At 30.6% G+C, this 60,613-nt stretch overlaps 6 protein-coding genes, 1 non-coding gene and 1 pseudogene across 8 annotated transcripts; 6 read left to right on the top strand and 2 right to left on the bottom strand.

Annotated features, from left to right (window-relative positions):
• The first annotated feature begins 1,843 nt into the window (after positions 1 to 1,843).
• Positions 1,844 to 5,599, top strand: LOC110635137 (lipoxygenase 3, chloroplastic-like; annotated as a pseudogene).
• Positions 5,600 to 12,580: 6,981 nt separating this feature from the next.
• LOC110635092 (L-type lectin-domain containing receptor kinase VII.1-like) lies at positions 12,581 to 14,884 on the top strand. The gene has a single exon (XM_021784293.2). The coding sequence runs from the start codon at positions 12,708 to 12,710 to the stop codon at positions 14,781 to 14,783; it is 2,076 nt and encodes a 691-aa protein (XP_021639985.2). The 5' UTR covers positions 12,581 to 12,707; the 3' UTR covers positions 14,784 to 14,884.
• A 1,619-nt stretch (positions 14,885 to 16,503) lies between these two features.
• On the bottom strand, positions 16,504 to 19,380 carry LOC110635083 (uncharacterized). Of its 2 annotated transcripts, none has more exons than XM_021784283.2 (2): positions 18,758 to 19,380; positions 16,504 to 17,056 (listed from the first exon to the last, which is right to left on the bottom strand). In XM_021784283.2, exon 1 carries the CDS (start codon positions 19,221 to 19,223, stop codon positions 18,777 to 18,779), a length of 447 nt encoding a protein of 148 aa, XP_021639975.1. In that variant the 5' UTR covers positions 19,224 to 19,380; the 3' UTR covers positions 16,504 to 17,056; positions 18,758 to 18,776. The 2 variants fall into 2 exon arrangements, with proteins under 2 accessions (XP_021639975.1, XP_021639974.1); XM_021784282.2 differs by lacking the exon at positions 16,504 to 17,056 and adding an exon at positions 17,072 to 17,399.
• A 2,703-nt stretch (positions 19,381 to 22,083) lies between these two features.
• Positions 22,084 to 28,100, bottom strand: LOC110635104 (probable hexosyltransferase MUCI70). The gene is made up of 9 exons (XM_058140439.1): positions 27,023 to 28,100; positions 26,203 to 26,451; positions 25,779 to 25,992; positions 25,510 to 25,619; positions 25,222 to 25,421; positions 24,750 to 24,853; positions 23,367 to 23,554; positions 23,051 to 23,250; positions 22,084 to 22,628 (listed from the first exon to the last, which is right to left on the bottom strand). The coding sequence occupies exons 1-9, from the start codon at positions 27,276 to 27,278 to the stop codon at positions 22,401 to 22,403; spliced, it is 1,749 nt and encodes a 582-aa protein (XP_057996422.1). The 5' UTR covers positions 27,279 to 28,100; the 3' UTR covers positions 22,084 to 22,400.
• A 3,961-nt stretch (positions 28,101 to 32,061) lies between these two features.
• On the top strand, positions 32,062 to 34,756 carry LOC110635131 (L-type lectin-domain containing receptor kinase VII.1). The gene is made up of 2 exons (XM_058140853.1): positions 32,062 to 34,400; positions 34,480 to 34,756. Exons 1-2 carry the CDS (start codon positions 32,357 to 32,359, stop codon positions 34,548 to 34,550), a joined length of 2,115 nt encoding a protein of 704 aa, XP_057996836.1. The 5' UTR covers positions 32,062 to 32,356; the 3' UTR covers positions 34,551 to 34,756.
• Positions 34,757 to 34,972: 216 nt separating this feature from the next.
• TRNAF-GAA (transfer RNA phenylalanine (anticodon GAA)) lies at positions 34,973 to 35,045 on the top strand. The gene has a single exon. It is a non-coding gene; the product is annotated as a tRNA-Phe (tRNA).
• A 4,377-nt stretch (positions 35,046 to 39,422) lies between these two features.
• LOC110635118 (uncharacterized) lies at positions 39,423 to 40,656 on the top strand. The gene is made up of 3 exons (XM_021784331.2): positions 39,423 to 39,679; positions 39,783 to 40,008; positions 40,129 to 40,656. Exons 1-3 carry the CDS (start codon positions 39,425 to 39,427, stop codon positions 40,551 to 40,553), a joined length of 906 nt encoding a protein of 301 aa, XP_021640023.2. The 5' UTR covers positions 39,423 to 39,424; the 3' UTR covers positions 40,554 to 40,656.
• A 5,608-nt stretch (positions 40,657 to 46,264) lies between these two features.
• Positions 46,265 to 50,565, top strand: LOC110635091 (serine/threonine/tyrosine-protein kinase HT1). The gene is made up of 4 exons (XM_058140417.1): positions 46,265 to 46,421; positions 46,720 to 47,930; positions 48,625 to 49,080; positions 49,935 to 50,565. Exons 2-4 carry the CDS (start codon positions 47,157 to 47,159, stop codon positions 50,205 to 50,207), a joined length of 1,503 nt encoding a protein of 500 aa, XP_057996400.1. The 5' UTR covers positions 46,265 to 46,421; positions 46,720 to 47,156; the 3' UTR covers positions 50,208 to 50,565.
• Positions 50,566 to 60,613: the final 10,048 nt, after the last annotated feature.

Raw genomic sequence — 60,613 nt, 5'->3', positions numbered from 1 at the left:
AAGGCCTTTAGGGAACATCAACTTTAGTTGTTGATGGATTATTTTTAGACTGCAGATGCATGATTGATGATAAATAATAATATTAAAATTATTTTCAAAGTTATAAAATTTTAAACTAAAATCTCTATAAATAAATAAAGGTATTTCAGCCACCAATTGCATGAAATGTTAGCAGTGGTGAATTTAGAAATATCAAACTATATGACGCTATTTTAAAAAATGACATAATTCCACACCATACTTCTTTTTATAATTTCCTCAAAAAGAAATGTAATGATTTTGGATCAATTTTTAAAATTAACAAAAAAAAAGAAAATTTTGATTTATATAAATTTATAATAACAAAACATTTCTCTTTCTCGATTTGACTTACTCAATAAATCTCATAATTAAGTAATTTTAGAGGATTAAATACACACATTTAAAATTAATAAAATATGTTTTAATGCTTAAAAACAATAAACATTTTGTCAATCAATCGAAATATATTTTTTTATTATGATATTAAAATTTTCTTTAAAACTATAAAATTCTAAATTTCAATTTCAATTTTTTTTTAATGCATGTTAGCATTGCATTAAAGTCCATTGGGCAAAGATATACAAGTTTACATATGAGACTAGAAAAGAAAGCAGATTTCTTAACCCAAGTAATTGAGCCCAGTAACAAGCCCATAGTCCCATCCAACCAAACCGTAGACCAAAACCACCTAAGCAGTACTCAGGATCAACACCAGAAATTGCACTATCGTCGGAAGTTTGACTGGGGAACCCACCGAAAGCTAGAAAGGAGATCTTCTACCAATGCCTCAACTTGCCAAAGTAAGATAAGCCATAATATGAAGATCACAACTCTAACCTTGCAAACTAAACTCACGCCTCCGGCAGGTAACACAGGAACACCAACTTAGGAGAAAGAGGAAGCAGGGGCCATGACATTTTAGTCTCAATCTAGTCATGGAGAGCCGATCAACCAAATTTTAACGCCAAGCCTTCAATCCTCGAGAAGTCATCCTTAATTATTCCTCCTTAGTCAAAAGGTACCACCAAGCAAAGAACTTTCTAGGCCCCAATATAACAATTGACACAGTACCATAAACCAGATCGTCTCTGTTCCACCCTCATATAGAAAAACTCAAGACCTGCAAAACAAAATAAACTCACAAAGCTATTAACAAATCAAACCAGGAAGGGGAGGGGACCCATCACTCATTTGGAAAAACTATTTTACAATTAAAAAATAAAATTATTGGGGATACATGCTGATGGAAAATAGTATTAAAAATTAAAAAAAAAGTAACTTTTATAGGAAAATTTGCAATATATATATATATATATATATATATATATATATATATATATATATGATTTGATAATTTTGTTCACAATTTCTATTTTTTTAAATGTAATATAAAATATGAGAATGTAGTGAAAATTATATATATTTATTACCAAATTGCAGATTGTAGATAAAATGTCAAGTCGATGAAAAGTGGGATCCATAATTTTTTTAATTAATTTAAGATTGGCGGGGACATGATCAACTTATTAATAATAATAATCATCATCATCATCATCATCATCGTCGTCGTCGTCGTCGCTAAAAGCAGAGTGCAAAAATGGCAATGACGGTGGCAGGCGAAGCTTTGGAAGAATATTCTCCAAACCCCTTACCAAAATCTCGATTTATTTTCAGTAACCATTTTATTCTGCAACAAAACAACCGATCTTCCATTGCATTCTCCTTCTCCTTGGCCTTGGATAAGAGCAGGAGGCGACTGCGGCAAAAGGTGAGAGCACCTGCAGGTGCAGAAGCAGCTCTCAAAAATTATTATAATGAGCCAATGGAAGCCATGGCAGAAATGTCTCAGAAACTCAAGATGGAAGCTCTAGTTACTGTGAGGAACACCATGTTTCACTGGTTACAGAGTTTCATTAACCCTTGGCAGAAGAGTACTATCGTTTTGCAGCTCATTAGCTCCGATATTGATCCAAGTAAGGGCTTATATTCTTACCATTTTTTTTTTTTTGGCAAACTTAAAACACTTGCCGGCCCCATCATTTGATTTGGTTGTTTTAAATTTGATGCAGGAACAATGCAACCAAAGCGAAGCAGCAAAGCGACATTGGAATGGTCCAAGAGGTTTAAAACTGAAGATAAACTGATCATTTACAAAGTTGAATTTATGGTGGAGCCCAACTTCGGGGTACCAGGAGCCATCACAGTGATTAACATGTGTCAAAATGAGTTCTACTTGGAAAGCATCACCGTTGAAGGTGTTATCCACTTTCCCTGCGATTCTTGGGTCCAACCACCACAAAATTGCCATGCAGAGAAAAGAACCTTTTTCACTGAGAAGGTAATCTTTTCATGATCGATCCAACTTCACCATAAAATGAATTTCATTTTTTCAATCGGCTAATTGATAGTGCAACGTTGTCTTGGATATTTAGCAGGCATATTTACCTTGTCAAACGCCCTCAGGGATAAAAGAGATTAGAGAAATGGAACTGAACCAGTTGAGGGGTGACGGAAAGGGATTCAGGAAATTGTCTGATAGAGTTTATGACTAAGATACGTACAGAGACTTGGGAAATCCTGATAAAGGGATGGAATATGCCAGGCCAATCTTGGTTGGTTTTACAAATGAAAAATATAAGCTGATATTTTCTTATTCATATATGAATGATCCATACAGATGAGAATACAGAGTCCCCAGCAAATGTATCCACGCCGATGTACGTGCCAAGAGACGAAGCATTTGAAGATTCTAAAAGGAAAGATATATCTGCAGGAAAATTGAAAGGAGTGCTCAAGAATTTTATTCCTACCCTCGTGAGAAAAGCCTCCATTCATGGCGATTCTATCAAGGATTTTTCTGAAATTAATCGTCTGTATAAAAAAAGCATTAATACTGCAGTTAAAGAAAATTCACAGAATGAAAGTTGGAAAAACTTTCCTCTGACGTATAATCTTAGCAAGATGTCAGAATCCATAACAGAAAGTCACAGATTTGATGCTCCTAAGGGCATCTCGGGTAAGCACTAATTAATTTAATTAAGTTTCTAATTGTATTTTATTAACAATATAACTAATAATAATCTTAATGATCTAGTTTCAGGGGAATTATCATGTCTAAGAGATGATGAATTTGGTCGCTTAACACTAAGAGGGATGAATCCTTTTAGTATTGAAAGGCCTAAGGTAATTAATTAATTATGTTTAGTAATCTTGTTCTCATTTTAACATAATTAGTCAATGATTTTTTTGCTCATATTCAGTGTATCATACACTCAAAATCTAAGATATATGGTGAGACTTATTTATTAAATATATGGGCTTTACATTCTTATATCTTAGGCCGCACCAAAATGAGTTTTCTAGCTTTCCATTACAGGCATTTCCACCTGTGAGCAAACTGAATACTTCCATCTACGGTCCTCCGGAGTCGGCAGTGGAAGAAGAACACATCATAGCACATCTTAATGGAATGTCTGCACAGCAGGTATGTCATACATGACATCAGTCTTTTATGAAAACATTCACAACATACATATAACTACAAATGGGCATGATATGGGTTTAGACTGTATTAATTGATGAGAATTATCTTGAATCATCTTGAAAAAGAAAAGTGTAACATCATATATCATATGCGTGTCTTTTCATTTTTGGCCATATATATATTCTTTAATTTTTTTAATCGTTAATTATTTGTGTCTCAGGCATTAGAAGAACACAAATTGTTCATTCTAGACTACAATGATATCTACCTTCCATTTCTGAGTCGGATAAATAGTGTTGGTGACCGAAAGGCTCATGCAACTCGTACAATATTTTACTTGACTCCATTGGGAACTTTAAAACCCATTGCTATTGAGCTCAGCAGTGCTCCATCCTTGGAGTTAAATTCCCCATCAAAGCAGGTTCTCACCCCTCCTGTGGACGCCACCACCTACTGGCTCTGGCAACTAGCCAAAGCCCACGTTTGCTCCAGCGATGCTGGTGCTCATCAACGAATTCATCACTGGTATATATATATATATATATATATATATATATATATATATATATATATGCAAATTAAGCTCTATTCAGGTGCTAAAAATAATATAAAGCAAAACTAGAGGTGATAAAGGATATTTAATGATGATTAATAACTAATTAATTAAACTGCAGGTTGCGTATCCATGCATGCATGGAACCATTTATTATTGCGGCACACAGGCAATTAAGCGTAATGCACCCAGTTTACAAGATTCTCAAGCCTCACATGCTATACACATTGGCTATAAATGCAGAGGCTCGTGAAGTTCTCATCAGTGCTAATGGAATTGTTGAGTCCTACTTTGGTCCACAAAAGTACTGCCTGGGGATTACTGAATCTGCTTATCGAGATTGGTGGCGTTTTGACATGGAGGCCTCCCCGCTGATCTTATCAGAAGGTACTACCATCTTATTCACTAATTAGATTTAAGGGTCTATTTGATTATCTACAGTCAATTATCGATAATTAATTATCAACATCAGAGATTAATTAAAGAATCAAAAAATAATAAATAAAAATCTTAATAATTATAACTAATTACAGCTTGCACTAACTTGCCAATTAATGATAACAATTTATATTAATTTTTGAATAGGGGATTGGCAATTCCAGACCAGCGCAGGTCCATGGGCTTAGGCTAGTCATTGAAGACTATCCTTATGCAAATGATGGGCTTCTTATATGGTCTGCAATTGGGAAATTGGTTTGATATTATGTCAATTACTACTGCCCAGTGTCAAGCCTGGTCCAATTTGACACTGAGCTCCAAGCCTGGTGTAATGAATTCATAAATGTGGGTCATGCTGATGTTTTCCATGCTAATTAGTGACCAAATCTCTAAACTCCAGGTGATCTGGTCTCAATGCTCACCATTTTTATCTGGGTCGTAACAGCTCAACATGCTGCCTCGAATTATGGGCAATATCACTATGGTGGGTACGTCCCAATTAGGCCACCGCATATGCGAAGACTAGTGCCTATGCAGGGAGATGTGGAGTACGAGCATTTTCTAGCAGACCCACGAGGATATTACTTATCATCATTGCCAAGTTTGCTTCAAGTTACCCATTTCATGTCTGTGCTCGATATACTTTCCACACATGCAGTTGATAAGGAGTACATGGGTGCTAGAAAAGACCTTTCAACATGGTCAGGAGACGTTGTGATCATTGAAGCATTCTATGGATTCTCAATGGAAATGAAGAAGATAGAAAAAGAGATTGAGAAGAGAAATTCTGATCCCAACAATAGGAATCGTTTCGGTGCTGGAATTGCACCTTATGAACTGCTCTTACCAAGCTAAAACTCTGGTGTTACTGGTAGAGGGGTCCCTAATAGTATATCAATGTGAACCTGTGAGACTCTGGAGAGTTTGAGATATTGCAGCAAATATTTTTATGTAATGTATTTAGCTGTAATTAAAGGAATGATTTTCATGTTTTAAGCATGAAATCCAGGAAATTTATCTTGTATTAGATATATAGTTGTTGATTAGGACAGTGTTTTTTTGTAAGAATTACTCAAAATAGCTATAAAAATTAAGTTCATGGGATGTAGTATCCCTTCACTGTGCCTCTCGATTGATATTTAAAGGCATCTGGGGATTCTGAATTTGATATTTCTTGTTACTGTCATTGAATTGAGTAGTAATGGAAATTGCCGAACGTTTATGATTTGGGGAATATATAATGGAAGAAATTAACATGAAATAAAGTGTATGCTTTATTTGTTCATATATCTTTGCATTCTAATGCACGGTGAAGCAGTAAGTTCATGGCTGAACTATGTTATGTGATTTGTTTAGTGAAAGCTTTAGGCTTTAATTTTCCTGTTTATCTATTTAACTACTTTTTTCTGACTACCATATTGTTTCTTTTCTCCATTAATCTTTTCTTTCCTGCCTATTTCTCCATCTATCTAGTTCTAAAGTGAGTCTAGTACCAAATTATAGGTTAATAAGGGAGAACTGGAAGCCTTGAACTTATTATGGAAATGCCATTTTATGTAAGTGGCCACAGGCTAAATAAGAGGTGGAGAGTTTAGAAGATTGCCAATCATGAAGATTTCAGGTTCTTACTCTTTTTACACTTACTACACATATCAATTAATCCTGTCTCAATTTGGGAATTTCTTATTTAATAATATCACTCAATCAAAGAGAATAATGCTATTTCAGAAAAAAAAAAATAAATTTTAATAAATCATTGTTTCGATTAATTTAAAAAAAAAAAATTATATCCCACATTGAAAGTATGGAATTTCAATGTATGGTATATATGAACTTAGACTCTCCCACTTCAATAACTAACTTTTAGGGTGTGATTCTCTTGATAATAATTCATATCAATGATAATAATCCCTCCATGCATAAAATGTAACTTGGGTTAAATCTAGATATGATTATATGAAGATTTTTATTTAGAATTAATTTATTATAAATTTAAAATATAATATATATAAATTTAAGATGAAATTTATATATTTTTCTTTAATAGTTAAGATAAATTATCCCCATTATAACATTATATCACCGTGTGAAAGAGGGAATAAGCCGCAAGTGAAGGAAATTAGATTGACCAGGGCCTGGTCCAAGTCAATAAGACATCTGATGCTATCATTGCCGTGTTGCATGCAATCCAGCAAATTAATTCCGTTAGAATTCATGACATGGTCGGTAGGGAATAAATAAAAAGTAGACTTTGGTTGTCTGTGCAGGAGACATTTCTCATACTCCATTTAATTCAATAATTTTATGCAGATTACGTCTCCAAGAGGAGATTGGGTAAAATCATTTCAGGAAGCGTCATAATAAGAACTTTTGATTATCATCATTGTTGAGAAAGTTATAAAGATTAATGACAGGTATTTCAAATGCTATGGCATATAGGATTGCAATACATTATAAGAATCAGATTTTCTATATTATGAGGTCTGTGCATGCTGAATTTGGCCCAAAAGAATCAAAGATTAAAAGGCTCAAATTGCTCAGATTAAAGCTGATCTCGCAGCCCATGATTTATATATACTTGTGATATCTATTTATTTTTTTTAGTTATTAATACTATTCATGGATTTTTTTTTCTTATGGATATGAATTTACAAGATAGCAGAGAATATCGAATGGGTTGACTTGTGTAATTTGATACTTAAATCAGAATACTGAGTAGAATATAAAATTAATGAAAGAACAACATACTTGAATATTGAGATTTAAGCTTCTTATATCTATTTGGAGTAGAATTTAATATTTGAGATAGAATTTTTATTTTAGAGAAAATCTAAGTAATCATAGTAAATAATATTTTATATTTGATTATAACTTGAATATTTTGAGTGATACTGAATCAGATATGTGTTTTGCTTGAATTAAGAAATATGAGAAAAAAAAAATGAATTTTCTACATTTAAATCTCATAAGATCATCCAAGGGTTATTCTTTTTCTTATTATTAACAAAATAAATTATATATTGTCTATTTATTTGTAGAAAATAGTTTTTTATTTTCAAGAAAATTTTATTTTTTATTTTTTATAAGAAGAAAGGAAAATGAGTTCACCTGTCAATAATAAAAAATAAATTTTTAATTAAAAAATTTTAAAAAATTATTCATATCTTTATAATTAAAAGAAAAAATTATTATATAAAATATATTTTAAAACTTATTTTATTTTTAAAATTTTTTTTAATATGTGTTATTCATTTAAAAAATATAATTACTTTTGAGTATTTTCAATAAATATTTTTTAAATGATTATTCAATTTTATTTAAGAAAAAGTTATAGTATAATTTTGCTTATTGAAAAATCATTATTTTTTTATAAAAAAACAGAGTTTTTTCTTTAAAGAAAAATAGTAAAAAATAATTTAAAATTATTTTTAAAATTTTAGTTAAATTTTAAAAAAATTCAATTTTTCTTTTTGAAAAGCTAACGTATGTAAATATGAAAGTCTATTTTATAATATTCCAAAAATAATTTTAAAAATCATTTAATTTTTCATAAATAAATAGGCTTAAAATTTAAAAAATCTTTTACCCTTTTAAAACATTATATGTTAATTTAGATGCTTTCTTAGTCACAACTATTGTTTTGAGGATGGCTCTACTAATCTACGAATTAGTTCTAGAGATACTTAAAAAAAAGAAAAAACAGAGGAAATTCAGCTATTTTCTCCTACTCCTCTGCTCACTCTCAGTGTTTATTTGTCATTACATTTACCGAGTTGAGATTAATTTTTTGAATAAAAGTATTATTTTAAATATTATTAAAAAAAAATTTGATTATTTTATTATTTTAATAATATTATAATAAAAATTTATAAAATTTAATTTTAAATTATTTTTTAATATTCTCTAATAAATATATTTAAAAAAATAATAATTTCAATAATAATTTTTTTTTTCTACTTATCGATGTTTTCCCTGAAAAGCATGAAGAATATTTAATTGTATAAATTTCAGTAATGGTGAAAGATTTTAATGCTACCATACTATGACTTGTTAATTCAGCTCTGCTCCATTTATTTTTCTTTGCAATAGTTAGGTAAGCGGTTGTAAGATGTGACCTGCTTTCATTAATGTTACTGCTATTAAAAAAAAACTTTAATTATATTGGTAAGAAAATATTGAAAATTAATTTTAATTTAAATTTAATATATTTTAATTATAAACTTTGATCATAACAATTTTTAAAATAACATTTAACATTTTAATTATAATTAAAATATTATCTCCTTTAAACCATTTTCAATAATAATTTTAAAATAGCGATTAATGTTTTAACCAGAGTCAAAACATTATTTCTCTTTATTTATACTGTTTGATGGTACAGTATTTATACTAATATGTAGAAGTTGAGAAAATGATTCATAAAAAGCTATCATATCTAGCTTTTAAAAGTTGAGAAAACACTTTAACTTGAATCAATAAAATTATATCATCATTTTTACATTTAACAGTTAATTTAACAGTTATTTTTATCAAATATTTTTATTTTAATAACTATATAAATAATTAGATACTAACAATTAATATTAACAGCTAATTACAATTAGTAAAATAGTTAATAATTATTAAAATAGCTAACGGGTATAAAAACAGTTAATATTATCGAACAAGATTTTATTTATATTATTTATTGACATAGTATTTATACTAATATTTAAATATTGAGAGAATTATTCTTGAAAAATTACTCTCTTATAGAGAATTTTAATTAAGATTAATAAGATTGATATTACTATTTTTACTGAACTCACTTTTATTTTAAATCACTATATAATTAATAACTAATCATTAATAATTAATATCTAATAAATAATCACTAACCGGTTATACCTAATAGTTAGTAAAACAATTAATAACTACTAATTGTTAATACCTAATAATTAATAAAATAACTAATAACTACTAAAATAATTAATATTACTGAACATGACAATAATCATTTTAAAGTAATTAAATAACTTTTTAAATAATATTTAAAATATTAATTTTAAAAAATATTTTATTAACCTCGTAATATAATTTTTTTTTTCATTTTTAATAGAAATTTAGGAGTTTCTTTACTCGATTTTATCTTTTGCTCTTTTGCCATAGTCCTCTTAAATTACAATAATTTCTCATTTCAACTTTAAATAATTTATTTATTGATATAAACTGTGTTAATAAAATAAAAAAAATAAATTTTAATTTATTAATATTAAAATATCTTTTAAAATTATAAAATTTTAAATTTAAGTCTAAAATGAACTAAATAAATAAAAAATTAATAATTAATTAGTAACATTGATTACAATTGTTGAATTAACACAGACCATCTTCATACTCCTCTTATAAGCAAGCAGTTTCTACAGCCCTACACCCTTTTTCTTTTGTTTAGTTCATATTTTATTAAGAGATTGTTTGATTTAATATTGCAGTTAATTATTGATAATTAATTATAAACAATAAAGATTAGCGATTAATTTAAAGTATTGTGATTTCAATCTTTTTATTTTTTAAATAAAAATATTTTTGCTTATCAAGAACACCAAACAAGATATTCAAATTATTTCTGCTTTGTTGTTTCAATATGTCATCTCAAAGAATACACACGGCTAAATCCGGATTTGGATCGAAATTCAACTAGAATTAATTTGATTAAAATTAGTTTGGAATTATTAAATTTCAATTTTATTAGAAATACTTTTAATCGAATTAAGTAGATTTTGATTGGTTTGACTTTAATAAAAAAAAAATATTTTCATTTAAAAAAAATATTAGCCCTTTGATTTGATCAAATTAAATTAAACCTACTTAAAATTTTATTGAAATCAAATCAAAATCAAAATAGAAAGAAATTTTTCGATCTGGTCTCAAATATCCAACTCTCACTGCTAGAATTACCCACAAATCTAGTCATAGTTATGTGTAATGTCATGCTTATCGAGTAATTATATGGTAAAATTGTGATTTTATATAGACAATTTACATGAATTAACAAATCAATTAGATATGAAAAAATATTAAAAATTGCTGAATTATTATTTTTTTAACACTCACTATTAGACAAATATTATTTACTGAGACTATGTATATACACTTATTCATATTTTCTTAATTTGTCATTCTATGTAGAGCACCCTACATGGAATTACTATTTTATTTTATAATTTTTTCCATCAAGAGTATTTAAAAATATTTAAAATAAAAAATTTTAAATTATTAGAATTTATATATTTAAATTAAAAAAATAAATCATCAAATAAATTAATATTAATATTAAAATATATAACTGTTTGATAATTTAATTAATTTAATGAAATCTCTTATTATAAATCTCATATACTCTTATTTAAATTATATTATTTTTCTTGTAATCAATGACAAAATAGAAAAATAATTATTTTTATTTTACCTTTTAATTATTTTAAATTAAATGATAAAATTCATATTATAGTAACATCCTATTTATTTAAATTTCAAATTTACTGTAATTACATCTCTCATTTAAATAGGAGTTCACTTGATATTTATATAAAGACTTTAAGCCTTTAATTGACTATAAAGCTGTTCTCTAATCAATTATTTTTAATCTCAATTTAATTTACTAACTTAAGCATAAAGGGATGCCTCAAAGTAACACATTGGATATTTTCTCTCTTATTTTACATTACATATCCAAAAATAGTAATAATAATAATAGCACCAATTCACATAAGTTATATTTTTTTTATGGAAAATTGAAATAAGTTATAAACATATAAGTTTTATCATAAAATCGCTCTAAATGATTTTTTTAAAATAAATTAAAAATTAATATAAAAATCATTCTAGACGGTGTGAAATAGAATGAAATATCTATCCATATTAAATAATTGAAGCTGATAGATAATGAGAGATTTTTGGACCATCTCGCTCAACTAACAAGTTTTTTTTTTTTTTTTTTTGAATTTTGTACCTTTGAATGTGGCGATCAACGTATGGTTTGGGTCCGTGGACGAGACTAAAGAGGTATTTAATGCGTTGACCGGAAAAGATATCATTTTCAGTTCAAGTGGTATTAGAGTCTCGTGACGGTCTGTGTGGTTCCGGGTTCGAGTCTCGTCCCTGCGTAAAAAACAGCTCTGCGCTAAGAGTTGGCCTGACGAACCAAGAGTCTGCGCAAGTGGAGTCGTGGTGGGTTTGAGCCCGTGGACGGGACTAAAGAGGTATTTGGTGCGCTGACTGGACAGAATATCCTTTTCGAATCCACAATGCTGTCTCATCCTTGTTTCAATTCTCTATACCAGATTAGATATAATGATTAAATATTATATCTACTTAGAATGACTGTTATATCCACAGAATCCTATTTTTTATTAATTTTCAAAAAAAAAAAGTTTAAAATCAACATAAAAAATTTAAAGTTAAATTTCTTATTTTTAATTATAAGAATCTTAAATAATTAATAAATTTAAATCATCTTTTTTTAATATCATTTAAAATTTTGATTTTTCAAAAAATAAATTTTTTAATCATTCAATTTCAATTCTCAAAATCAAAACATAATAAATAATTTCAAATTATTAAATTAAAGTTCTATTTATTTCACAAAAATATTTTTTTAATTTTTTTATTTTTTAACATTGGAGACATTCAAAAAAATATTAAATAAAAAATATTTTTTAATTTTAAAAAATAAATTATTTTTAAAGAAAATTTCGTCTTTATTTTTTATTTTATAAATTTTTATGATTTTATTAAAATATAAAAATACTTTATTTATATATATGTAATAAATATATACTATTTATTTAATATTATAATTAAATAATAAAAAATATTTTTATAAAAATATTTAAAAATATATTTTTTAAAAATATTATATATATATATATATATTATTTTTTAAGACTTTAAACCTAATTAATTATTTTATTAATAGAGATAAAATAAGATTTGAATTCGCGAAGCTTCACGTGAATAGTCCGGAGAAAAAGACTTGTTAGTCTGAAGCTGGCACAAGGATGCTGAAAAAGAGTCAGCATGTTAGGATCCAAAAAAAGTGAAACCCACTGAACGTGTCATAAATACGGTGAGAATCCCTGCTCAAATTCACTCCAATAGCTCAAATCTAACATAATCTTTCTCTGCCGTCCTCTTTAAGGTTTCCCATGAAACAGAGGCTTTTCTGTTTCCATGTCTGCAATGAAGAAACACCCAAACCCTTCTCTTCTCTTACTTCTGCTTCCTATAATCCTATCTTGTCGACCCATGTCAGCTATTGATTTTGTCTTCAATGGCTTCAATTCCTCCAATTTGATTCTCTATGACTCAGCCACCATTGAATCTCGTATTCTCACACTTACCAAGAGAACAGCTTTCAGAGAAGGTCGTGCTCTATACCCATCAAAAGTAACCACCAAAGCTACTAACTCCTCTTATGTCTATCCATTTTCTACTTCTTTCATTTTTGCTATGGTTCCTTACAAGAACGTCCTGCCAGGACATGGCCTGATATTCATTTTTGTAACACATATTGGGATAAATGGTACAAGCCCAGCCCAATACTTAGGCCTATTTAATCGCACGAATAATGGTAATCCTAGCAATCATGTGTTTGGGATCGAGTTCGATGTGTTCGCCAACCAAGAATTCAATGACACGAAGAGTAACCATGTTGGTATAGATCTGAATTCCCTCACATCAAAATTTGCTGAAGAGGCAGGATATTGGCCTGACAATAAAAAGAGTAGCAGCGCCGACAGGAGTTCATTCAAGAAATTGAAGCTAAATAATGGTGAAAATTACCAAGTTTGGATAGATTATGCAGATTCTTTAATTAATATTACTATGGCTCCTGTTGGCATGAAAAGGCCTACTCGGCCTTTGTTAAATGTTTCTATTAATCTTTCTGATGTTTTTGAGGAAGAAATGTATGTTGGGTTCACTTCTGCAACAGGAAAACTTGATGAGAGTCACAAGATTCTGGCTTGGAGCTATAGTGATTCCAATTTTTCTTTAAGTGAAAGTTTGATTACAACTGGGTTGCCATCCTTTGTTCCTCTAAAAGGTTCCTTTTTTCGGTCTAAGGCGTTCATTGCCGGTGCCGTGCTTGGAGGTTTCGCGGTTATTGTCGCTGTTGCTTTGATTACTTTGTTTTATGCTAGGAGGAAGCAGAGGATGGCAAGGGCGAGAGCGAACATGGAGGAATGGGAATTGGAATATTGGCCACATAGAATTACTTATCAAGAAATTGAGACAGCAACAAAAGGATTCAGTGAACAAAATGTCATTGGATTTGGAGGAAATGGAAAGGTCTATAAGGGTGTATTGCCAGGAGGGGAAGAGGTTGCAGTGAAGCGAATTTCTCATGAAAATAATGGGATGAGAGAGTTTTTGGCTGAAATTTCGAGTCTTGGAAGATTGAAGCACAGGAGCTTGGTTGGGTTGAGAGCTTGGTGCAAGAGAGAAAAAGGAAGCTTCAGTCTGGTCTATGATTATATGGAAAATGGGAGTTTGGATAAGAGAGTGTTCAATTGTGATGAGAATAAAATGTTAAGCTGTGAAGAAAGAATAAGGATATTGAAAGATGTTGCTTCAGGAGTACTGTATTTGCACGAGGGATGGGAGTCTAAAGTCCTACATAGAGACATTAAGGCCAGCAATGTGTTACTGGACCAGGAAATGAATGGAAGGTTAGGTGATTTTGGCCTAGCCAGGATGCACAGCCATGGTCAGATGGCTATCACCACACGGGTGGTTGGAACGGTTGGGTACTTGGCCCCTGAGGTGGTTCGCAGTGGTCGAGCGTCAGCTCAAACAGATGTGTTCGGTTTTGGGGTATTGATTTTGGAGGTGATGTGTGGAAGGAGGCCAATAGAGGAAGGGAAGCCACCATTGATAGAATTGGTATGGCAGTCAATGACGCAAGGACAGTTACTCGATGCTCTTGATCCAAGGATAAAGGCTAGAGGAGGGTTTGATGAGGAAGAAGTGGAGAGAATACTTCATTTAGGCTTGTTGTGCACATATCCTGAGCCTAGTTCCCGGCCAAAAATGAGGCAAGCAGTGAAGATCTTGGAGGGCAAGAACGAGCCTGAAATTGATGATATGAATGCATATCTGCTCCAACATACCAAGTCTAAAGATATGTGGTTGAATTATTCTCATGGTGGGGGCTATTCATATCACCCAACGTCTGAAGATATTAAAAAATTCCAGTCATCTTTCACTTCTCTCTCTTGGAGCAATAGTGAAAGGGAGGGTAGGTAGGGGTGAGCACTGTTTAATTTGAATAGAATAAATTGAATCAAATCGTCTTAATTTAGTATTTTGATTTGATTTTTAAAATAATTTAGTTCGGTTCGATTTTATATTTTAAGAATCTTGATTATATCTATTCAATTTGGTTTTAAAGAGAAAAAATTAGTTGCACCGAATCAAACTGAATTACTTTATTTAATTTTAAATTGATTGATTTTTATAGAGAATTTATGAATTATATGTAATTTTATATATATAAATTGTTTAATTTCATTTATTAATAGTTATTAGGTTCAAATCAAAGTTAAAATCAGATCAAAAATTTGAAAATCAAGTCTAAATTGAAAATTTTATCAAAACTCAAAAATCGATTGGTTCAAACAGAATCAAACTAAAATAGAGCGGTTTGATTCAGTTTAATTTTTCATTTATTTCAATTTAATTCAGTTTCTAAAATATAATAATTCACTTAATTCAATTTTAATGATTCAATTTGATTCAATTGAGTTTGAACCGATTGCTCAACTGTAAGGATAGGTGAATTTGCAAATCTTTGCATCACTTGCAAATAGTAGAATTTTTTGGTTGCTATTTCTTTGACAGATTTTTGTAGCAAAACAAGGTTGGATATGCAGCTTCAGAAAAACAAGGTTTTCTTTTTCCTTTCTTCTAAAATAGGAAAAGTTTCTACTCTTTTGTATACGTACAGAAAATCCTTATTCTGATATTGAAGGATGAGATTTAGATAGTGATACTGTTCATTTACCTCCGATAACATATCACTTCTGTTCTTCAAACCCTTGTCAACTTGTCGTTAGTATTAAATTCTCAAATGTTTTGCTAGTCAGGAAGAAAGGCAGAGCCGGGAAAATGCTCACAGCCTTCAGAGGTCACAGAAAAGAAGAGAGAAAAGTTATTGTTAGATTTATCAATTCCAAAGGGATTTGGAAAGATATTATTTTCTAATTTAAAATGTAGAAATATTCTTAATAATTAGGATTAGGATTGAAGAAATTGAGATGGAAAGGTTATTCGGCATTATCCATGAGGAGGGGCTTTGCCAGCTGTTAAAGATTTGGTTTTAACTATTGATGAGGGGTTATGGAGAAATGATATAATCCATTATAGTTGAAGGCACTAGTAAATATATAGAGTTAGAATGAGAATACTATCTAATATTTTTAGATTGTAATAGATGATTTAAACTTATAATAAATGATTTATTTATTAAATAAAATGATTTATTTATTAAATAAAGTGACATGCCGTGAACGTAATTTTTTAATCCTATATTCAAAGAGTAGGTGTATTTTCTTTATTTTTTTTTTATAATTTACATACTTTCGCAGTATATACTAGAAAAGTTCAATAAATTAACAAGAACAATCAAATCTTATTATCTACTCGTTCTTTTTCCTACTGTGATTGTATCATGGAATTAATTCTTTTTGGAGATAATTGTTGAAGAAGCTGAAAAAGAGTCTAGCAAGTGCATTCTTGGCCAAAACTCAACTCCAAGACCAAGTACTTAAGGAAAGCTATAGATGGTGTGAAGTTGAAGCTGTTGCTCCATCAATAATTCCCATCTTAAGAGATTTTCTGAAATCACAATTGTCTGTATGAAAAACAACGAATTTTCCATGAAGAGTTCACTATTGCGAGTTCCTCTTAACACAGCTCAGGAACAGTATGCACCATCCTAAGAATGTTTAGCGAAAGCAATCTCAAATTATATGTCCAAGTAAATTGCCACTAGATGCTTTGGAATGTTTCACACGGCAATCGATCAGAAAGGGAACTAAAAACTACTTGAATCCGGTGAATAGATAGAACTATCAACTATGCATATGGGTCAATAAAGACAATACTTGGCCCAGTGTTTGCAATAAAAGCTTTGCTAGATTAATTTACTGAAAATTTCATTCTTCCGCATGGCAGCCTCCGAGTAAACTGGAACCCTCCATCTATTCATATAATGGACTAGAATGATATCTAGTATCTACCCTTCCATTTCTTAACCAGAAAAGTGCTCCTGGTGACTGAAACGCATACGCAACTCATTCAATTTTCTTTTTAACTCCATTAGCGACACTAAAGCCCACTGCCATCGAGCTCAGAGTTCCATCGGCTAATTCAAAGCTACTTATCAAAGCAAGTTGTACCCACTCCTGTTATTGCTACCACAAACCAGCTCTGGCAGCTAGCCACATTGATGCTTGACTAGTGCCAATAGAACATGATTCGAGTATCAGAGTTACCTCGAGGATCCATTGATATACTACCTGTTATCATTGACAAATTTGCTTCAGACTACAAATTATATGTCTGTACTAGATATATTTTCATGAACAAGAAAAAGGTATCTTAGCAATAGAAAAAGAACTTTCTACATGGTCCGAAGAACCCAAGGTCATCAATGCGTTTTACAATTTTCCGATAAAGCTGAACAGGACTGAAGAAGTTTCAGAAAATAAAATGCTCATCTAACTCTTAGGAATAGGTATGGAGAAGCGATAATCATCTTATAAGCCGGTCATGTAAAGCTCAGGACCATGAATAAGTTCTAGAGGGGTGCCTAATAGTATATCCATATGAAGCATATAATTCAAAGAACAGTACTTCACTCTGCAAATTCAGATCACAAAAATAAAGATAATTTTAGATAAAAAAATTAGGACAAAATAGCTGCATGACTAATCTACTCATTTACAAGTACCATTTACATGTGTCCAAAGTTGAAACTTTTTGAATTTTCATGAACAGGAAAACATGATGAAAGGTAATTGAGATCTAATATAAAATACACAGTGGTAATAGATTTAAAAGTGATAGGAATAGTAAAGTGGAAAAAATGATGGGTGATCAACTGAGCTAAGCAGGAATATTGACTTGGAAGGGGTCGAAATAGGACAAATCATAAGAGAGGAAGAGAGGAAGAGAGAAAGAAAAGAATCGGTCTAGGGAGAGAAGACCAAGAGATTGATTAACACAGTTTTTTGATGAGTTAATATTGTTGATTTCAAATTGATGGCGGATATTCAGGGGGTGTTACAACACATAATAAGACTACAAAATAGCATTTCCCTTAACAAATAAGAATTGGTTACAGACTTACAGTTCACTAAAGAGCAAATTTCATTTTCACACTCATCCAATTAAAACTTGTCGATATGCTTCAAGAATTAGAAAGAGATTAAAGGAAGAAAGAAAATGACTACTAAAAAGGAAGCGTGTTCATTCTTTGGCAGCTTAGTAGGTTTCACAAATCCTAAAGCCTAATATAAACAAGAGGCAGGAATTACCTTCTATGGCTTGACAGCAGTCCTGCAATTCCATCCTTTCCAAGAAATGCACAATGTGGAGAACTTGGGATTTACACCATTCGAAATATATATATATATATATATATATATATATATATATATATATATATATATATATATATATATATATAATTTAGCACACTTCTCTATCTATACCAGAATAGAAGGAGTCACGGTAACATTCATCAGGCACATTTTTTTGGTTATAGGAACACTAGAAGCATTTAGGGCCAATAGCTTCCCAATAACGAAAGGGACTTCTCAAACCTCAAGCCCTGCGTGAGCTCAGGTGGCTGGGAAGACTGAAGAGACTGTTCTTGATTTTGTCCATTACCAACCAAAAATTAAAATAACCAACGAAAAACAAACACAGAAAAGGAGGAAAGCCTTTCATTAATTGAAGCTAACAGTAAACAAATAAACTACAGAAGTCTGTAAATTTTTATCAACAAAAAAATCCCATTAAGCAAGAAAAAAAGACTATTTTAATTACAATCCAAATTACAATTATCCACCTACACATAACACACTACACTCATGTGCTTCATTATTCATTTATGACAACATTTTTACACTTTAAACAGCTAAAGCTCATTTAGGTACGCTAAATATAAAACAAAAGGAAAATAAAATTAAAAGTGTCAAAAAAAAAAAACTCACATTATGTCGAAAAGAAAAATCAATCATACTTCTCCCTCCAGGAATAAACAAGGAAAAAAACCCAGGAGAAAGCCAATAAGATATCGCCAACCGTCTGTCTTAACCAATCCCAAGCCAATACATCAACCCTCCTCTCAAAATAAACCCTCCAAAGAGCCATGAAAACATGAAGAACCGTGCACCCTTTGGCGAAGAAAGACTGGAAGTCTCGATCTTTTACGAAAGAGACCATGAATATGAGAAACCCGATGGCGAAGAGCAGCAACCCAGAAAAGGAATCGGAAGTCCGGATCAGGAGCTGGTCATGCGGGGTGGAACCCATGAGCTTGGTGGCTGTATCGAGGCCATGGGTAAAGGTGTAGATTCCCTTCATGTGAAACATCATGAGGCTGCCGCTAGTTATAGCGATGAGCGAGTGGAGAATGCAGATGACAGAGAAGGAGGAGGAAAGCGAAGGCGATGACATCTGGGTTTGATCTAATATGAAGTTTAATCCCTAAAAAGGAAAGCTATTTGGGAAGGAGAAGGATTTCCATCGTTGGGAAGATGAGAGGAGAGGATTGAAGATTCCGTGGAAATGGAGGATTAAAAGTTGCAGGCGAGGTGGGGCAGATATGAGATTCATGATGCAGAAGATAAGGGATCTTTTCTCAATATCTGAGGGACCCATCGGACTATTTGTCCATAATTGCCACGTGGCACGTGCTAGGTGTGCCGACAAAAACTAATTTTATAAAGATAATCTCCCAAGTTTGAATATTTTCTTCTTTTTTTTTCATATTTTCCTTTTTTCTTATTGAAAATTTTTAAAATAATAAAAATATGAAGAATTTAAATTTTAAAATTGATATAATATAAAATAATTATGCATAATATATATATCCATCTAATTTAGAAAATGTCTAACAGGAAATATTTCATATTAATCGAGTTAGATGAGAGAAAAATATGTTACTTTCTCTAAATCCTTCTCTCCCTATTTTGAAAAAAAGTGAAAAATAAAAATTTCTGACATCTCATCTTTATCTAACAATCTGAGTAAAATTATGATAATTTTATAAGGCATATTAATTTATATAAATTATTTAATAAGTATTATCTATAATAGATGTGAGATCTCAAATGACTAGCCATTCACGCAATGGACCATGTGTACATGACTTATATGTGAAGGGTTGCCTACACGCACACTTGCTCATCCTCTCGAACACTTGATGATTCAATGACACGATACATCTTTTAATAAAATTATGACAATTTTACTAAGACATGTTAATCCATATAAACCACCCAACTCACGCTATCTACGACTGATATGGGATTCATTTAGTTTAAATAAATAATTGATTTAATAGGTGGTTAGCCAATAAATCATTAAAAATTAATTAAATACTAGGTCAATTGATATAAATAAATAAATAAATTTTATTTTTTTAATTTTTTAAATTAAATTGTGAATATTAATTAGATTATTTTATAAATAATAATACTAAAAAATAGATGAATAAAAAATATACAACAATCAAATTAACTCTATTATATATTTTTTAAAATAAAAATATCCCATTATCAAGTTAACTCAATTACCTATAATTTTAAAGACCTTCCATAAAAAAATTTCCTTAATCAAGTCAAGCCATCAAGTCACACAAGTTAATGAGAAACTAATCAGATCGCTTACTTTTTTTTTTTTTAGTCAATTTTTTGTATGGTTCAATCATAAACTAAACTCAGTTGTGTTTGATTCGGGCAGCTGGTCCAATCCAATCACTTTATAATGATCTATCCCCTTAGATTGAGAATGGTTTAATTGTGGCTCTCACGACCCATGTAACCCACGGAACCTGAACAGAGATGAGCTCCAATTTTACGAGGAGCGGATACCATCTCCAAATGAGAGATGGGTTGGGGGAGGCAAATTCTTTCTTGATTTAGAGTGAAACATAGAGACAGCTTTCTTAAAAGCAAAAATTCTACTGGAACAAAGTTTATGTCGTTAATCATGGCCAAAACATGGCATGTGCATACGCTGGATGGTCGGTTCTAGCCATTTCATTGTAACATGCAATGCCTAGAGCAATCAAAGGATATTATTTGTCTTTGCTTTGATGTTTGAAGGGCAAGGTTAATACTTTCTGTTGCACCAAAATGAAGAGCAAGACAAAAATTCCTGATGTTTGGTGTTTACCAACAAAGTTTCTCCATGCTTTATTCTGTGTTTTTTCATTTATGCCGTGACCAACAAATTTAAAAATTCTGAAATAACTTATCGATCCAAGTGATTGCTCAAACAACATGGGAGGGGATTCTTACCCGATAAACGAGAAGACTGTGCAAGGGTATGATGCATGTGGATTACAGGCAACAAGAAAGACATTTCATTCAATATATTTATTTATTATTGTCTCCGTTCATTTTTATATGTTCATAATCATTAAAAAAGCAATTAAATCATGATAAAATACTTACTTCAATCTATTTCAAATTTTTTTAAAATTTTTTCATTAAAATTAAGAAAATAATTAAATAACTTAATTTTTATAAAAAAAAAATTAATAATTGACTAAAATACCCTTGAAATGTAGAAAGGTGAGAAGAAAGAGATGAATGCATTAAGAGTAAACTCTTTCCGTCTATTTTTATCTATCGCACGCGAGTATTGCACGATGATATAAAAAATAGTTAGATATCCTCATTTATCTAAAAACATACAAGTAATTAATTAAATTAACATTTTATCTCACCTAGAAAATTACATAAATATTTATTATATTTGATAGAGATAAAAGATAAAATTGAAAAAAAATAGTTAATACTCCTTACTTCCTAGAGGAGATGGATAATTTTTAACAAAAGAAAAATTTTAACGCCATAAATAAAAATGGACGAATAAAATTGATAAGATAGACTTTAACAAATAATAAAAATAATTAATATGTTTGGTAGAGATAAGTGTATAATTGTAAAAATATTAATTAATAATCTTTAATTTTCGTAAAATGACATAATTTTGAATAAAATTTTTTTAAAAATAATGAATAAAATTAAACGAAGTATTAATTGTATATCCATAATATAAGAAATTATATTTTTTATGTAATATTACACACCTTTTAATGTAATATCGATAATTTTTATATAAAACTAATAATAAATATATTTAATAAATCTTAAAAGTGCAATATTACAATCATTCGAAAAATCATTGTAAATAAGCTTATAATCCACCTTGAAAAGATGTTAAAAGTTCAGGGCTATTCTTTAAAAAAAAAAAAAAATCATTGGGCAAGTATAGAGTAATTTTCATTAAATTTATTCATTCTCAATTAAGAAGAGACATAAATATTTCTATTAAATAACTGATCCAATACAACCTCGTTATAAAAATGAACAACAAAATGGGTTACTACATTTCAGGATAGCAACCCACAATATAATTATTGGAAATTATAAATATATATATACACAACAAAAAATGAATAAAAAAAGGAGAATTCAAAACTAGGAAAACAAAAAGAAAAAGAATGAGAGACAGTGTCCTCTGTGGTAACAGAACTACAACACTCATCTTGCACAAATATTCCATCCCTGCAAAGAATGATTTTTAAGGGGGGGAAAAATGACTACTTTCCTGAACAAAACTTTAACTTGAATCGGTGTCCCTGCCACCAGCAACAACTTTGCGATGGTGCCTAGAGTTAGACTTCCTCCCTCGCCTTGCCCTCCGAACCGGAATACTTGCAACCCTTTCAGCAGAAGTTTCCAGTGCTGTTTTAATTGGTGGTTCATGCACCAAAACAGGGGGCAGTGGTGGTGGATATACAGCAGGAGGAGGAGGAGCCATGTGCTCTAAAACATCTCTATGGTACTTCTGCAGGTAGTAACAGAAAGTTGGAGGTGACAAACAAAAGTATGAGAGGCCGACAGACATATGGAGTGCTGAAGACTTTAGCCACAGAATTGTTAAGAGAATAAAATTGAAATTTGATATAATTCGAGTCTGGCAACAGGTGTTGGCAGAGATTTTCACAAAAATTCAACCATGGTGTAGAACAAGGAGGGAAGATGAGATGCTACTAGTCTAAGCAAAAAAGAATACCATGATTTTCTGAAACATTTGATTGCAATTTAACATTGAAACTATATTATAACAAAACTGAATTTCTTTTTTTTTTTTTTTTTATAAAGAATGCCATTTCATCAGTTCTTGAAATGCTCATTTTCCAAAATCTACCTTATTTACTGGACATTTTAGTTTGAAAAAGCATGATCAGCAAAGCATAAAATGATTACCTGAACTACAAAGTTGCGCCTTTCACAGTCCATGAACATGTTCACAGTCCAATTTGTCTTTGCCCGAATCTTATCTCTTACTGTGGAAAAGCTGATTTGGTCCCTTGAAGTAAAGCGGTCAACTTCGTTGAACCAAAGGCAAGTAAAGAGGTTGCTAATGGGAACATGCTCCCTTATTATAACACATCCTTCAGGAACATCTGCAGAGCCAGCCATCAACAGAAACCTCATATCAATGACAAAAGAAGTGCAAGAGAAACAAAAGTAAAGAGGTGAAACAGAATAGAAAGAATGAAAACAAGGATATTAAATCTACCACTTCTAATAGGAAGCTTGGCCACTGAATATGGAGTCAAACCCTCCTTCTTATAAAAATCAATCTGAAAGTCAATGGAGGCATTATCATACTTCCCAGCTGCTTTATTTGCCTCAGCTTCCAGAAACACATCAAATCGCTTATAATGTCTAGAAATTGCAAGAGTAGCATTTTTTCTCCACAAGTGCCTGAAGATTGGCTCAAAATAATAATAATTAAGGAGATCATAGTTGACTCCAGATATACCAGAACAAAAAAAGAAAAGAAAAAAAAAAAAAAAAAACGACAAATACTAGTAACAGTCTGCTGCCCTTCTTTTAACATGAACTTTCATTACTGTAAATTGGCGTTCCTTTCAAGACACCATCCAACTTGATCCTGGCATCTTGAAAATCTAACCACCACTTTAGAGACAAATATTTACCTTTCTTTTCAAGCTCATTGGATAATCCACCAAACACCATCTTGTTGACTTGTTATCCAGGCTTAAGCATGTAACTTGCCCATAAACAAGTTATACAGGAAATCCTTTGGGTCGACAAGGCTGAATAATTAAACTATTAATAGGGAATGAGGTAACAACAAAAAATTACAATATTTGCACTTCAGAGACCCACCCTACTTCTTTCTGAGAGAGGCAGTGTTTATTCTTCAGATTTTGGTAACATGAGATCTGAAACCAAGACATAATTGTACCACTCCAGCCAGGAGCTTGTCTGAGAGACAATAACAATGCGTGGCTTTTGAGAGATGCATGGAAGAAATTTAAATACCAGATAAGAACTAGAGCTAAGAATTAGATTCACAAAAATCATTGGAATCCTACGCATGCCGTGAGCCCCAAGTTGCAGGTTATGAAACTACGTCTCAAAAATCTCCAGATCAAACCAAAAGTATATTTTGGGAAGAAAGACATATTTAGTACAAGTGGCAAAAAATGTAAGAATATGGTCTTACAGCGCCTCTAGACAATTGAGTTCCCTAGAATAGTAATTTAGCAAGCATTAAGAAAACAGAAGTAAGAGCCAACCCTTAAAATTTGACATGCATACCTTATACTAGGTCATACTTGACAATACAATGTAAAAATGGAATAAAAGACTATGAGAAAGAACTAATCAACTAAAAATAATTTTTCTAAAAAGACAAAAGGTGTGAACTGGAAACAGGTTTAGCAGCCAACAATCCAAGGGTTCAGGTTATGGTAAATAATCACACTGGGAACAGGTAATGTCCAATTTGTATCTTACGTCAGACCTAGCTAGCTTGGAAGTTATAAAAATTGACACTTGAAAGCATACCAAAATCATGAAAATCATTGAACAAAGGTTGTAGAAGGATCCAGAAAATTAGAGGAAAGGAAAGAGCAGAAACCAGATTTACCTTTCAAGAATTTGGTATGGATCCACAACAAGTTCAAGTTTCCCATCAATCCATAAGGAAAAGCGAGCATTTGGAAACATCCTATGCACTAGAAGCTTTGGTACCTGTCATTGGCATAACTTGGGTCAAAAGGCATATTTAATTGCTATCTTGTGTCCCTAAATTTAAAAAGATTCTGAGGGAACTCATATGAAATCAGTTTATTAAAGAAACTGAATACTATTTACTTTCAAATGTCATCTTAATGTTTCTTGAGGTTGCCACACGCGTGTGCACACACACACACACATAATAGAAAGAATCAACTATAGGAATCTTCCCATCCATGTTATAGAGCATTGGTCAAGAAAATGGAATCTAACCATTAAAGCTACCGTATCACATTCCGAAAAACTAGATAAACAATAAGCTATAGCCTGCAGCCTGGATCAAATTTTAAAAAAGAAAGCTCACTAAAATCTAGAACATTTACTTTCCCATTGCGTCTCCCATCTTTGTAAGGAAGATTACGAACAACAACAATTCTCCAAATCCCAATCTTCCGGCTGCTGTCTAGACCACTATTCTTCTTCAAATATGCTTCTGTTTCTTCATCAACAAACATAAAGAAGCAGACAGTCTTCTTGGAGTATTCGCTGATATTAGTCGGCTGTTGAATTTCATCAAAGGCTCCTGAAAGAAGAGAAGATTATCTTATAAGCTATGAATCAGCTCAGGCAGAGGACATGATTAGTTGAAATCCCATTATGCAGAGGAATACCAAATATTGCTGAAGCAACAACAACCCCATGGCACTGCTCCATTGCAGCCAGGTCAATTTCATCCATGTCAAATCCTGTATAGTGGCCAGGTCTTTTCCCTCTGACAAATCTGATCAATTTTATACAAACCAACCAAAAATGCACAATGAACAGATATGAGTTAACAACAAATAGAAGATCCCAAAGAATATGTTATTAGTATGATTATTCTAGGAGTACAAAAATAGATCTGGTGACATAAGAATCAAGAGAAAGCAACAGAGCATACCCACAGTGCACACTCATCGACTCTCTAATATCATAAGAGTCACTTCTCTGCTTTAGAGTAGGATACCCACCGAATTCTGAGCCGCCAAATTCTCCATCTCTACTTAGTGGATCCTCATAGATATATGTCAAGTTATTAACTATAGGAGAAAATGATGGGAACTTTGGCATCAAAGCAATCGCTTCTTCCACAGGAAGGTAGCACACAGGACATGCTGAAATGTAATTACCAAGGGATATCAGCAAAATCAATGAGATACTGTTATTTATTTACTGTATAGGAACTCAATATCCCTGCTATCTTCAAGCATCTACAAATCAACAACACAACTTGGAGAAATGTCTAGTAATATTGACTGTTAAACCCAAAAAACCAAAAGGAAAAAAAAGTAGAGAAAACACAAAGAGGGTGAAAGAGAACTTACGTCGTGGCCCAGTTCTTTTTTTATCAGCTGGTGGGGGAGGTAAAGTGAAGCTATTACAGGGATGCCCAGGAGGAAGAGTGTAGCCCAAAAAATATTTGGGAGGAGGATGAGGGAGAAGGGGAGGAGGAGGAGGTGGTGGAGGCAAAGCGAACTTCTTAACTATATGAGTCTCATTTGCTGGATTGCCAAAGGGCACAGTGCTATTAAGGCTAAAGTTTGGGACATTATCACCTTCCTGTGAATCTTCACCTGAAAACAAGCCACAGTGCAAACATCACTCCTCTACCATGGGAAACCAGGAAACAAATTACAACATAGTCCACTGATGAGAAGGTACATCAGGTGAAGGGGTATCCAAAAATGTCCAAAGAAGCGAATAAAAAGAAATATTTCAAAATTAGATGCCTTCATGGTACATATCAACGTTAAAAATGAATAAAATAAAAACTTAGACCAATTGCTATCAGTATCTCCTTAACAAGACGGAGAGCAACTATCCCTGCTCATCTAATAATAGCACAAAGCACAAGTTAACTGAAACAGGCACTATGAGTATATCCCTAAGCACGCATTTCCCAATTTAAACAACCAACTTAAAATAATTAAAAAAAATTGCAAGAACGATAACACAAGCAATCTAGGGAGGCATGATCATGACCAGCCAAGCATCAATCCAATTGAATACCAGCAATGAATTTGAGCATTTCTCCTTAACTAAGAAACGCAACAGATAACCACTACAATTCCATAACCTATTATTTAATCCATTAATAAGTAACAAAAAACAGAAAGGGGGATAGAGATGGATGGAGAATCAGACCTTTTCCTACATACAAAACCCATACGAAAACGGCAGCGGAGATGATACAGAGGAACAGCATTCCAACCTTTTTGCGGCCGGCGAACTTGCAGATCCAATGAAAGAGTCTCTCCTTGTACTTGACCATCTTGGCAGGTTTAGTCCGGCTTGTAGTTTGGATAGGCAAGTGAACACCACCACCGTTCTGCTGATGTTGAAAATGCTTCTCCAATGATCCATAACTTCCAGAGCGAATCCCCAATGACCCTCCAGTCATCGTCTCTCCTTAAACCTCACACTAAACAATACCCTCCTCATCTCATTTCCTTCTAACCGAAAAAAAAAAAAAAGGCACTGGTTCCTCCAATATCACTATCAACCCATATTATGAATCCACCAAGTGATTATAGGTTAAAAACGGAAAATGATGAAGACCCAGTTCTCCAAATTGCCCAAGCACTCGTTTCTTGAATAAGCTATCGAAATAATAGCCTAAATCAACATCCAAAAAATGGGCAAAATAGCGAAATAGTTTAGGCCCAGTTCACCAAATTGGCCCCAAACAACTGAGGGACCCCTAGTTTTCACTGAAATCAAAGCTCTGTGCAGCCAAATTATTCTCAATTATCCCAGAAACAAAAAAACAGAAGTGGGCAATAAAGAAAGCAAAATCAAAAAAATCTATTTTCGAAAAACAAGTGACAATTTAGTGTAGAAGCAGAATCGAATCTTCAAACGCACAGATCAAAGTGATTGTATAAAAGAAACTTGGGTTTAAAAAAAAAAGAATTTTGAAGAGAATAAATCTAGGGTTTGTGATTGGCGAATGGGGTTTTGAACAAAAATCAAGGTTTGGTGAAATCGAGGTTCTCTCTGTATTTTATGAAATCTGGGATTTCTGATTTACATAGTAAAATTTTGTTCCATTTCTTAAAAAATTTGAGGGTATTGCAAAAAAGCAGAATTTTCAATCTAATATTTATATGGTATGGAAAAAATTTAACAAAAATGTCAAGGAAATTAAAACATGACAGGCTAACAAATTATTTCATAAAATAATTAAAATATTCGGCCATTTAATAAATCAGCCAGGAGGGGGGGCATTTCAATTATATTAGTTACTTATTGTGGATTTCTTTAATTGTTTTGACATTTGAGCTTAGACATTAAATAATTGGGGCAATTGGGTTTAAGATGGATATTACACACCTACCAATAATGGATTGGATCCACCACCATTCCATGAAGGATCCTTTTTCTCTAACCCTACTAATATTAAACATGCACACCATTATGTTAAATAAATTTTCTTTTTTTTTTTTAATAAGTATTATTGAGTTGCCCATTGTACAATAATCCAAAATTAATAATATTGGGAAAAAAGTACATTTGAACTGGTTTTTCTTTCTTTTTTATTCTTCATAAGAGATTGTAAATATGTACTTCTTACCAAAATATCACTGTGTTGCCTGCCAGACTTCAAGATCATGCACACTTTATAGTCCCTTTTGCCATTATAGTATATTTGATATAAAATCCATGAGAGGAACTTGGCATCTCTCTTTTCTATTTGAAGTTTAAAAAATATTGCATCAAATGATTTATTTATTTACTTTTATCAGTAAATGATCTTGGATTTTGAATTTATATGGAATTGGTCATCATTTTCATTTTTAACTAGTGAGTGCAATTCATGGGGGAGAATTTCCACAATTTATTTGAGAAATTTTGGGCATGTAGTTGATTTGTTTCAAAAGAAAATATATCTTTCAATAAGCATATAATTGTTTATTCAAAATCTCTTAATTTATATATGTTAACCCATGTTGTTATTTTCAATAAATCTCTTAATTTAAATTTTTTTTTAATTTGATTTAAAAAATTTATTGTAGATTTAAATTATCAATTAAAAGTAAAATATTTTATTATTAATTATTTTTATTTTTCTCCTTCTTTCTCAAGGGACATTATGTAGGATGGTCTCTCTCACATTACACTCGAAGATGGAGCCTAAAATTTTATAAAATTAATTAAAAAAAATGATTAATTACATTTATTGTTTATATATTTTAAATGGGTCAATATTATGTATTCAAAATGTGTCTAATATAGTGTAATAAATTGTTTAGATATGTAAGGAGAAAATGAAGAAAATAAATTGTTTTATAGAGGATAATTCTAAACAAGTTTTTCTTAATAAAAGATCACATGAACCCAATCTAAGACGAGTCAAACAACCCAAAACTCAAACACAATGGAAACTTTAGGGACAATGGATATCCGACCCAGAGATGGCACTTCCATAGCGTCATTTCTTCAATTAATGCCTTATGTCCTCAGATCATCTCACCCGAACAGCACCAAAAGAGATCCCATCAAGATAACAACTCCAACCATTCAAGGTGAAGCGGTGAAATAAAATTCGAAGGAACTCCTCTTCCAGACATTTCCAAAGACATCTAACAGTGCCACCTTCATCACTTTCGGAGGTGGTAGAAAGACAATAGGCACAGAGGTCAAAACGGCAATGGCATTCTTCAACATCCCGTTCCGGCCTTCTAGGCTAGCTTCCTAATATGACCCCGCGATCCACAATCACTGTTCCTCCTCCAAACATCACCATCAAATCATTGTAAACCTGTAAGCAACTCACACAACAACCCAAACAGGGCAACCATAAAAACACAGCTCAAGGGGAAGAGACCCTATAGCTAAAGATATGCAGATCCAAAACACCTTCGACCGTTGAAGCTCATCTATAATAAAATCCATTATTTATGGACAAATCAACTCCACTCCATAAAGTTGAGAAGTATTGTTGACAAATTTAGGTTCGTATTAAATGAAATGCGATAAATTAATTGTCTCCCTTGACTAACAGGTGGAGAAGAAATTAATTGGCTCATTTTGAAAAATTTATTGAAGTCCCCTTCTCTGAATTTTTGCCTCTCAAGATTTCATTTGCCTTGTTGTTTGTCTGTCCAGAATTTCAAGTATGCCTGAGCCTGATGCCATATTTTCAATACATTTGGCATGCATACAAAGTACTAATTCAATTTATACACGTGTGTGAACAAAATCATGTCATTATCATAGCCAGTTTATTGCTCCTGGTCATGACTTTTATTTTATTGGATGAATTTTATGTCATTCGCCGTAGTTTTTGGTATGGTTTGGAAGAAAAGTTATCTAAGAATCGTCTTGAATTCGGATTCCTTAATTTAGAAATTAAAATTTTATAAAAATTTATTTTAATTGATTTTTTTTATTAAATTTAAAAAAATATTTTTTTTATTTTAAAAAATTATTTTTTAAAAAAATATAAATTTAATATGATTACACGAAGATTCAATTAATTTCTTTTTTTTATATATAAATAATTCATTCTAAAGGAACTGTAAAAGTGATTCTCCTAACTAATGAGAGTGATGACTCAGTTAGCTATTAATAGTTGTCTTGTGATTTTTTTCAATCTCGATTTATACAGGGTAAAAATGAAAAAAATATTCTCTTCATATCCAATTTCTATAATTTACCTCACATAATAATATATTATTATTATTTTATTAAAATATAATTTATTTTTATATATTTAAGTATTATAATTTTAATAAAAAATATAAATATATTATTAGAATAATATACAAAACTTATATTTTAATAATATTTTATTTTTTAATAAATAAATTTATATTATATATTAATAAATTAAAATAAAAAACAATTTCCCATTAAAAACTCACCCCGCCTGAACCCAAGATAAAGACGGGAGAGCAATCTCAACCCTGACCCGCCTGCTACCATGTCTGCAGCTCATTCATGTCATTCTATTGACCTTTATATGGTGGATGGTCTTGCACTCCTGTGGAAATTTGTATTGATTTGCTGCTAACATTGTATTTGTGGGAGTGAAATTCCATGCCGCTATTTGTTTTTTACTTTTTTTTCTTATATTCCATTTTAAAGTTTTTTTTTTTTAAAAAAAGGGATTTTATTTTTTTTTATTTAATTTTAACTGAAATTTAAACTCAAAATGTTATAATTTTATAAATTTTTCAAAATTAAAAAAAAAAAAAATAGAGTTGACTTTATTTTAGCTTAGTGCTCCAATGCCTAATAGTCTTATATTGACCTTCACTTCCTGATCATATTAATAATGTTTTCATTTTCACATGAAAACGACAGAATTTGAGAATTGATCTAATGTCCAATTTAAATTAATTTTCAATTTAATTTAAAATTATAATATTTATTATATTAATTTAATTAAATCGATAAAATTAATAAAACCATGAAAATTTAATAGAAAAATCCGCTCATCTGTTGTATATTAATTTATCATAATTATTATGGTCATAATTAATGCGACTTTGCTAATAACACACCATGCGTGGTTTTATAATTTCACAGATGCAATTAGGTAAGCGATTATGAGATCTGACCTACCTAAAATTTCCCCCTCCTCTTTTGATTTTGTGGAATAATTATTATTATTTTTATATATAAAATAATTGTATTTGACGTCTTTATTTAAATTTTAATGAATTTTTAAATTATTGATACAAGTATTGAAAAAAAATTAAAAGAAAATGATGGCCATGACCCATGATTTGAATCCTAACCTTTTAGACTATGAGGCATGTGCTTGACAATAAGTGGTGACAAAACTTATTATCTTTATACTTATCACCTAATCAGTTTCCACCACTATTTCCTTTTTAAGTTAGATAGCTCATGGTTTGGCTAAACATGCCTCTCATGCACACTGTTAGCTTTTGAGTTAGCAATTGGTTTTATTGATTAATTGAACTTATCAATTAATTAATTTAATTATTAAATTAATTAGATAATATTGAGTTATCTTCTTATTTGATTCAATTATAAGTTTGGAGCACCACTTGATTAATTAGTTTACTTTTTGTGCAAGAAAATCTTTCTGGTTCCTGGATTTCTCTGGAATTGAAATTGTAGTATTTTACTAATTAGCCAGCAGCCGCTTTCTTCTCTGTCTGACGTCTCCTCTTTATTTTGATTATTACTTTTGTCCATAGCTTAGAGAATTGCGTGTTGTATTTGTACTTTGCTCTTTGAATTCATTCCCGTCGCTCTCTGTATGAAATTAACCTTCTTTGATCTTTCAAGTCTGTTTTATATTTGTAATATTCAAAGGAACTATTCCCATATTCACCGACATGTTACACGTCCAAAACCAAAATGTTTGACCAGTAAAATTCTGCTATGCTTCATCATTTCAATTCTTTTTCCTTCCCATTCAAGCCATATCTATTTAGTATCTACCTAAGGTATCCCATGAAACAGAGGCTTCTTCTGCTCCCGTGGTAGCAAACTGGCAAAATGAAGCCTCCTCTTCTTTTGTTTCTGCCTCAGATAATCCTTTCTTGTTTGTCCGTATCAGCTATTGATTTTGTCTTCAATGGCTTTAATTCCTCCGACTTGCTTCTCTATAGCAATGCCACCATCGAATCTCGTATTCTCTCCCTTACTAACAGAACACCTTTCGCAGTTGGTCGTGCTCTATACCCATCAAAAATACCTACCAGAGCTCCTAATTCCTCTTATTTCTATCCATTCTCTACTTCTTTCATTTTTGCTATGGCTCCGTACGAGAATGTTCTCCCAGGACATGGCTTGGTTTTCATTTTCGTCCCACTTACTGGGATCGATGGTACTAGCTCATCCCAAAATTTAGGCTTGTTTAATAGAACGAATGATGCTAAATTCAGCAACCATGTTTTTGGGGTCGAATTCGATGTGTTCGCCAACCAAGAATTCAATGACATGAACGACAACCATGTTGGTATAGATCTGAATTCCCTCAGGTCAAGTTTTGCTGCAGATGCAGGATATTGGCCTGAAAATAAAAGGAGTAACAGCATCTTCGAGAAATTGGACCTCAATAATGGTGAGAATTATCAAGTTTGGATTGATTATGCAGATTCTTTGATTAATATTACCATGGCCCCTGTTGGCATGAAAAGGCCTAGTCGGCCTCTGTTAAATGCTTCTCTTAATCTTTCTGAAGTTTTTGAGGAAGAAATGTATATTGGGTTCACTTCTGCAACAGGAAGACTTGTTCAGAGTCACAAGATTCTGGCTTGGAGCTTTAGCAATTCCAATTTTTCTTTAAGTGAAAATTTGATTACAACTGGGTTGCCATCGTTTGTTCTTCCAAAGGGTTCTGTTTTTCGGTCTAAAGGGTTCATTGCAGGAGCCACAGTTGGAAGTTTCCTTGTTATTGTCTTTATTGCCTTGATCACTGTGTTTTATATTAGGAGGAAGCAGAGGAGGGCAAGGGAAAGAGCGGACATGGAGGAGTGGGAATTGGAATATTGGCCACATAGAATTACGTATCAAGAAATTGAGGCAGCAACTAAAGGATTTAGTGAAGAAAATGTCATTGGAATTGGAGGAAATGGGAAGGTCTTTAAGGGTGTATTACCAGGAGGGACTGAGGTTGCAGTGAAGCGAATTTCACATGAAAATAATGGGATGAGAGAATTTTTGGCTGAAATTTCTAGCCTTGGAAGATTGAAACACAAGAGTTTGGTTGGGTTGAGAGGTTGGTGCAAGAGAGAAAAAGGAAGCTTCATGTTAGTGTATGATTATATGGAAAATGGGAGTTTGGATAAGAGGGTGTTCGATTGTGAAGAGAGTAAAATGTTAAGCTGTGAAGAGAGAATAAGGATATTGAAAGATGTTGCTTTAGGGTTGTTGTATTTGCACGAGGGATGGGAGGCTAAAGTCCTACATAGAGACATTAAAGCCAGCAATGTATTACTTGACAAGGAAATGAATGGAAGATTAGGTGATTTTGGCCTGGCTCGGATGCACAGCCATGGTCAGGTGGCTAGCACCACGCGGGTGGTTGGAACGGTGGGGTACTTGGCGCCTGAGGTGGTTCGCAGTGGTCGAGCATCAGCTCAAACAGATGTGTTCGGTTTTGGGGTATTAATTTTGGAAGTGATGTGTGGAAGAAGGCCTATAGAAGAAGGGAAGCCGCCACTTGTAGAATTGGTATGGAAGTCAATGATGCAAGGGCAATTACTGAGTGTCTTTGATCCAAGGCTAAAGGCTAGAGGAGGGTTCGATGAGGAAGAAGTGGAGAGAGTACTTCATTTAGGTTTGTTGTGCGCGTATCCTGAGCCTAGTTCTCGGCCAACAATGAGGCAAGCCGTGAAGATTTTGGAGGGCAAGAACGAGCTTAATGATCCTGACAGTGAAGATATGGACGCATATCTGCTCCAACATATCAATTCTAAAGATATGTGGTTGAATTATTCTGAGAGTTCATGCTACTCATCTCACCCAACATTTGAAGATATTAGAAAATCCCAATCATCTTCCATGTCCTTCTCTTGGACCAATAGCCTAGTGGACGGTAGGTGAATCTGCAAATTTTTTGCATCATTTACTAGCATTTTTTGGTTGTGCCAATTTTCATGCTGCAAATTTAGCAGATTTTCAGAGAGAAACAAGGTTGGGGAAGCAGCTGCTGAAGTGGGGACAAATGAGATCCAAGAGTACATAAACTGGAATAGATAGTGATAGAGAGAGCTTTGATATTTAATTTTGTAACTTTTTTTTTTTGGGTGTGTTGATTAACATTTATTCATGGGGTATTGATGTAAAGAAGATTTATTTTTCCCCCCTTTTCTCAAAAGAAAAAGCTTCTACTTGTTTGTATGCTATGTACAGCAAATCCACATTATGATATTAAAATATGAGTTTAAGATACTGATACAGCTTCATCACTTTCTGATTAAATGTCATTTTTGTCTATGTATAACCTTCAAGATTAACTTAAAAACACTTGGGTTGGATGGTGGTGTTGCTTTCAAAACGCCACCAAAATGATCAATCACTATGGAACTAAATGATGATGTTCTATCTAAGGTGATTCTTTGGTGCAAAAGAATGTCAATATTAACGCGTCGCTCTAATAGCATCTAAGCGGGGATAGCTCAGTTGGGAGAGCGTCAGACTGAAGATCTGAAGGTCGCGTGTTCGATCCACGCTCACCGCATTTTTGACTTTTAAACTGAGATTTCTATGCATTTTGCAATCGAGCTCTAAGCCCAAAGCCCACACCTTAATTCTTATGTATTTTATTTTATTTTATTTTATTTTTGAGATCGAACTCTTAAATTTTTGGCCCAATCTGACAATTAATGTTTTGGTAGATTGGGAGTCGTAAGTCCTGAATTTATCATTATGGCCTTTTCTGTCTCTCTTCTTGTCTGTAATGGATGCATGATTGTTGTTTCCTGTCCATGTGCTTCGCCCAGGCCCCATATACCCATTTCTATTACTATGGCTATAGGATGGTTTGTAATCGTGGTCATATTCAGCATGAAGGAGATGTGCAAGTTAATATATAACTTTATCCATAGGCATTGCATCATAGCATGAAGCTAAGCTAGTCGGGGCTTCGCTGGCACCATAAATAATCAACTCACAGGACTATACATGTCTTTGTCAAATAGTGGACTGGCCTGGCCTCCACAAATATATATACTTCCATGGACCACAACTCAAATTTAGAACCTCACGTGGTGCTATATCCGCGGATGGGTACAAGGCACATGGAAAAGATAAGTACAGGCAAAGATTTTGGTTGCGATGGAATGTATATCCATTTGATATAACTTTAATATATCTAATGCTTGGTTTAGTGTCTTTGAATTGGATTCTCAATTCTCATACGCCACCAAAACTATTTTCCCAGCTTTATTTTCCATTCTCATGCCATAGCTTGAACGTTTGACACACCTTTGAAGTTTGTTGTCGGGTGGCAAAATTTTTCTTGAAAATCATGGATCAAGCTTATCTTCTGATGGATTCGTGCATGAGCAGACCCAACAAAGCACTCCATAAGACAACAAACATTATAATCACGTATCCTTAGTGTTTACTTCATTCATCCATGTGGCTTCTCCATGTTCCTTACGTGCCATTGATTCAAGGTCATTTGTATATTTGATTAGATACTCAGTATACTTAGTGTAGTATTCAGGAAAAATTCTCTTAACAATTCTAAAACGTGAACTCTTAATTTAATAAAATTCGTCTGAAATTAATCTGATGTCATTAATCTGATTACTTGTTAATCAAATTCTTACTCTATTAACCATCTGCTTAATATATATATATATATATATATATATATATATATATATATATATTTTTAAAAAGCATAAATAACACTAACTCTATCCTATTGGAATGGGTTAAAATCATTAAAAAAAATTTTAATTCAGTAATATTAAAATCATTTTCAACCTCTTAAAATATCAATTTAATTTCAATAAGAATTAATTGTATGCAATGAATAATTGGGCAGTAGACAAATGGTGATGACATTGACAAACACATGGGCATTATGATTCACGGATCAAAATCAAGTTCTGGATGTTAAGACAAAAATGATCCTTATCAGAAAACGTGGACAACATACAATGACACTATTTTTAATCATGATTCCGATGGTTTCATATTATATGATATAATATTTTATATGTTTGGGAATAATATTCCTAAAAAAAATGGTTTTGAGTTGTAAACCATAGCTTTTCAACCCACTAAATATGGCATGATTTAAAATTTTTGTTTTTCTATTTTATTCCTACGACAATATATAAAATTTTAATTATATAGTTTTAATATTATCTATTTATAAGGCATAGTTTAATAACTGATTAAAAAAAAATAAAATGTGCATTTAATTATTATTATAATAATATTATTTTTAAATTAACATTTTAAAACTATTTATATATTTAAATTCATGATAAAGAATATTTTAATAATTTTTATATATATTTTATCATACTATATTATCTACCCAAACAAGAGAATATTATTAAATCATCCTATATTATATTATTTTTTTAAATATGTTAACAATAAAATCATGCCATATAATAATTTAATATTATATAATACAATACATTAATAAATCACATCTTACTCACTCTTAACAAAGGGTTAGTTGCGTGGTCTTCAAAATTTTCATTGAAATTATTCCATTCTTTTTTATTATATCTTCTACATTAATTGGCTATAATGTTAGTCCAAAATTTCTAAAGTGTAACTAACAAAGTAGATGAATATTTCCTTGTTGGAAGTGCTTTACTTCACAATAGACTTCTCCCATGCAAGTAAAATCAAACTTAATTCAATGAAACACATATAAATTTACTAAAAAAAAATGAAATGAATGAATATTTCATCTGGAATTTAATTAAATCATTATATAATTAATCATAAAGAAGAATAGTGAGCTTCTTAATAATATAATAATATTAAAATTATCCTTAAAATTATAAAATCTTGAATTAAAACTTTAAATCACAATTGAATGAATATGGAAATGGGGTATAATGATGATAAAGTATAATGATAATGTACTTTATGCTGTGATTTAGTGTGGGATTAGATGATAAGATTATTAATATGATGAACTTATTATTATTATTTTGTTAATCTTTATAGACTTACCTAGAAATGATACCTAAGCAAAAGTTAAGTATAAATTGAGCTTACTACATAGATATAGTAAGATTGGCTGGAAGATTAATTTCTTTTTCAAGAATGATATAACCACATTCTCATATCGATAACAGGAAAAAGAGAATGCAGAAGATCCTAGACCAAGCAAATTAACGCACATAACACCTAGATTAATCAATTTCATGTGAGATGAGAGCCTTGTACAAATTTAAGGATTTTGGAATTTTGCTATCAATGCAAGTAAAAGTGAAAGAGACCCTCAATTAATAGGACAAATTATATACTACTGAAATGCACGAAATAATAAATAAATAAAATGTAAGTAAATATAGTTTATGAAATCTTAAAAAAAAAAAAAATCTTTGAGATAAATTTTAATGGATAAAAAAATTAATTTTATAAGATTTACTTCTTATTATGGGCCAGTTAATTATTGATTTACCATTTAATATAAATTTTACCATTCTATTATGAGTAAATTAAAAAATTAAATAAATTAATAAATGTTAATTTAATAATATTATTATATTCAAGTTTATAAAATATTAAATTGGTTTGGTCTTCTTCTTTCGTGGTTTTTTAAGAAAAAATATGAAATTTATTATTTTATCTTAACAATAAAAAAAATTATTGGCTAACAAAAGTACCAAAATACCCTCAATTTTGTCCGAATACTCTCCGTTGCATCCATGGGAATCTTGTCTTTTGGATTCCGATATTCGCAAAACCACTGGCAAGACGCCGCGTTTTTATTACATACTATTTTCAACAGATTAATAAACAGAATCTGACAAAGCACTTTCCACATGATTACAGGAAATCATTTGCGTTAGGTGGCTGCAAGCAGGTCCCATCCTTTCGAATAAACCTCCTTGTCAACTACCCTGATCGCCCCACGTGGCCTCCTCATGAACACTCAATCACATCACGACGAGATGATGGTCCTACTCCACTCACAGGATCAGGATAGGAGGGAAAGGCCTCGCTCTCACCCATTTTTTTTTAATATATAAAGTCACCCCTTAGACACACTTTAATTTTTATAAAAATAAAATAAAATACTTTAAAAATATTTTAATTTTACTTAATATGAATTGAGAGGTGTGACATGATATTTTAAAAATTCGTGATATCATAAAATTTTATTAATAAAATTTAGATACAGAATGAGGTATTAATTTTTTTTTAACAATTTAAATTTCAAAAATATCAACCCAATAGATGAAAAAAACTGAATGAAAAAATAATTAATAACACAATAATTCTTTAGTTAAAAAAATTAATAAATTAGATAAATAAATATGAATAAAATATTAACGTATTTAATATAAATTTATTTTTATATGAAAATGAGTTATGCAACAATTGGGTTAAATATTTATATCAAATTTTAGATATATAATAAATATATAAATTTAAATATAAATATTTAATTGAAAAAATTAAACTATTCTCATATAAATTTCATTTGAAAACAATTATTAGTAATAAAATAATTTAATTAAATTTTTATATAATCATATTAATTTTTTATATTTTTAAAATTTTAAAATTATTTTTTTTAAATTAAAAAAAAATTAAATTCTTTCATTTATTAATTTTTAATTATAAAGATTATAGCAATTTCACCCAAAATATAATGTCCATGAATGTAGATGGATATTCGAGAATATCCAGATTCTTTGCCAGATAGAAATTATTGAAGTTGATTGACGTGATCCCTGCTGTCTGATTAACAACACCCAATTATAAAAAGCCACGTAAGCAACAGAAAAAACCCCACATGTGCGCGGCGACCCGTTGGTCCACGTTGGCTAATGCTGGTTCCAAATCTAGGTATATAAAGAAGTTTTCTTCCGCCATCCTGCTTCTTGATTAAAGCAAAAACAAATCATGCCTACTGCAAGAATTAGAATCCCAATTTCTCCACAAAATTTCGTCGGCGATGGTCGTGAGCAACAGGAGGCGACTTTCTCCGATATGGTTTTTGGGTTTCTTGAGGATAGTGAAGAGCCATTGCAGGCAAGTCCTAGTAGCGAAGAGTGTCGCGAAAATGAAGCATTAGATGAAGAAGATGAAGAGAGATCAGAGAATGGCAGTGTTGAAGAGGAAAAGAATTTCTGGGAGAAACAACACCAGCTTCTACAAGTAATTAATTAATTCTCATGAATCCTTTTAGTTATTATTTTTCTGATGGCGTTAATTAATGCATGCGCATAGGCTTATTATTATTATTATTATTATTTTCCAGGCTACCTTATGCAGGACTAGCTCGTTGGAATCAAGGATTAGAAATGTTACCAAAGAAGCCATGAAGGAAATTCAGATGGCAGGAAGAATCTGTGGCTGTGGGAGACCTATGGTAGGTGGCTGCCGGAATTGTTTAATGACAGAAATCTCCGGCCGCCTCCAAAATGCCGGCTTTAATAGCGCCATTTGCAAGTCTAAGTGGAGAAGTTCTCCTGATATTCCATCAGGTAAAAAAAGATCATCTAATTCCTAAGTAGACTACTCTGAATGAGATTTGAACCCGAAATTTCACAATTCTGTGAAGGATTCCAACGTGATATTGATTGATCAGTTTTTATACATTGCAGGAGAACACAAGTTTTTGGATGTAATAGACAATTCAAACACCAAAAAAGGAGAAGTGAGGGTTTTAATTGAATTAAATTTCGTAGCCGAGTTCGAGATGGCGAAAGCAAGCGAAGAATACAATCGGTTAGTCGGACGATTACCGGAGGTATTCGTGGGAAAAAGTGAAAGATTAAACACAGTAATAAAGATCTTATGCTCGGCAGCTAAGAAGTGCATGAAAGAAAAGAAAATGCACTTAGGGCCATGGAGAAAACAAAGATACATGCAAGCAAAATGGCTGGGCACATGTGAAAGGACAACAATGATGCCTGCCTTCTCAATGGGACGTTCCGGCCGGTTGCCGAAGCCTAAGACATCGATGCTAACTGTGGATTTGCTAGAGATGTTCCCTAATTTGCATTGTACAGCAGTTGAGGTTGTGTGATCTTGTAAAATAACGATTTTGTTTTTTTTTTTCTTTTTTTCTTAATTAAAATTTATATTTAAAATCTTCTAGTAATGAATATAATTTTAATAATTAAATTTTATTTGCATTTTTATGAGAATTTTATTTATATTATTAACAGAGTTAGGACTATAAATTATACACTAAAAAAAAGCGGATTAGCAATGAATTTTTACAGTGAATTTTGCAATCGATTTTTTTTTTATTGAAATTTTGAAATAAAATTACATAGAGTAACACTTTAACAACAAGTAAATTGACATTATAAAAATATTTGAGTATAAATTTAGTAATTGATTTGAAATTCGTTGTTAATTTTGTAATGGACTTGTAAAATTCATTTCAAGTAGTAACAAAGTTGTAATCCATTCGATTTTCATAAAATTAAAAAATATAATTATATAAATTTTATTAATAATTATTAAAATTATTTTGTTAAATTAGCAATAGGTTCTCAAATTCGTTGTTAATTAGTAATGAATTTTAAAATCTGTTACTAATTTAACGAAGAAATCGATGCTAATGGTGGATTTGCTAGAGATGTTCCCTAATTTGCATTGTACAGCACAGCAGTTGAGGTTTTGTGATCTTGTAAAATAAAAGATTTTGTTCTTTTTTCTTTTTTTTTTTAATTAAAATTTATATTTAAAATCTTATAGTATTGAATATAATTTTAATAATTAAATTTTATTTGCATTTTTATGAGAATTTTATTTGTATTTTTAATAGAGTTAGGAGTATAAATTATACATTAAAAAAAATATATGGATTAACAACGAATTTTTACAGCAAATTTTGCAACTGAATTTTTTTTTTCTTTAAAATTTTAGAATAAAATTACATAGAGTAACACTTTAGTAACAAAAACGAAATTTCATTACTAAAATTTATTGTAAATTGATATTTTAAAAATATTTGAGTATAAATTTAGCCATGGATTTGAAATCTTGTAAAACTCATTTTAAGTAATAATGGAGTTTGTAATCCATTGGATTTTCATAAAATTAAAAAACAATAATTATATAAATTTTGTCAATAATTATTAAAATTTTTTGATTTTTATGAAATTAAAAAAAAATAATTATATAAATTTTTTCAGTAATTATTAAATTTTTTTTGTTAAATTAGCAATAGTTTATAATATTCGTTGTTAACGAATTTTAAAATTCATTGCTAATTTAATGAAAAAAAAGCTTCATCATTAAAATTTTGAAAGTGTATATAATTATAATTAGTAATAAATTTTAAAATCCATAGCTAATTTTTTTAGAGAAAAATCTCACTATTAAAATTTTAAAAGTATGTATAATTATACTTAGCAACAAATTTTAGAATTTATTACTATTTTTTTAGGAAAAATAAATTATAGTATTTAAATTTAAAATTCATTGCTAATTCGGATATATATTTCTTTATACATTTTATTTCCTTTCTTTCATTTCATCAATTCACTTTTTTTTTTCTTCTATTCGTTACAATTTTTCTTACTTCTTTTTTCATTTTCTTTTCAATTTTATAATTTTTTTTCTTACTTTTCTTTCATTTTCTTTACTTTATATTTAGTTTCTATCATCAATTTCTTCTCAAATCTCTAACTTTTCTCATCTTCCTTCATTTTCTTCCCAAATCTCTAATTATTTTTCTTACTTTTTTTTTCATTTTCTTCATTTTTATTTCATTTTATATCATTATTTTCTTCATTTTTCTTTCATTTTCTTCCCATTTGTTGTTAATTCTCTCGTTATTTTCTCACTTTTCCTATCATCTTTTCCACCTTTATTATTTACCTTTTATTTTATATTTTTATTAATATAATTTTTCCTCAATTCATTTTTTCACCATATTCTTTTTAAAAATAATACTTTTTACTCTCATTATAATTTATCTATAAAATTATTAATGACAATTTATATATCAATTAAAATTTATAAATCAATTATCATATTAAAATTTTAACTTTTCATTTTAAATTTTAATATTTTCACTACTAATCCGCGTTTTTCTCGTAGTATTAGGGAAAATAATTAAATAATATAAAAAAATTAAGATAATCTATATGAATAATGAAACTTTTTTTTAATTCATCAAATTTTCTCTTTATTCAATTAAATAATAACGAGCAATTTTTAAGTAGACTAAGTTTATCAATTTATTCATAAATTGCATCAATAATATTGTGACATATTAAAATAATGGTAGATAAACTTATTAATTATTTATAATTTTCTTTAAATTCCAAATTTTTATCAATTAAATCTAAAATATATTTAATATGTAATTTACTATAAAATTTTAAAATTTCATCAATTATAATTCCTTCTCACAATATTTAAAAGAATAAATAATACAGTAATTTTTTTAGTATTTATAATTTAGTATATCCTTGAGTTAATTTATACACATTAATACTGAATTTTCATTTTAATAGAGAACTGTTCACATTAATTTAATGTATTTGAGATTTTTAAATAATTTTAAATTACTTCTTGGGGTAGTTGAACTTTGATCAACAAGGAAGGAGCTCCTATCTTCTTACTGTTTATTGGGCTCAAACGGTCAATTTTTTAATTAAACGAATGGGCCCTTTATGCCCAAATACTCTGTCAACCTAATAGCTTAATGGGTTCATGGGCTAGAGGGCCAGACCCTTATTATGGATGCCTTAGTGGATCTACAAATCCACTAACCCAACCCTATAAACAGACTTTCAACCCAATTTTAGTCATTGAAATTTCACTATTTTAATAATTATTTCAAATTTATTCTCCACTTAAATTTTCATCTAAAACTATGAATATGATCTCTGTTTATGAATACACTAAACCACCATATATTTATTTATATAAAAAAATATCATGCATTATTAGTTTTATTAAAATATTGTAATTTAACTTAATAAAATAACTCCTATATGTTAAATGATTGTTTGGTTGAATAGCTGCATGTCAATTTTGACCTTTTAAATATTTTAAATGCTTTTTTGTTTAATGAAGATGGTTTTAGATCAGCTATTCAGAAATTGATCATCAATAATTTTAAATTATTGTAATTGTATGTCTTCAAGTTGAGATTTTTAATTCTTAGTTTTTAAGATTTCAAAGAATAGTAAAATCAAGTTTAAATTTTTTTAGTGATAGCACTCACTTAAAAATCAAAATTTTAAAATAGAAAAAATAATATATATATATATATATATATATTTGTTAATTCTATATTATTGTGCGATTTATATCACTAATTTAATTATTTTATTTTTCCTTTTTTTGTTATATATTTATTTATAATTTAACTATTTTTATGCCAATAATAAAATTGTTTAAATAAAACTATTAATTACTTTGGTTTTATTATGAACCAGTTTACTTCTAATAACATTTACAATTTTAGTTTTTTTAATATTATATTCAATTTTTTTTATAAAATTATTATAGAATTAATTACATATAAAAGATTCCATGTTATATGAATTCATAATCATTTAAACCCTGTTATCTAAAATTATTATATCCAAAATTAATAATTTAATTAACATTAACATAATTTTATTATTATTATAATTTCTCTATTTTTCTAAATTATGCTAGAGTTTTGATTACCTATGTAAAATAAATTTGAATTTAACAAACATATTGCTCCAAAGAAAAAAAAAACATAGCTTTTATAAAATATTCTATTATTACATAAAATTTTTTTCCTAAAAATAAAATTAATAAAATAGCTACCATGTTAAATGTTTGCTTGATTGAATAGCTGAAAGTCAATTTGCACCTTTTAAAGCTTTTAATTGCTTATTTGTTTAATAAACATGGTTTTAGATCAGCCATTAAGAAATTGATCATCAATAATTTTAAATTATTATAGTTGTATGTCTTCAAGTTGAGATTTTTATTTCTTAGTTTTTAAGATTTCAATGAATAGTAAAATCAACTTTAAATTTAAGGGAAGAGATTGCCCCATAATTAATTTTTACTAAATAACAAAATTAGCATTCTTTAATTTTTTTTTAATTATGTTTTAAAGAATACTTGGCTCTTTAATTTTATTTTATTTGAAGGTTGAGAAAGATAATATTTAAAAAAAATGGAAATTAATTAAATAGTATCACTTTTAAGAATCAAAATATTCAAACAAATGGGGTTAATGTGAGTAGTAAATGATTATCTATTTCTTAAACAAAATTTTGTGTTCAATTGTTGTAAATAAAGAAAATTCTTGTTTGGAGTATTTTACTCTCCTAATGGATATTTTCTCATAAATTTATTTAAATAAAACCATTATGGTTTTATTATTAATCAATTTGCAATTTTAGTTTTTCAATATTATATTTAATATATATATCTCAGTTGAGTGTTTAAGTATAATCATAAATTTTGATATAAATAAGAGGATGTTTAGCTTAACTGTTAAAAATTAATTTATAAGCACTTGTTTAAATTTATGAGAATTTAAAATTTTAAGCAGTTATATATTTAATTAAAGTGCTTATAAATGACTGATAAAAAGTTAATGTGTTTAATAAAAAATAATTTATAAACATATCTATTATTAAAATGAATAAAAAATATATTAAATAAGATTTATAATGAAATTTTAAAAATAAAATAATGATAATATAGTAAAATAATTAGTCAAAATAATTTATAAGTACATGACTTATAAGTACTAAAGTGAAAAGTTAGGTCTTTAATTTTTTTTTAATTTTAAGCTCAACTTATAAATTAAAAAATCATTATAAATAAATAAGTCAAAATATTTTTAGAGTACATAAATTAATTTAATCAGTTTATAAATTAAAATAAACAATATTTAAAAAATTTTTATATATACATAATATTATTTTTACACCCTAATTGAAAAATCTTTGTTTTGTCACTATTTTTAATTATTAATTATCCGTGTTAATATTTGACTACTAAAAAATATTTATTAAGAAACTTTAAATTTTTATTAGAAATTTAAATTTAACATATTTTAATTATTTAAACAATGAAACAAAATTTTAAATTATTTTTTATAACATTAAAAAATGTTTATTTAAAAAAAAATTCAAATCAACGTTTTCACATTCTAGTCATAAACCATATCGAAACCATAGAATATAAGTTTTATGTATTGAGAAAAAAATATATTTAAAAAATGAGATATTTTATAAATTCAGCCTACCTTCTTTGCAATTTTTGATTCCATACCTGACAGGCAACCTTTATCTAAGACCTCGAACGAAAGGACTGGAAAATAATAATAATAATAATAATAATAATAATAAATTTTCCTAAAAATATTATATATATATATATATATATATATATATATATAACTCTCCAAATCCCACCTCGGGTCGCCGGAACGGCGTTCCATAAAGAAGAACCCCACCACCGCAACGACCACCGCCAGCTCCGCTCCGGCACGAACCAGACAGCATAAAAACGTATCCGTGCGAACCGTACAATTTAATTTAATTTTATTCTGTCCAATAGCGACACTTGGAACTTGGATGGTTGGATTTGGTTCCTTCTTTATTATATTATTTTTAATTTTAAATTTTAAAGGGAACAAAATTTAGGGCAAAAAATTATTAATTTTATTATTAAAAGAAACAAAAGCTTTCCTTGACTTTTTCCTTGGTGGACCCCACGCCAAAACAATCGGGTCCACGGGAATCTACGGTGTCTCGTCTCCGTATACGGTACGTATATTGTATGCTATGCTCTCTGATTTAGCATATCGATATTCCATTTTGCAAGAATTTTCTATCTCCACAAAAAAGAAAGGAAACCCTTTATAAAGCATGGATTTTTCAGGGAGAATAACGTCACTACCACCTGATAGCTATGTGCCCTCCTAATGGTAAGCACTCACCTCTCTTTTTATTTATTTATTTTCGTTCCTAATTCTTTCTTTTCTTCAGGTTTGTGTAATTGTTTATGTATTCTGATTTTATTTCGTAATTTTTATATTCGGTGAATGATTGTTTTGATACAATGATTGGTTTTCTTTCAAGGGTTTTAATGGGATGTAGGCATGGCTGTTTCTTTATTTCCCTGAATGATCGAGTATATCTGCTTTTTTTTTTTTGAAATAATTTTTTAATCATATTTGTTTATTGGCCACTGGGGCTGGTGGGTACCTGTGTGGGATTTTCAAGGCTTCTACGGAAGGTGCCATTTGACTTTGAAATCAATAAAAGAGGGTCTGTTCATCAGACCAGGGGTTTTCGGTGGTAGTGGTGGTGATGATCATTGTTTTGATACTTTCAGAGGATTTTTTTTGTTGATGGGCTATGGTAGGATTCATGGGATTTTGGTTCTAATGGAAACAAGATTGGAGTCTGTTATGGTTTCCTTTCATTGGGTTTGAATGATTTAGTCATTCTGATGGACTCAAAGTTCGAATCTTTGGTGCTAATTTGTTAATGCGATGGGAGATATTTACTTCCTTGAGTTTTGGAAGGTCCTTTCTTGAATTTGAGGCTTCTTCTTCTATTCATCTGAGGAGACAAAGGTTGGCTGAGGAGTATTTTTGCTTATAGCAATTTGTTCTAGGGTTTCATTACTGGGATAAAGAAGCGACAAGGTGAAATAAATGGAAGAAGAAAGTAGTTCCTGGATAAGGAGGACAAATTTTTCACATAGAGTTTGTCTTCGTTTAGATTCTTCAAGAAGAATGGCCTCTTTTCCTCTAGCCATTCAGCCGGAGAGAAATTCCGGCTTGAAATCAAGGCCTGGAATGCCATCTTCTTATCAGAAGTCTGTTTCCTTCTCCAATCAGAATTCATCACTTACTAATAATTTTCAGAATCAGATTGAGAGAAATCCCCTCACCAACAAGCAGAGGTCTTTATCTCCTCTCCCTGAAACAGTCCTTTCTGATACTTTTAAGGAAGCAAGGTCTGATAGGAAGAGATTCTCAACTCCACATCCTCGCTGGAAAGATCAGGAGAAGAAAATCATGGGAAAGTTTCTTCACAAGGAATTTCCAGAAACCGAGCCATCCAGTCCTAGATCAAATACAGGCCCACTCCAGCACTTGGCTTCAATGGAGGGCCATGAAAAATCAAAGGTCAAGAAGGACTCTGGTTGGACAAAGTATTTTGACCATGGTGGAGGAAGGGTTAATGCTGTGGAACCTGCTGATGAATTTAGTGTGGATATGTCTAAACTTTTTCTCGGGCTTAGATTTGCTCATGGGGCACATAGCAAGCTTTACCATGGTGTATACAAAGATGAGCCTGTTGCAGTTAAAATTATCAGGGCACCAGATGATGACGAAAATGGGACCTTAGCTGCTAGATTGAAGAATCAATATAGCAGAGAAGTCACCCTTTTATCTCGGCTTCACCATCGGAATGTTATAAAGGTGATCAAGCTCATTCTTTTTTACTGTTCTATTGCCTATGTTATCTGTTCATAAAATTTAACAGAGAAGTCCGCTCTTGCTTCTCTTTTCTTTTGCTGCTTAGAGAAATCTTGTTATTTGGATTTTTTTTTTTTTTTTTTTTTTTTTTGTTACAAGTTGATGATTGAGATGGCATATGTTAGTGAGTGTTGGGCAATAAAGGAGCCCTAAGTGTCTAAGATGATTCTTGCGGAGAGAAGAATGTTAAGGTGGATGAGTGGCCATACTATAGTAGATAAAGTCCGTAATAAGTAATAATGAGAGTATTAGAGAAGTGAGATTGAGGTGGTTTGATCACGTGAAGCGTAGACATACGGAGGCTTCAGTTAGACAATTAGAGTACACTGGGTGATAGAAAGAAAAGAATGGGTATACATAAACTTTAAGGAGAGTAGTACAACGTGACCTAGAAGCATTTCACATTTTCGAGGATTTAACCCAAAATCGTTTAGAGTGGAAAAGAGAATACATATAGCCGACTCTAATAAATTTTTGGGATAAAAATTGAGTTGAGTTGAGTTGTGCAAGTTGATGATTGGATTACCTAACTGGCTTACAGTTGACGTGGAATTTTAATTATCACTGAAACTAGTGGAGTAAGTTTGTGGCTGCTTCATGAATCCTCTTTTTTACATTCTGTGATCTGCTGATGCAGTTTGTAGCAGCATGCAAAAAGCCACCAGTTTATTGTGTTATAACAGAATATTTATCTGAAGGTTCCTTGAGGGCATACCTGCACAAGCTTGAGCATAAGTCTCTCACCTTACAGAGGCTAATTGCAGTTGCTCTGGATATTGCTCGTGGAATGGAATATATCCACTCTCAAGGTGTCATTCATCGAGATCTTAAACCTGAGAATGTTCTTATTGATCAAGAGTTTCATCTAAAGATAGCCGATTTTGGCATAGCTTGTGAGGAAGCATATTGTGATTCATTGGCTGACGACCCAGGAACTTACAGATGGATGGCACCTGAGATGATAAAAAAGAAATCCTATGGCAGAAGGGTTGATGTGTATAGTTTTGGGCTCATTTTATGGGAAATGGTGGCTGGAACAATTCCCTATGAGGATATGAATCCCATACAAGCTGCTTTTGCAGTAGTGAATAAGGTATTTTTTTCCTACAGTCGATGTTTTTTTTTTTGTGGATTTTATGATTGTAGTTAGGCACATTTCATCCCATCTTTTGACTTTGTTTTCTTGTCCATAAGTGATTGATGGTCTAGAGCTATTGGTGCAGTATCCCAACTAGATTGAATTAAGGCTTTGTTGAGTTGATTATGCGAATGGACTCACTAATCATAGCTTGCTGCCTCTTTGAGCTTTTCTAACAAAGAATTTGCATGATGTTGAATTTTAGAACTATGTTCTTGGTGAAAATATACTTCTTTTATGAAATGCTGTCATCAATCAACATTGACAAGGTATAAGGGCTATTGGGATACTTGAATTCCATAAGAGTTAACTCAATTCTTTTGATGTGAGATAAAAGAACACATATGAAGTTACTGCTATAAAAGTACACCTTTAATTGTGTATTGAAATAGACTTTATCAAGACAAGGATCTTCTCCTTCTTTGGGAGTGAAGTATAGTTAGTGAAATCTAATTTGATGAAAACCATCCGTTTTTTATTGCAGTAATAGTTGCAAAAATTGTTTTGACGAGATCGGTTATGCAAAGGTTCCAAAGGCAAGAAATGATCATTTGTTTATGTCATTATTGGTCTAAATGAGAGTGATTGTTTTTTGCATATAATAAGTGCATGGTATTGTATTGAGTAGCAAATCCTAATTTCTTGCTGGAAAAGTAATTTTGGGGATAGTTTGAATGGGACCAGTAATGGAGTATAAGATGATCATTATTAACATTTTTTTTTGTCATGTACTACTATTTCTATTTCTTGCGCATTGTTCAATAAAAAAACTTAGTTCTAACACTAGAAAATTTGTTCTCTCTTTGCAGAATTTGAGACCTGTTATTCCTCGGGACTGCCCTCCTGCCATGCGAGCTTTAATCGAGCAGTGCTGGTGTTTGCATCCTGAGAAAAGGCCCGAGTTTTGGCAAATTGTGAAAGTATTAGAGCAATTTGAGTCTTCACTTGCCTGTGATGGGACCCTGAATTTGGTACAAAACCCAACTTGTCAAGATCATAAGAAAGGTCTTCTTCATTGGATTCAAAAGCTTGGTCCCGTTCATCCTAGTAGTTCCCCCATACCTAAACCCAAATTCACATGAATCTCTTTTATGACCCAGCTTTTTAGTGCACTGGGTCACTTGTAATTAAAAAGGTTTGTTTTCCGAGCCTCTTTATTTGTACTCCTCTTCCATGTCACATTCATGTGAGAGTGAATTAATAGATTTGTAGGATCCAGTGCGGTGGAAGTATCTTTTCTTCGCAAATATGCCTACACACAACATATTATCACATTTTAGGGTGTTTTGAACATTGTAAGCATTGGGAGATGAAAGATAGTGTGTTTTAAAAGGCTATGAAGTTGAAGAGCTGTCTCCTTTGGATGGATTTTTTTTCCCAAGATGAACTGTTTTAACTTTGCCCTTTTCCATTAGTCAAGTTTCTACTATTTTGGTGTTATATTTGTTATTGAATATGGAAATTTATTAAAATTCTTAATTTGGATTAGCTGTATACATTCTAATGCTGATTAGATAGAGAGAGTGCCCACACACCACCCCCCGCACCCAAAACAAAACAAGAGGGGGGTGGGGGCTGGCTGCATGGAAATACACATTCTAACTATATGAGTTTGTTTATCATCAATATTAAGTGAATGATGATTCCAATTATCTCTTCATTTTAGAGAAACCGTATGTGTTGTTTTAGGTATTAAATGCAGGTGAAGTTTCAACCATCTGTTTTTAGTTTGTCCTAGGTGTTGCTTGTGTTTTATCAGAAACCAGTAAATGTGTTTCAGGTGTGCTGTGTTTGAATGCATTCACTGCAAGATTATTTGCTTTTGTTAATTTCATCAGCAATTTATTAATGATATTATCATATTGGTTATTAAGCGATGACTGTGATCATCTCTCCACGTTCACTTGTGACTGAATAATGTTATTATGGTCTCATGGATTACCAAATTGCTTGCAAGGCATTGTCTATATTTCTTTTACAAGCACCAAATGGGTACCTGTTTGTTCCGCATTATGGTAAATATTAAGTCCATGCATCTACTTTTTCGCTTAGATGGGTTGGCAGACAGCATTTTTGGGTTCATTTTGTTCGGTCAAATGGATATGCCATAGTTTGTGAATGTGTGCAGAGGCTTGTGCCCATGAATTTTTCTGGGTTCGTCGAAAGTATCGAATTATAGGTACAAACAAGTAAGTAGGGTAGTGGATACCTCTATTCATTCCCACATTTGTGTCCCATATTCTCAGCATCAAGTGGGTTCATCCAATCTTTTTTCTAACTGTTACGGCTTTATCACCAAGGCAAAAAAGAGACAAGGAAAATGATATCTCTGCTTTCAGGGAATGGCTTTTTTTTTTTTTTTTTCGGCTACTCAATTTGATATCCTTGTGCTATTAGGCTTTTATTTTCCTTTGACAGAGACATGTTACTTTATTTCCACTGGCAAAAAAATCCAACATTTATTCCTTTGAAAGTCGCATTTATTGCATTCACCTAATGTTTATTCAATTTGAGGCTCCCATTTTAATTTTACTTCTGCAACTTTCATGGTAAGTCGCGTGCATTGAACCTCAATTTGTAATTAACAGTAATCATTGCTTAATCATGTATTACTTTCTTTAATAATTAAATAAAAAGGAGTCGACCAACATTATCTCTGTATTGGTTGGATGAGCTCTAAACTTGGTAGATGCAATGAAACCAGCTACAGATAATGATATGATTAGGTGATGCAATTGGATTGTTATTAGTGTCACTTTCAGGTTGCCATCTTAGACTTGGTCTTCTCCTTGTTGGACTATTTACCTTAAATTGGACAACCTTGGATGAATTAGCCCACCAGGTTAGACTTGGTTGGGGTTTTTGTTATGGAATTCGCAGAGTTCAAACCTAAAGGTTTTGAAAGAATCAAATATGGGTTTCATGGCAGACAAGAAAATCAATGTGAAGAGTAGAACGATAGATATGATATCTCTTTACGACAGCAATTCTCGGCCATTGGGATTGGCTTTGAAAAAGTGAAGTGTTTTTGTTTGTTTGTTTCCATTTCTTTAAATTTGTAAAAACCCTTAGAGATGATAATAAATTATATATATATATACAAACACACACAAAACACTTTTTTATATATATTTTAGAGCAGTTTTAAAAAAATTATTTTATTATTTTAATATTTTTATTATTAAAATTTATTAAATTTAATTTTAAATTATTTTTTAATATTCTTTAACTAACATATTTAAAAAGGTAATTTTCTCGATATCAATTTTAATAGTAGTATTAAATATGTCCATAATTAGAAATGATAATAAATTAAATATTTTTAGATATTTTAATTTTATTTATAAGGTTTTGAATGATCTATTATTAAATTTATAATGAGTAATTATAAAAAAAAATTGAATTTTTCAAAATTTTATAATCCTATCTTAAATTTTGAAAATTAACGATTAAAGCCTAAAGTTTAAAAAGAATTGCGATTGCATTTTACCATTTGTTGGCACGTAAGATGTGAACTTTGCGCCACATCAACAGAAATAATTGTAAAAAAAAAAAATTTAACTTTTCAAATTGTTGTAATTTTACTTAAATTCTAAAAATTATCAATTAAACCTAATATATTGCTTTGTTTCAATTAAATGATTTTCATAGGTGTTAAAAGCAAAAACATGTATGTCTATAAAAGATATGGCAAAACTTCTTTTATCTTTTGAAGGGTATGCAAAGTGCAAGTCCGTTCTTGAGTTTTTTTTTTTTTTTTTAAATTTATTTGATTCTAATTGAAATTTAAAATCCAACTTTTAAAAAGCTAAAACTCGTTAATACGATACAACGTCGTATACATGTTTTGGAAAAGTGAAGACCTCGTATGTTGTTTAAGGATCACATGTCCTTGTCTTGCCACTCGGCTACGACAGGCTTTTATCAAATTCCCATTATGAGGATACCGGACAAAGCTTTGGCCTAATGATGTAAAGAAAATAATTTACATTCACAGGTTTTTTTTTTTTTTTTTTTTTTTTTTTTTTTTTTTCATTATTGTAGAAATCTCCAATAAGATTCTCATTATTTCAATATGCATGCATATCCTTTTTCATATTCTCTATTTTAATTCTTAAAAACCATATATATATATATATATATATATATATTTTTTTTTTTTTTTAAAAGTTCAATATAAGTGAAATAATAAATACTAACAATAATTAAAATATTAAATATCACATATACAAAATTTTCATTATTTTAAAATTTTAACATTTTTTGAATTTTTATTCAGGGCAATTAGCGCGAGTACGAAAAAGTTAAAGAATAGTTTCCCTTTCTTCTTATATGTTTACTTATTTTTTTTTATCAATATTTAATTTAATATTAAATTAAATTTCTAAACTTTTGTTAATTAAATTGTAACTCATAATACATTACAATATCAATATCTACATACTACATTGTAATGTAATTCATTCTTACACTAAGTTTTATATACATTTGTAAATTTATATTGATTTTTAATAGAAATTAATCACATTAATTTTCAATAAAATTAATTTTTACATAATTTAAAATTAATTTTTATATGTATTTTTTTTTTCATTTACTACGTTGATGAATGAAAAAGTAACCTCATATTAAATATTTGCTTAAAATAATGCTTCTAATAATTAGAACTTTAGATATTAAAAATTATAAAATAGAAAAATAGTAATATATAATGAACTTTCATAATATGGTTAGATTTACAAAAATATAATTATAATTAATGATAAAAATAATATTAATTTTTAAATAAAAAAATAATATTAATTTTTAAATAAAAAATTAATATTAATTTTTAAAGTTAAAAAATATAGTAATTGATCCGGTCAAAATGTAGAAAATATGAAAAAACTTTAAAATTTCTAAAAATTAATAATAATAAAATGTAGAAAAATGGAGAGATATACAATGAATATAATTAATATAGTTTTATTTCTAATGTCATAATTAATAATTAAATAAAAATATTAAATTTAAATTTTAAAAATATATTAATTGATCTAATCAAAAATGTAGAAAAATAGAGAAAAAATTCAATTTTTTTTTAAAAGATAATTAAAAATACTACATAAAGAGAGGGTCACTTTCTCTTTGTTTTAATTTAAAGACATATACAGATATATAGATAGATATGAATTCTAATTTAAATTTATAAATAAAGAAACATTAATATATATATATAATTTATAGGAAAAGTACACTTTAGTATCCTAAGCGTCTCTCTTAATCTCTCCCTCTTCCTTTTTCTCTCACTATGTCTTCCTCTTTCTCTATATCTCTTCCTTTCTCTCTCTCTCTCTCTCTCTCCTCCCTATGTCTCTCTCTTTGTCTCTTGCTATTTCTCTCTCTCTCTCTCTCTCTCTCTCTCTCTCTCTCTCATGCACACACACACACACACACACACAATTCAAAACTTCCACGCTTTTAAACATACATGAAAAAAATAAGAAAAGAGAGAGAATGGGAGAGAGAGAGAGAGAGAGAGAGAGAGAGAGGCATAACAAAAAGAGAGAGAAAGAGAGAAGGGAGATACAGAGAGAGAAAGAGGAAGAGGCAGAGATGAAGGGAGAGACAATGGAGAATCAATATTTCTCTATCTCTCCCCATATCTTTCATTCTCTCTCTCTCTCTCTCTCTCTCTCTCTCTCTCTCTCTCTCACACACACACACACACACACGCTTCTCCTTCTTCCTCTCTCTCTCTCTCTCTCTCTCTCTCTCTCTCTCTCTCTCTCTCCCTCTCTCTCTCTCTCTCGTTATCTTTTATAAGGACGTAAATGAACCAAGCCGCTCGTGAGCTACTTGAAGTTCGGCTCAATGAAAGCTCGGCTCATTTTCTAAACGAGTTGAGCTCGAGCTCAAATTTTATGTTCATTTAATAAACAAGCCTAGCTCGAGCATAGTAGTATTCTACTCGTTTATAAACTCGCGAGCTGGCTCATGAACTGGCTTGTTAAATAGGTTCATTAGTAGGCTCATTTATAGGCTCGTTTACAAAAACATTTATATTAGTTATTGTAATTTCATGATGTTATAAATATATTTATTTTGTTTATAATTAATTTAAAAATAATATGACATTTAAAAATATGATATAAACAATATATAAAATATATTTATAATTATATAGTTATTTGTGCTTTAGTTTTTTTTTTTTTACAAAAATAAGTTAATTTTTATATGAGAATAAATTTAGAATATTAGATAATAAATACATAAAAATTATAGTGAAGTATTTTTTCTATATTAAATTACTAAATAAATTGAAATTACATACTTTTGGTGTTGGTATGATTTGAAACATGAAACATATCTCTCTTCCTACCTTCCTATTCTATCAAGATTTTAAACTTTTAAAAGATCAAGCTTCAAAATTAACACTAATATATCCAATAATTATTATTATTTTCTCTCCATATGTAGTCTCTCTTCCTTTCAATCTCTTTGACTAGTTCTTTTTTATGTGAACTTTAAACCTTTAAAAGATTAATATTCAATTTTAATACTAAGCTATCTATCTATTACTATTATTTTTCTCTCTCTCTAAGCACTTTCTCTTTATACATCAATTAGAAATTTCTTTCTTAAATATTTTTGTATTTAATATTGTCCACTTATTTCTTAAAAATTAAATTGTTAATCTATTAAATTTAAATTATAATACTATTGAGTTTAGTTAAGATTCATGAAATTAGATTAAGCGTGTGTATAATATAAATATGATTTTAATTAAATTTAAATCTTAAAAATTTATAAATATAATAATAAATATGATAAAATTTTAATTATACGTCATATTGTGCCATTAAGCCTTTATTATTGTAAATTATTTATACTACATTATATTGTGTCATTAGACCTTTATTATAGTAAATTATTTATATAAAATAAAAATAAAAGTTTATAATTAAAAAAAAAATCCTAAGTCTAACATCGGATAGAAAGAGGTGAGGAGACCTATGACTTCCTTATAAAAGGGAAGCCACTTCTCCCCAATTTATTGTTGACTGGTTAGCAAGCTAGCATGTGGGGCCCAAATGATCTCCTTAGTACTTTTTTTTTTCAATTTTAAAAATATTTTAATTAAAATTAAATATATTTTAAATTATAATTAAATTATTTTTAATATATTTTTATGAAATTAAATTTTATTTTAATATAATAATATTAACAAGCTTGAGTCGAGCTCGAATTCAAGCTTGATTTTTGAGCTCGAGTTTAGCTTATTTATGTTATAAACGAGCCAAGCTCGAGTTTGGTTCGTTTATATTATAAATGAGTTTGATGTGAGCCAAACTTGAACAAGCTTAAGTTTAGTATGTATATAATTTACCGAGCTCGAGCTTGAAATTAAAGCTCAAATAGAGTTTGAGTCGAGCTCGAGCCTTAAAAAAAATATAATGAGCTGAGTTTGAACCATTAAAAGCTCAGATCAGTTCGTTTACACCCCTAATCTTTCATTCTCTCTCTCTCATTATCTTTCATTATATATCTCTCTCTCCTTATTTTTTTCATTTACTTTTAAAATTTTGATGCCTTTAGCATTTAGGGATTGAATTTTATTTTTTTTTAATTTAGGACTTGTACTTTCATATTTTTATAATTTAAGGTATGTACTTTTACTTTTTTACACTTAAGTGACAAAATGAATTATAACATAAAATTTGATGACATGGCATCCATGTAAGATGTAGCATTGGCGTGACATGCTATGTCATCACCGCATCATGCATAGTGTCACGTTAGCGCCATGTCATACATGGGTTATGTCAACGTCATTTAACATCATTAGTAATTTATCCTTACGGTAAAAATGCAGCTAAAGTTACTGTTTTTAATTAAAACAAAACAAAGCATACTTTCAATACTAAAAAGGCTAAAATACCGAGTACTAAAGTGCTTTGCCCTAATTTATATTTCCTAAAAGTGTAAGAACTGGGAATGAAGCTATATGGCAACTAATGTAGAAAGAAAAAAAAAATCCTTTCTTAGCTGGTCATATTTTTTTTTCTTTTCAACTTAGCTGGTCATATTGAAAGTAAGGTGATTGGAGATTCTAATTAATGATCCATTAATAAAGGTAATCCAACTTAGCATTGGCCAATTAACATATTAAGATTCTTATTAAAAAGATGTCTTTTAAGTTCATATAATTAGGTGTACACATATTAAAACACATTTAAAGATGTTTTTTAAACTGATAAAAAACCACACTTCTTCATTTGTAATTGGATAAATAAATAACCATTTTGGGTAAAGATCCAATATGGGTTTTGGGTCATAATCAAAATTAAGAAGTAAAATGTCACGACCCAAATTATGTGTCGGACCGGCATTAAGACTTGGATTAGTATAAGGCTCCCAAAGTCCGTAGTAAGCCTAACTATTCTAGCCCAACCATGAAGCCCATACTCTAAGTCCCAATTCAAGAAACTAATCGGATAGAGTTCGACCATAACCTCGACTATCCAACAGGGAGTTCTTGACTCATCCGACCTGTAATTATAAAATATATCCATTTGGAGAGTTCAGCTCACCCTCATAATCCTCAACATAACAATTATATCAAATGGGAGCTTGGCTTACTCATCCAAGGTATATATTCATCCCATTCAACCACACATGCATAAATATAGGTTTACAATTTCAAAACAAATAATCTTTTACAGTCCCACGCTAAATATAAAATTCCTAGTACATGCAGAGTCTAGATTTTTAATCAATGCTATGAAATACTGATATTTGCTGCTAGTAGACTGGAGGAGCGGAAGCATGATTATTGGTGCATTGGAGCATTGAATTTCAAAATTTTTTTTTCTAGGGTGTCATGCATCATGCCACATCTCTTATGTATCTAATTAATTTCAATTCTCAATTGCATATTAAAACACTTTTAATATGTATTAGGATCTTCATTTGTCATTCAAGATTGTGAATTAACAAATTAATTCAATTAAATCCTAATTTGAAAGAGGAATTTGGGCACTAACCTCTTTGATGTACTATGGATGCAATTGACAACTTTAGGAAGCTCCTAGGGCCTCAAGTGTTGTCCCTCTAGCTTGTCCAAACCAAGATCACCAATGGGCAACCCCCAATTTTGCTTCTCAAGCCTTACCAACCAATTATAATTTGGGGTTTTGCTTTTAGAGAGTTTATATGTGTATATAGGACAACTCAACTCAACTCAACTAAGTCTTTATCCCAAAAATTTGGGGTCGGCTATATGGATTCACTCTCTCCACTCTAAATGATTTTGGGTTAGATCCTCAGAAATATGTAATGCTTCTAGGTCATGTTGTACTACTCTCCTCCAAGTCAATTTAGGTCTACCCCTTTTTTTCTTTCTATCCTCTAACCTAATGTGCTCTACTTGTCTAACTGGAGCTTCCGTATGTCTACACTTCACATGACCAAATCACCTCAATCTTCCTTCTCTCAACTTATCTTCAATTGGCACCACTCCTACCTTTTCTCTAATACTCTCATTATGGACTTTATCTAGTCTAGTATGGCCACTCATCCACCTTAACATTCTCATCTCTGTAACTTTTATCTTAGACGCATACGACTCTTTCAGTGCCCAACACTCACTACTATATAACATAGCCGGTCGTATGGCTGTACGGTAAAATTTTCCTTTCAACTTATTGGGAATCTTACGATCACATAAAACTCCCGTGGCACGTCTCCACTTCAACCATCCGGCTTTAATCCTATGACTAATATCCCCCTAACATCCCCCATTTACTTGAAGGACTGAGCCTAGATATTTAAAGTGATTACTTTGGGACAGTACAACTCCATTCAAACTAACTCCTTCCCTATCATCTGTTTGGCCTTCACTGAACTTGCAATGCATGTATTCTGTCTTCGTTCTACTTAACTTAAAACCCTTTGACTCTAGAGTACTTCTCAAAAGCTCTAGCTTTCTATTGACTCCTTCTCATGTCTCATCTATCAGAACAATATCATCCGCAAATATCATGCACCAAGGAATACTCTCTTGTATATGTTTCGTCAATTCATCTAAAACTAATGTAAAAAGGTAAGGGCTTATGGCTGATCCTTAGTGTAATCCAATTGAGATCGGAAAATCTCTTGTGTCCCCTTCCACTATACACACAATAGTAGTTGCTCCTTCATACATATCTTTCAACACTTGTATGTACCTAATAGATACCCTCTTTTATTCTAACACATTCCATAAGATATCTCTTGGAACACTATCATAAGCCTTCTCCAAATCAATAAAAACTATGTGTAGATCTTTCTTCACATCTCTATATTTTTCCATCAAGCTTCTAATGAGAAAGATCGCTTTCATAGTTGAACGACTGAGCATGAAATCAAATTGATTGAGAGAGATAGAAGTATCATGATGTAGTTGATGCCCCATAACTCTCTCCCACAACTTCATAGTATGACTCATGAGTTTAATTTCCCTATAGTTTGAGCAACTCTGTATGTCTCCCTTATTTTTAAAAATAGGAACTAAAATACTCCTCCTACATTCATCAGGCATTTTCTTTGAGTTTAGAATCTTATTAAATAATTTAGTTAACCATACCACTCCCATATCTCCCAAACACTTCTACACTTCAATTGGTATTTCATCGGGTCCATACGCTTTACTCACTTTCATTCTCTTAAGTGCTTTCTTTACTTCTAAAGATCTAATCCTTCTAGTATAATTCACATTCTTTTCTATTGTTCTATAGTCTATATTCACGTTATTACTATTTTGACTATTATTAAAGAGATCATTAAAATAATTTCTCTATCTTTTTTTAATGTCCTCATCTTTCACCAACACTTTTCCTTCTTTATCCTTAATGCACTTAACTTGATTAAGATCTTGACATTTTCTTTCTCTCCTCCTTGCTAATCTATAAATATCTTTCTCTCCTTCTTTAGTTTCAAGTTTCTCGTATAACTTTTCAAAGGCCTGTGCTCTTGCTTGACTAACTGCTTTTTTTGCCTCTTTCTTTGCTATCTTGTACTATTCATATGCCTCATTATTATCACATTTACGTAGTTTCTTATACCATTCCCTTTTTCTCTTCACTGCCTTTTGTATTTCCTCATTCCACCACCATCTCTCTTTTAAGGGTGGTCCATGTCCTTTAGACTCTCCAAGTACTTTTCTAACTGTTTCTCTAATATTTGATGCCATCTGTATCCACATATCATTAGCCTTCATACCCAGCTTCCATACTTCGAACTCGAGAAGCTCATTTTTGCACTTCACTTGCTTTACTCCTTTGAACTCCCACCACTTTGTTCGAGCTACACTATTTTTTCTGACCTTACTTGAATTGTTCCTAAACTTGACATCCAAGACCACCAACCGATGTTGACTTGTTAAAGCCTCTCCTGGAATGACCTTGCAATCCTTGCATAGAGCTCTATTTGTCTTCCTGGTTAAGAGGAAGTCGATTTGGCTTCTATA

The sequence above is a fragment of the Hevea brasiliensis genome, chromosome 18 (genome assembly GCF_030052815.1).
Source record: "Hevea brasiliensis isolate MT/VB/25A 57/8 chromosome 18, ASM3005281v1, whole genome shotgun sequence".
In the NCBI taxonomy this organism is placed as follows: Eukaryota; Viridiplantae; Streptophyta; class Magnoliopsida; order Malpighiales; family Euphorbiaceae; genus Hevea; species Hevea brasiliensis.
Note: the sequence above shows the minus strand (reverse complement) of the source record. Positions and strands in the feature narration are given on the sequence as shown.

Bases quoted from the DNA above. Each gene is read 5' to 3' on its own strand.
- LOC110635092 (XM_021784293.2), top strand. From the start codon at position 12,708: ATGTCTGCAATGAAGAAACACCCAAACCCTTCTCTTCTCTTACTTCTG.
- LOC110635118 (XM_021784331.2), top strand. From the start codon at position 39,425: ATGCCTACTGCAAGAATTAGAATCCCAATTTCTCCACAAAATTTCGTC. The intron at 39,680-39,782 runs GTAATTAATTAA...ATTATTTTCCAG, and splicing joins AACAACACCAGCTTCTACAA to GCTACCTTATGCAGGACTAG. The intron at 40,009-40,128 runs GTAAAAAAAGAT...TATACATTGCAG, and splicing joins TTCTCCTGATATTCCATCAG to GAGAACACAAGTTTTTGGAT.
- LOC110635091 (XM_058140417.1), top strand. From the start codon at position 47,157: ATGGAAGAAGAAAGTAGTTCCTGGATAAGGAGGACAAATTTTTCACAT. The intron at 47,931-48,624 runs GTGATCAAGCTC...CTGCTGATGCAG, and splicing joins ACCATCGGAATGTTATAAAG to TTTGTAGCAGCATGCAAAAA. The intron at 49,081-49,934 runs GTATTTTTTTCC...CTCTCTTTGCAG, and splicing joins CTTTTGCAGTAGTGAATAAG to AATTTGAGACCTGTTATTCC.
- LOC110635131 (XM_058140853.1), top strand. From the start codon at position 32,357: ATGAAGCCTCCTCTTCTTTTGTTTCTGCCTCAGATAATCCTTTCTTGT. The intron at 34,401-34,479 runs GTAGGTGAATCT...CAAATTTAGCAG, and splicing joins GACCAATAGCCTAGTGGACG to ATTTTCAGAGAGAAACAAGG.
- LOC110635104 (XM_058140439.1), bottom strand. From the start codon at position 27,278: ATGACTGGAGGGTCATTGGGGATTCGCTCTGGAAGTTATGGATCATTG. The intron at 24,854-25,221 runs GTAAATGTTCTA...TGCCAATGACAG, and splicing joins ATGGGAGACGCAATGGGAAA to GTACCAAAGCTTCTAGTGCA. The intron at 22,629-23,050 runs GTAATCATTTTA...TACTACCTGCAG, and splicing joins GGCGCAACTTTGTAGTTCAG to AAGTACCATAGAGATGTTTT.
- LOC110635083 (XM_021784283.2), bottom strand. From the start codon at position 19,223: ATGTCATCGCCTTCGCTTTCCTCCTCCTTCTCTGTCATCTGCATTCTC.